Source organism: Cannabis sativa, chromosome 8 (assembly GCF_029168945.1).
Source record: "Cannabis sativa cultivar Pink pepper isolate KNU-18-1 chromosome 8, ASM2916894v1, whole genome shotgun sequence".
Classification (NCBI taxonomy): domain Eukaryota; kingdom Viridiplantae; phylum Streptophyta; class Magnoliopsida; order Rosales; family Cannabaceae; genus Cannabis; species Cannabis sativa.
Genome location: NC_083608.1, coordinates 45,250,383 through 45,319,739, shown reverse-complemented (window position 1 = coordinate 45,319,739; position 69,357 = coordinate 45,250,383). Strand labels below are relative to the sequence as shown.

General features: G+C 29.7%; 10 protein-coding genes and 2 long non-coding RNA genes across 21 annotated transcripts in view; 7 read left to right on the top strand and 5 right to left on the bottom strand.

Moving 5' to 3' along the window:
• Window positions 1–390, top strand: part of LOC133030645 (small ribosomal subunit protein uS17z-like) — a 712-nt gene extending 322 nt beyond the window's left edge. The window contains exons 2-3 of the mRNA XM_061103450.1: window positions 1–78; window positions 346–390. The exon at window positions 1–78 is cut by the window's left edge and continues 91 nt beyond it. Of these exons, the coding sequence (XP_060959433.1) occupies window positions 1–78; window positions 346–390 (123 nt within the window). The remainder of the gene's footprint in view (window positions 79–345) is intronic.
• LOC115700909 (monothiol glutaredoxin-S15, mitochondrial) overlaps window positions 1–3,163 on the top strand; it is a 4,161-nt gene extending 998 nt beyond the window's left edge. For 2 of the 4 annotated variants that reach the window (XM_030628580.2, XM_061102061.1), the window contains exons 2-7: window positions 377–464; window positions 606–734; window positions 834–933; window positions 1,727–1,793; window positions 2,540–2,618; window positions 2,717–3,163. In XM_030628580.2, the coding sequence (XP_030484440.2) occupies window positions 393–464; window positions 606–734; window positions 834–933; window positions 1,727–1,793; window positions 2,540–2,618; window positions 2,717–2,776 (507 nt within the window). In that variant the 5' untranslated portion in view covers window positions 377–392 and the 3' untranslated portion in view covers window positions 2,777–3,163. Of the gene's footprint in view, window positions 1–370; window positions 465–605; window positions 735–833; window positions 934–1,726; window positions 1,794–2,539; window positions 2,619–2,716 lie in introns of all 4 variants that reach the window. The other 2 variants (XM_030628579.2, XM_061102060.1) reach the window with 1 other exon arrangement.
• Window positions 3,164–9,692: 6,529 nt separating this feature from the next.
• Window positions 9,693–15,410, top strand: LOC115701203 (2-alkenal reductase (NADP(+)-dependent)). The gene is made up of 6 exons (XM_030628929.2): window positions 9,693–10,045; window positions 10,131–10,317; window positions 10,422–10,570; window positions 13,216–13,233; window positions 14,039–14,121; window positions 14,923–15,410. Exons 1-6 carry the CDS (start codon window positions 9,818–9,820, stop codon window positions 15,293–15,295), a joined length of 1,038 nt encoding a protein of 345 aa, XP_030484789.2. The 5' UTR covers window positions 9,693–9,817; the 3' UTR covers window positions 15,296–15,410.
• Window positions 10,577–12,573, top strand: LOC133029971 (uncharacterized). The gene is made up of 3 exons (XR_009683901.1): window positions 10,577–11,071; window positions 11,714–11,777; window positions 12,176–12,573. It is a non-coding gene; the product is annotated as an uncharacterized LOC133029971 (long non-coding RNA).
• Window positions 15,411–23,901: 8,491 nt separating the features above from the next.
• LOC115699191 (UPF0496 protein At3g19330) lies at window positions 23,902–26,300 on the top strand. 2 transcript variants are annotated; one of them, XM_061102059.1, is made up of 4 exons: window positions 23,902–24,043; window positions 24,132–25,112; window positions 25,297–25,392; window positions 26,021–26,300. In XM_061102059.1, coding segments are annotated over exons 1-3 (1,077 nt in total). In that variant the 5' UTR covers window positions 23,902–23,949; the 3' UTR covers window positions 25,299–25,392; window positions 26,021–26,300. The 2 variants fall into 2 exon arrangements, with proteins under 2 accessions (XP_060958042.1, XP_030482337.1); XM_030626477.2 differs by having other exon boundaries at window positions 25,210–25,392.
• On the bottom strand, window positions 23,919–30,066 carry LOC115699190 (proline-rich receptor-like protein kinase PERK8). Of its 5 annotated transcripts, XM_030626474.2 has the most exons (9): window positions 29,849–30,061; window positions 29,155–29,179; window positions 28,668–28,871; window positions 28,280–28,491; window positions 27,914–28,040; window positions 27,752–27,823; window positions 27,321–27,516; window positions 27,087–27,219; window positions 23,919–26,998 (listed from the first exon to the last, which is right to left on the bottom strand). In XM_030626474.2, the coding sequence occupies exons 3-9, from the start codon at window positions 28,816–28,818 to the stop codon at window positions 26,735–26,737; spliced, it is 1,155 nt and encodes a 384-aa protein (XP_030482334.1). In that variant the 5' UTR covers window positions 28,819–28,871; window positions 29,155–29,179; window positions 29,849–30,061; the 3' UTR covers window positions 23,919–26,734. The 5 variants fall into 5 exon arrangements, with proteins under 5 accessions (XP_030482334.1, XP_030482333.1, XP_030482335.1 ...); XM_030626473.2 differs by lacking the exon at window positions 29,155–29,179 and having other exon boundaries at window positions 29,849–30,060; XM_030626475.2 differs by having other exon boundaries at window positions 27,321–27,444; window positions 28,668–30,066.
• A 5,413-nt stretch (window positions 30,067–35,479) lies between these two features.
• LOC115699292 (phloroisovalerophenone synthase) lies at window positions 35,480–39,128 on the bottom strand. The gene is made up of 2 exons (XM_030626628.2): window positions 38,764–39,128; window positions 35,480–36,689 (listed from the first exon to the last, which is right to left on the bottom strand). The coding sequence occupies exons 1-2, from the start codon at window positions 38,945–38,947 to the stop codon at window positions 35,686–35,688; spliced, it is 1,188 nt and encodes a 395-aa protein (XP_030482488.2). The 5' UTR covers window positions 38,948–39,128; the 3' UTR covers window positions 35,480–35,685.
• Window positions 39,129–43,773: 4,645 nt separating this feature from the next.
• Window positions 43,774–44,772, bottom strand: LOC115699294 (uncharacterized). The gene is made up of 3 exons (XR_004008335.2): window positions 44,638–44,772; window positions 44,385–44,556; window positions 43,774–44,016 (listed from the first exon to the last, which is right to left on the bottom strand). It is a non-coding gene; the product is annotated as an uncharacterized LOC115699294 (long non-coding RNA).
• Window positions 44,773–48,676: 3,904 nt separating this feature from the next.
• Window positions 48,677–50,172, top strand: LOC115699293 (polyketide synthase 4-like). The gene is given in 2 exon segments (NM_001397937.1): window positions 48,677–48,907; window positions 49,076–50,172. Coding segments are annotated over 2 exon segments (1,158 nt in total). The 5' UTR covers window positions 48,677–48,750; the 3' UTR covers window positions 50,077–50,172.
• Window positions 50,173–52,498: 2,326 nt separating this feature from the next.
• LOC133030644 (uncharacterized) lies at window positions 52,499–53,943 on the bottom strand. The gene is made up of 2 exons (XM_061103449.1): window positions 53,654–53,943; window positions 52,499–53,494 (listed from the first exon to the last, which is right to left on the bottom strand). Exons 1-2 carry the CDS (start codon window positions 53,941–53,943, stop codon window positions 53,059–53,061), a joined length of 726 nt encoding a protein of 241 aa, XP_060959432.1. The 3' UTR covers window positions 52,499–53,058.
• Window positions 53,944–60,689: 6,746 nt separating this feature from the next.
• LOC115700696 (polyketide synthase 3-like) lies at window positions 60,690–62,310 on the bottom strand. Its single transcript, XM_030628326.2, has 2 exons — window positions 61,984–62,310; window positions 60,690–61,815 (listed from the first exon to the last, which is right to left on the bottom strand). Exons 1-2 carry the CDS (start codon window positions 62,138–62,140, stop codon window positions 60,815–60,817), a joined length of 1,158 nt encoding a protein of 385 aa, XP_030484186.2. The 5' UTR covers window positions 62,141–62,310; the 3' UTR covers window positions 60,690–60,814.
• A 3,691-nt stretch (window positions 62,311–66,001) lies between these two features.
• LOC115699621 (uncharacterized) lies at window positions 66,002–69,060 on the top strand. Of its 2 annotated transcripts, XM_030627115.2 has the most exons (4): window positions 66,003–66,676; window positions 66,767–67,148; window positions 67,268–67,378; window positions 67,870–69,060. In XM_030627115.2, the coding sequence occupies exons 1-4, from the start codon at window positions 66,245–66,247 to the stop codon at window positions 68,688–68,690; spliced, it is 1,746 nt and encodes a 581-aa protein (XP_030482975.2). In that variant the 5' UTR covers window positions 66,003–66,244; the 3' UTR covers window positions 68,691–69,060. The 2 variants fall into 2 exon arrangements, with proteins under 2 accessions (XP_030482976.2, XP_030482975.2); XM_030627116.2 differs by lacking the exon at window positions 67,268–67,378 and having other exon boundaries at window positions 66,002–66,676.
• Window positions 69,061–69,357: the final 297 nt, after the last annotated feature.

Below are 69,357 nucleotides of genomic sequence, written 5' to 3'. Positions count from 1 at the left end.
GGGCCATTGTCAAAGACGGCGAGGTTCAATGCTTCAAAAGGGGTGGTTTATGTTGGTCCCTTAGGCTTTTACAGGACTGTGAGACTTAAATTCTCTGATATTTCTTGTATGCTGGCATTACAAGGAATGTCTTGGATCAATAGTTGTTGTTTCTTTGTGTTTTTTGTTTTTCCCATTACTATTGAAACATTATTTGTTATCGGGGGAAGCTTTGAAGTTGGTTTTTTTTTTAATATAGAAATTTTCCTTTGTTTAACAAGAAAAAAGAAAATTTTGATAGCAGATGTGGTAGGTCTTTTTTTCTTTCTTTCTTGGATACTTTTAAAATCTTTTTGTCTTTCTTAGATAATCACATTATTGGCTGTTGTAGTTTCAGGGTTATCTTTATAATCATGGCAAGGTCATTATCACACATGCTATTAAAGGGAATTTCAGGTCTCTCCACTGCTAGTTCTACAAGAACTGTAAGATTTGATTTTGTACATTATTTAATGGGGTTATGATTATTAAATTACTTTTGATGATTCTATTTCTATATCTATCTTCAACGGCAGTAGTTGAATGTTTCTGTTATAATACGTTGAATGTTTCTGTTATAATACTAGGCTACTGGATCTTTCGTCCAGTACGGGAGAAGATTCTCAAATACTAATGATTCAGATACACATGACGATTTTAAGCCTACTAGTAAGCTTGATAGCTCTAACCTATCTTTGAAGGACATTGTTGAGCAGGTACATATTTCAGCCTAATTCATTTTTATATATGTATGTCTGTATATTTATATATCGATAAGATCTATGGTGCATTGTTCTGATCTGTTTCTGTTATAGGATATCAAGGAAAATCCTGTAATGGTTTACATGAAAGGTGTTCCTGATCTTCCTCAGTGTGGATTTAGCTCACTAGCAGTTAGGGTGTTGAGTCTATACGGTGAGAATAATGTTTCCGACTATTACTCAAAACTAATGCTCGAATTATATGTCCTGTATAACACACGTTCAATCTATGTGTATGTTCGTGGAACCTTACATAAGATGCATGTACCCAATTATTTCTTTGGACAAATTTTTGATAGAATGCTTAGTTAATTGTCTTTATCTCTTGCTAATTGTGTGAGAATTCATTTGTTAAGGTGTCGTTTGGTAACACTTTTGTTTTTTAATTTTTTAATCACAAAATGAAAGTAAAATTTTTGTTTTTAAAAAATTTATTTTTGAAAAACAAAAATGCGTTCTATAACTAATTTTGTTTTTTAATTTTAAAAACAGAAAATAAAAGTGTGTTCTGTAAAGTTCATTTTTATTTTTATTTTTTGATTTTATTAAAGTCAGGTCTAGGTCCGGGGTCGGATTCGAGCTCAAGTCAAAAGCCGGGTTCAGCGCCAGGGCCGTGGGGAGGGAATTTGGGTCCAGGTCTGGTCGTAATCCAAAAGATTGATTAAGAAAAAAAAATTGTTTAAAAAAATATTGAAAGTGAATTTTGTTGTTTTTAAAATTTTGATTTATAATTATAAAATTGAAAAGTAAAAACAGTTTTATAGAACATGTTTTTGAAAAATATTTTCACTTTTCTACTTTTAAAAACAGAAAACTGATTAAAAAAGTATTACCAAACGCCACCTAAGTTTATTATTTATTAGATGTGTTTGCCTTCTTAAGACGAATCAAACATTCATTTACAGTTCTTCACTTATGTTTTTACACACTGATTTTGGTCTTTTCAGATGTTCCTTTGAGTGCTAGAAATATTTTGGAAAATCCCGAGCTGAAAACTGCTGTAAAAGCCTTCAGGTAAAAGTATGCTCATTTTCAGTTTAATTGTGGTACTTAATCGATAATTTGAAGATTGAATGAATGTTTTTTTTTCCCTTCTCTTTCTTAAAAAGTCTGCCACTTCTAATGAATCATTAAATTTAATCTAATTTAGTGGCGCAGGGCCACCAATTCATTTCCATCATCATATTTACTTCCATCATCATATTTACTTACTTTCATCACATTATATCACTGGAAGGATTTTTTTTTCCGAAACTAGAATCCTGGCCTAACCTATGGGAAGCAGGAAACTATAGCAATTGTTATGTAGGTACCTAAGAGAAACGTGAACCTCATACTTGCGGGAGCAAACTACATGGCTAACCATTTGAGCTACCCTTCTTGGGTACTGTAATGGATGTTTATATTTGTCCTTTGATATATACATCCACAATATATAAAATTGCTTAGAATCAGATTAGTGTCAAGGCATATTGGTACACGTAGGGAGGTAAGTAGTTGAGCGGTTATGGTTGTTATTTTGGTTAGGTAATGTTTGTTAAAGAGTAATATATCAGAGAGGGAATTTAGGGTGATGTGAACTGTTTTGTGAAATTGAATTGATTTATCATCTTTAGAATTTCCCCTTCTGTCTTTCATTTCTTTCGTTTTTGTATTGTATTGGATCGAATTTCAATGAAGGGCTCAATGATAGCCTTTTTTATCATCTTGGTAATTTGATTTGATTTATTAAAAGAATTTGTGTATGCATTTCTTTGCAGCCAATGGCCAACATTTCCACAGATATTCATCAAGGGAGAGTTCATAGGTGGTTCAGATATTATTCTCAATTTGCACCAGGTAAGTTGGTTACCATAGATTATTTATCTCTTTTTCGTATTTGAAATCGAAAACAACATGAACTCTCTGATACTATGATGAATGAATTTCATCTGCAGACCGGTGAACTGAAGGAAAAGCTTAAAGATGTCACGGTCAATCAGGAAAAGTCTCAATGAATTGTTGGATTCGGAAGAGAAGAGACTCAGCAGCATCGTCGATTTTTGGTCTTAACATGTTTCTAAAAGTTTGAGGGGGCGATAAATTTGATTTGTTCTCATTTATACTCTGTAGAGCTGCATATCGAATTTTTGTTTGTTTGTTTTATTGAGCATGAACACAAACATGAATTGTACCGAAAGAAGTGTCAACAACGCTAGCTCGGACCTCAGTAGCGGGCAAGGGAATAAGGTAAGGGAGAAGTCTCTGGTTTGGAACTTGTGAGCTCTTGTTATTTTTCTTTTACTTTTTTTTTGATCATAAGCACCAAACAAATGTGCTATTTATATAAAAAGAAAAAAAATGTAATGAAATTGGCTTATTATGAGGACTTTTGTGATCTAAAATTCTAAATAGTATTAGATACAATAATAATATATGAAAGTTTCCAAATCTTGATATCAAAATTGATTTGATTTAAACCTGATGGCACTGTGTTTGAAAATTGAAATCCATTCAACTCCAAATATTAGATATGAACTCCAAATATTGTGTTTTTTAAATAAAAAAAAAAAATTGTGTTTGGCATCTTGTGAAAATCATGATTTCCTTTATTTTCTTTATTTATATTTATATTTTTTTAATAATAATAATAATAATAATAAATGGGACTTTTTTTCTCTAATATATTGAAAACTATTCAGACCTAAAAGCTCTCTTTTAAATTCGAGTATTACAAAATTATGAATGATAACTACGGAGTTATAACTTTAGGATAGAGTTTTGGGTAATTGAATTAATGTTAATTGAAATTAACCTAAAAAAAAAATGTACGACTTGTGTAAAATATTTATTTTAAAATTTTATAAACATATTGTTATGCTTGAATTTTACTAAAAGAATAAATACCTATTATTATTTCTCTGTAAGGGCCCTCAAGCTAAGAATAACACATTGAAGATATAAAAGTCAACAAAGAAAATTTTGACCAAGAAGCGACAAGAGACAAAACCACATGGCAGAGAGCACGAGGCATGCAACTACTACCCTAAGATTGTTAGTAGTCGCACCCCTAGGGTAGCCCTAGATTTGTCTCCTTGACAAATGCAAGAAAGTGTTGCTCTCTAGAAACCCCAATTCGAGAAGAAATTCGACAAGGGGCTCAGATGTTTAATTTAATGGGAATACAAGAGTATAAAGACAAGATGACATCACCAAATCTAAGAGAGTAGGTCATACATGACTACTGACACTCACTGGTGTTAGTAGCCACAAATTAAGAAATACTCAAGAAGAATTAAATTAACACTTTAATCAAAATATCACATGCATGCACTAAGACTTGAACTTTAAAGTTAAAGTTGCACAAAAAAAAAAAAAAAATGAGGAGAATAATGTTACTAGTGCCGATTGAAGGGTGGGGCAGATTGAAGGGTGGGGCAGCAAGGGCCACTACACCAGGCCCCTCAACATAAAGAGGCCCATTTTTTTTTTTCTTAAAAAAAAACTGTGAAAGCTCACATATTTGTAGGCCCAAATTTTTAATAAATGATATTGGAACTTAGAGTTCCAAGAGCTCCAACCCAATAAACATTAAAAAATAGTCTAATTTAATACTTTTTTTTTTCTTATTTATTTTAACAAATATGTATTGTTGCCTATTATTTATATAATTAATTAATTGTATAAAGTATTTTTTAGGCTCCATTTAAAAATTTTGCCCTAAGTCCCCTCAAAGCTTGAGACGGCCCTGAGTGCTACACGAGTACTGACACTCCCTAAGGATTAGTATTCACATATACCATACGAGTACTGACACTCAGGATGTGTCAGTACTCACCCATAAGGAAGGAAGAAGGGATTTGATGGCTAAATAATTCTTTCCAACATCAATAATTACTTACAAAATGAGAGAAATCCCTAAAGGGTGTAGAAATGTCTTACATGAGTATTGACACTTTTTTTTGTGACAATACTCGTGTATGCTAGTTCAAAGAGGAATCTTGGGTTGTTTGAAGCTCAAAACCTTAGAAAATATCCACTAACCTTCAAAGACTTGTTAAAGACAACTCAAGATGGCCAACAATTGAGACATACACGAGTATTGACACCTACTTAGTGTTAGTACTCGCCCAAAGAGTATGCCACACAAAAATTTGGTGGCAGTTCTGTACTTTGGTGGCAGTTCTCTCCAAGGAAGTATGCCACACGAGTATTGACACTCTTCAAGTGTCAGTACTCGCCCAAATGGTCCCTTACGTGATTACTGACATTTCTTTGGTGTCAATGCTGATAGGCTAATTTTAGGTGTATTTTATAAAGTATTTTAGAGGTTGTTTTAATTGATTATATTCATTTTGTGCAGAATTACACTTATTTTTTTTTATTTATTTTAGGTTTAAATGGTAAAATTCATAATGTGAATTGAGAATAAGAAGAAACATGTAAAATTAGATGAATATATTGAATTATCATGGAATTTAGAGTTCTAGGATATAAGTGGTCAAAAATTCTAAGTTTTGGATGCTCAACACACTCCGTTTGTGATCAAAAATCAAGTTTGAAGCTTCAATCTAATTTTTAACTATTATGCGTTCACTTTGAGGAAATATATTGTGAATAAAAGTTCTACATCTCTCTTTCAGCTTTTTAAAATATCTTGAATCGTCCAATTCCGAGCAATATTAAAATTGTTATGGCTAAAACATTAATCAGTCGTTGCACCAGGAAACTCACTGCCAAAATCGAGCTTTGAGCGTCGCAATACTACAAGGTAGTGTAATGGCCCGCCTCTTTTAAATTGTGAGAACATTAGGATTTTATCCTCTTTTAGCTATATAAAGGCCCCCTTTTCAACACTTTTCAGTAGAGGACTTTGGAAAACGAAAATTAGAAGCAAGAAGCGGCTCCAAAGACTTTCAAAATTTATTTTTTGAAGAGTTTTGTCTTTTTTTTCTATTTTTTATGTTCTTAGTTAATTTTTATTAGATGTTTTCGAAGATTATGAGTAGCTAGACTTTTTAATAGGGTGTTAATGGAGATTGTTTGATACTTTATTTTAGTTTTAATATGATTTAGTCCTTCTCCAATTTTCTATATATATTTATTTTATTCGTATTTAATTACTTTTAATTATAATTTCAATGCAATATTTGAGAAGTGAGTGTTGATAATGCTATAGTGAAATAGACATAAATTTTGATATAGGACGAGAGTACCTATATGGTTTATGTAGCATTTAGAAATTTTATGCTTAATGCCTCATATGTGTTTAAATTTATCACGAGAGTAAAAAATTGCATATAAGTTAAGATTTATATGTCCTAGCCTGAATATAAGTTTCTTTAGTAAATCCGCTATCACATGAAAATTAGAATTTGAGAATTAAATTATATTAAACCATATAAAGTAGATGCAATCGAAATTAATCACCTTAAGCTTTAATCATTGTTAAGTTTCACTTTAATTTATTTTTGTTTTTTTTAATATTTTTTAAACTTCTTTTCTCAATTTTTATTGTCACCAAATAGAATTAAAAATTTAATTGTTTGGTAATTAACTACAGTTGTGGGATTGACCTCACTCTTGTGAGTCTGTTACTTGTAAACGATAAATATACTTGCATGTTAGATTTATCACAAAAAGTGCTCACCCACAATGGTTATTTCTAAGAGAGAAACCCCTTTTGTACATTCTCGACTTATCTCTCGAAGATGAAGCTTCTAGAAGACTTTCAAAACTTAGCTACCTCTGAAAATAGAGAAGATATTTACTTTTTATGTAATTATTTATTATTATTAAATGTAAAAGGGCACAATAAATGTATCATTCTCTCGAATTGTTGGGGAACGAATAACAAAGAGCATTGCTATTAGGCACCAGTGGTGCCTAGCATTTTTTCGACATGTCGCGTTACGATTGGTTAGTGATACTCCCTAAAAGCTATTATATTAAATTATATGGGACCCGATACTTAGTTGGACTAATAGCGATATTGACACATAGAAGAGTACGAGGAACCACTGGTACCTTTTAGTATTTCTCAATAACAAACCCTATGTCTATATACACATAATTTTTAGATTTAGAGAAGGGGCTGGTGGACTTCCAAGCCTTATACATTCTTTGAGGGCCAAATCATCACCTTAAGTTCATAACCTGAAATACGTGGTCCTTAATCACCTAAGACCTGGCGACTCTCTCTTCCTCTCATATACGCATTCCTAGAAATACTCTTAGGTGACGCTTGATTGGGAGGAATGAAAATATAGAAATAGGAATGAGAATGAGAATTGGAATAGGAATGAAATAGAATAAAATTTAAAATGCATAAAAAAATTAATAAAAAAATTATTAAATTTTTTCAAATCTTACATTAGAATGATCTTTTTTTCCATTTCAAAATGAAATAGTCATTCTACCAAAATGATGGAAATGCGATTCTATCGGAATGGTATTCAAATGGTTTTAAATGCAACCAAACAAATGAATGAAATGAAAATTATTTTCTTTCCATTCCATTCCATTTCATTACCTCCAACCAAACGTCATTAGTCATTAATCATGAAAAGGAACCTTGACCTTTAATCTACTCTCTCATCATCCAGAAGAGCAATCTTTTCACCTTGAAGTCATACATATTTTACTCAGCTAAATAAAGTGTTTGTCGATGATTTTTCACAAAGACACTAACGAGATCTCCATTAAAGATCTCGCTCATTGTAATCCCTCAAACACACTCTTGAAAATATAACATTGATGTGTTTGAGCATTAACCAATAAAACAACAAGTAAAATATTCTATTACCGCCACATCAAAGAGGTGAACCACTATAAAAATCATGTGTCTAATATTATTTCTTATTTAAATTGGTTTGTTTGTGACAATCAAATAGTCTAAGTTTAATCGTTATTTATTCACGATATTTTTAGATTAGTTGACAAAAAACCGCATCAACACATATAAGTTAAAAATATATATTTTTTGATTTTTGATTTTTGAAAAAAATAAAAATGTATGTGATAAACTTTTATATTTAAGTTAGGAATGAGAAAAAAATGAGAATTATTGGATAGACTATACTTTATTTTTGTTTTCAAAATATTGGTTCTTATTTAAAAAAAATTACAAATATATATTTTTTAATTAAAAAAATAAAAATTAATTAAATAACTAAATAAACACATCTTATATTTATACAATTTTTCATTTTTTTTTTCAATGCATAAAAAGTGTTATTAAACACAATTCAATCAAATCTTTAAGAAATTCTAATCCAATCCCACGTACCAAACAATTTATAAATGATATTTTGTATCATCAATTTTCTTTAATTTTTCTTTTTATAGATTTGGATGTTAGAATTTGAGATAAGATGAATGAGGTTCCATCTTAAAGTCAATTGATAATGGGAGAAGTAGCCCATTCTTCTTATATATAACAATTTATTTCCACACGCGAACAATGTGAGACTAACTCTAATACACTCTCCTCAAGTTTGTGCCTAGAAAGTGTGGGTATAACGAACGACCTTTAAGAGACCACATGGCCGAACATAACATTTGAAAGAATCCCACAAGACCAAATATCGAGAAATTTGTGGGTGTACACGTCGAGAAATTTGTAGATTTTGAAACATGTAAAAAAACTCCCAACACTGGAAATTGACACACATTGACCGAAAGGTCCCAAATGGAAGTTAAAGGGGAGACATCAAAAGTATCTTTTTTGGACTGGCAGCACTTTAGCTGCAATGTGGATCATCACAAACAGTTTTTTGGACCAGTGACACTTTGGGTTCACAACGGATCACAAATGACTCTGATACCATATTAAAATTTAGGATAAATTTCAAAACTAATTGGCAATGGGAGAAGTGACCCATTTATCTTATGTATGATAATTTATTTCCACACATGAGAAATATGAGATTAACTCTAATAGGTAGTTTAGAAAGTTTGTAACTTAATTTTGTAAGAAGTCAACATCTCTTTATCATACACTACATACAAAAATTGATAATTCTACTATTTCTTTAATTTTCTCGCATAACTCTTAAAAGCTTCCTAGTGTATCATAAATCTAGTTCTTAGATCTTAGTCTTTCTAACTCTAATATTCTAGAAGAGAGACAACAAAGACCTTTTTCTACTAACAATAAAATAAAGATAGTATCTTTATCTTCATATTAATTGTTACACTAGTATTTTTATTATTATATTATTATTATAGTATAATTCCTAATTTATTATTTCTTTATTTTTCTCTAAGTAAATGGTTTTTACTTCATTGTATATAATGAATCATGTATGATGTTTCCATATTTCAAAAATTCAAATAGTTTGGGCCAAACATATCTAATCAAATTGGAAGATAACATAATCTAAACAAAATGAACAAATACCAAAGTCATTGAGTTTGGAAAAGGCTACAAATAAATGAATAAATATATAATATTAGAAAATTTTATAATTGGTAGTATTTTTGACTTTTATTGTAAAAAATTAATAACTATATATATTATAATTATAGCATTCATTAATTGTTTTTGACTTTTATTTAGAGATAGATTATACAAAAATTATGACGGTATATATTATATAATTATAATATTTTATTAGTTTTTTAAACTCTGTTTTTGGAATTTTTACACAAAGTTTATAAAATTACACTTTTTTTTTTTTTTTTTTTTTCATTTTTGTAAAAAAAATGAAAAGTTAAAAATTGTAAAAATATTAAAAAAAACTGTAGATCATTGTAAATTATTTTATAATTACATTTTAGTGTTTATAAAAGTATCTCTTTGTTGGTACTATAAATTATTTTGTTTTTTTAAAAAAAAATAGTGAGTTGACTAATGTACATCGTTACATAAATAAAAATTGACTTATAATTTATCTAACGTGTTGAAAATAGAAGCACCCTTACCAGTAGAAATAAAAATTATAAAAGTGACCCCCTACTACTATAATGAACTCCTATTATTTATTTATATATATAATTTTCCATTGGGTTAAAACAAAGCAAAACAGTGCAAATTTTGTAGTGATCATATCACAAAAATGGCTGTAGAGAACAAACAAGTGTTACTTAAAGGGTACATAGAAACAATGCCAAAAGAAACAGACATGGAAGTGAAAGTGAGTGAAATAATGATAACTAATCACAACCCACCAAAAGGGTCTTCATCCATTCTTGTTAAGAATCTTTATCTCTCTTGTGATCCTTACATGAAAGCTCGAATGCAATATTATCGTCGTTCTTATATTCCATCTTTCGTTCCTGGTCAGGTACTTTTAATATATAAAGATATATTGTGTTGATTGTTATTATTACCAATTTGTAACCATTATTATGTATTTTTGGCAAAGGTAGCCAATTGAAGGTTTTGGTGTGTCCCAAGTTGTGAACTCTGATCACCCAGATTTCAAGGCTGGTGATTATGTGGCTGGGATGACTGGATGGGAAGAATACACCTTAATTTCTCCAAATCATATCCAACAACTCAGAAAAATTGATTTGGATAATGATATTCCTCTTTCATACCATTTGGGTGTTCTTGGTATATATATATTTCATTTGTCAATATTTTTAATTATGTTATTGGTTATATATATATAATTTTAATTTGTGTTATAAATATATAGAAAGTGTGTGATTATGCAGGAATGCCTGGTTTTACAGCTTATGTGGGATTTTTTGAGGTGTGCTCCCCAAAGAAAGGAGAAAATGTTTTTGTTTCAACAGCTTCTGGTGCTGTTGGTCAACTTGTTGGCCAACTTGCTAAGTTACATGGTTGTTATGTGGTTGGAACTCACTACTACAAACCAAGCTTTTAGAGGCACTTTTTTTCAGCAAATATTAAAGAACCGACGTCATAGGGTTGGAATTTTTTGGAAGGGATTTTGACACCACCTATGGCGTCGGTTATTTGGAAATAACCGACGCCATAGGGTGTCCCCCCTATGGCGTCGGTTATTTCTAAAAAAACCGACGCCTAAAGGGTTTATAACCCTAGCCCAGCCCATCATCTTCCTCATTCGACCAGCCAACCCAGAAACCCCCAAACCAGAGAACCCCAAACCCTCTCCGCCAACCACCACGAAAAACCACCCCCATTTCACCATTTTTTCACCATTTTAGCTCATTTTTGTTTCTAAATCTTCTATTTTTCATACCTAAAACTATATACCTGAAAAGATCACATTTTTCCTCATTTTTTAGGGTAAACCGAAGGTAGAGGTAGTGGTGGTGGTGGTTATACCTCCGGCCACCGTTTTTAGTGGAGAAAACATTGTATTTCAACGTCTATTAAGGTATAAATCTAATTTCTACTAATTTTAGTACTGAACATTGCTTTATTTTTTATTTTATAAATTTTTTTAGGGTTTTTCTATATTATTAAATATGTATTGTGTGTATATATTGTGAATGAGAAATGTATTGTGTGTATATATATTGTGAATGAAAAATGTGATATAGGAGAGTATATATGTATGTATTTTGTGTTGTATTGAATATGTATTGTGTGTGTATGTATATGAGAAATGAGATAAATAGGAGAGTATTTTATATATTGTATATGTATATATTGAGTATTTTAAACAAATAGTTTTGTTAAATATTGTGAATGAGAATGAGATAAGAGAGTATTAAAATAAAAGTTTAGAAATTGTTTTCTAAAAAATTAGTTTAGAAACAAAAGTTTAAAAATTAACTCTATTTTGTATCAATTTTTTTCTATTTTCAATTTTAATCATGTGTTTTTATTTTTTTTAGTAGCTAGTAGATAGTTAATTACAACTACTTAGCAAGTTACTAATTTTCATTCTATTCATGTATTTTTAACTAGTTAGTAATAAATTAACTAGTTAGTAACTAAATACTCATAAATTATATAACTAGTAAGTAGCTAAATAAAAAAAATTATAATTTTGTAGTATTTCTTTCTGTTGTAGGTTGTGAGGTCAATTTGCAAGGATCTGACTTATTTAGTATTGATCGGTTTCTAGTTAGCTCGAGGTATACACTCACTACATTTTATTATAAATTAATTATGAATGCTTAGTAGAGTTTGAATATCTTAAATATTCATCCGTAGTGAAGTAGGTTCTGTAATATATTGTAATGCGCCGAATCGATGGGTGAAATAATATGCATGTTAGATGAGTTTGAATATCTTCAATATTCATCCTTAGTGAAGTAGGTTCTGTGAATACATGTACTGCAGTCGAATGGGTGGTAAATTTTTATATTGCTAAATGTTGTTGTGATTATTTCATATTGTTTTGAATTGTGTTTTGTTGTTATTAATAGGTTTGAATTTTTCGGAAACGTTCAATTATAGTCGTTATGCTGCCGAAATTTCAGTAAAATTAAAATAATATTTGATTTTAATTTCTCTTAAACTTGGTTGTTAGGATTTTATCGGAAGTGACTTTATCAGAAGACAAATACATAATTTTTGGTATAAGGTATGCTTTCTTTAACCTACTTTTATAAGAATATTTTTCATATATATTTAGATAATCTTTAAATGCTTAAAGTAATTTTAGAATAATATTGATGTAATACATAGGATATATATTATTGAGTACTAAGGATAGATATAGTAAGCTATAAAAAAAATACAAAAAAGGTCTATATTGGGATTTGAACTTGTGACCAAAAGGATAGATTGATAAGTTTTTACCAATATACCAAAACACACTAGAATTAACAAATACATTATAAACATTAATTCTAATACTTAAAATAAGAATTCTATTAGTTTATGTTAAGTAAAATAGAAAAATAAAACACCCAAGTTCAAAAAAAAAAAAAATCGCCTCAAGCGAACAACCGGATCAAAAGTTATTAATAATGTTCAAAGTTTTTAAAAAATTTCATGCAAATTTTAACCCTTTATCTACAAAAATACAATACACTACAAAAATGAGACTAATATATTAAAAAAAAATTATAAAAATATACTAATATACTACAAAAATACAAACACATAATATAAAATATTAATAAAAAGATAGCTAATATACAAACACTTAGAGTAATGTAGATGTGTATTTATTCAACTTTTCAATTTAATTTGTATTTATGGTTATTATATATAATTTATACTTAATTTAATTATATTAATAATAAAATAATATATATAAATTATGCTAAAATACAAAATTGGAAGCTGAAAAAAAAAACCATAGGAAGACCCTATGGCGTCGGTTATTTCATAATAACCGACGCCATAGGGGTCATATGGCGTCGGTTATATGAAACAACCGACGCCATAGGACCCCTATGGCGTCGGTTATTATGAAATAACCGACGCCATAGGGGTCCTATGGCGTCGGTTGTTTGTAACCCTTTAGCGTCACCCGGAATAGCGTCGGTAGCGAATTTCGCCAATACCGACGCTGAAAGCCCTTAAAAACCGCCTCTAAAGCCCAATTTTGTAGTAGTGACTGCTGGTTCAAATGACAAAGTAAATTATTAACTATTATTTTATTCATAATAAACTATTGTTATTAATTATATATGAAAACAATTATTGGATATTAGTGGTGCCCTAATACTTTTGAGATGTGTCGCCTTGCGATTGACTAACAATAATGCTTTCTAAAAGTTATTATATTAAACTACATGAGACCCAATACTTAATTGCACTAATAACAATATTAACACGTAAGAAGGTGCTAAGCACCACGAGTGGTTTATTACTTTTGTTATTATTGATAGGAGAGTTTATATGTTTTTAGTATTTAAAGATATTATAACTCAATTTTGTTATATGAAGATTTATATTATTGTTTATATATATATTTTAATCATACATATATTATTTATTCAATTATCAAAACTATATTATAGAATTAAAACTTATTAGCTATATGACTATAATCCAATAAAATTTTTCATCCATATCATAAATTGTTACAAAAAATAATCAATTATAGGAGTATGAAAAAAAAGAGTAGGAGTGCAATTGAATTGTTTAAATCTTATTTTTAATATAATAAATTATTCTAAATTTTTCAAAATAAATAAAATGTTAACAATAATTATAATGTACACAATTATATAGACAATTTAAATTATGATTATTCTAAATGCTAAAAATGAGGATATTAATTGATAAGGATAAAAGTACCACTCCAACTATATAAAAAGTTTTCCAATATATAATTCATGCATGTGTATATAAGTTAATCGTATAGTCATATTAATTTTTAGAATAATGTTTACATTTTAATAAAATAAAATTTCACAAGTGAAAATTAATGGTATAGGTTGATCTATTGAAGAATAAGTTTGGGTTTGATGATGCTTTTAACTACAAGGATGAGCCAAACTTAGTTGCTGCTTTGAAGAGGTTAGTCAATAATTTTTCAGAATAAATCAATATGTTAATTTTTATATATTATATACTAACTTAAATTTTTTACATAATAGACCAAAAAATATATAAAAAAAAATTACAAAAAATATATTAATTTTTATTTTCATGGTTTGAACTTTTTTTTTTTTTTTACAAAAATACAAACTAAAGTAGATTTTTTTTTATACAAAAATACAAAAATATGTTAATTTTTATTTTCATAGTTTGAACTTTTTTTTCTTACAAATATTCAAACTTAAGTAGACTTTTTGATATTCTTTTTTAGTCGTTTTATAGTTTATTTATAGTTGTCATGTTAATTGGTTTTCTCGTTTTTTTGTTTAATTTATAGTTATAGTGTTAATTTTTTTATTATTTTTAATTATTTTCTTACTTTTTATTAGAATTGTTTTATAAATAAAAATTGAAGTTGTAAAATGCAAAATTAAAATAAAACATAAAAAAATATATTTTTTTTTTTTTGAAAAAATACCTCGTTTATGTTTATTTAGTATTCATTAAATTTAAAACTAATCGCATTAGGTATGTTACCTAACTAAATCAATAATGGTAGGTAAATGTGATTATCAATATCATTCACTAACTTAATACTTTTCTCTGTATTGTAGATATAGTTTGAGGTATGAAATAATCTTTCTTTAAAAACAATATTTTTTTTTTGATAATTCTTTATAAAATATCAGAAGACAAACTACTTAATACTTTTATATAAAAAAGGCTCGATACAAGAAATTTGTATAAGGTGACGCTTTTATAATTCACTTATCATTATAGGTACTTTCCACAAGGCATCGATATCTACTTCGACAATGTGGGAGGAGAAATGCTTGATGCAGCACTCCGAAACATGAGAAATTTCGGTAGAATTGCTGCATGTGGAATATTGTCATTGAAAAATCTTAGTGATCCTCAATCATTTTACCACCTCAACAATGTAATAGTAAAGCGTCTCAAGATACAAGGATTTATCCAAAGTGATTACTTACACTTATTCCCAACTTTCCTTGAACATGTTACTACTCTCTACAAGGATGGAAAACTTGTGTATGTTGAAGACATAAAAGAAGGGTTGGAAAATGCTCCATCGGCTCTTGTTGGCATATTTTCTGGTAAAAATATTGGCAAGCAAGTCATTCGTGTAGTGTAGCAGCCTAATGTTGCTTTTCATTGGCCTATATATTTATATCTACTACTATCTATACCAACATGAATAAGTTCTTTGTTTTACTAATGAATAAAAAAGGTTGACATTATTAATATTATTATTATGAGTATTTATTGAAAAAAGTCAGGGTGTAATACATTATAGAGAAGATGAAAATTATCCCAATCAAACTAGTTTATTATATGATAATTTATGTGCGATTATAAGTTGTTTGACGAACACAGAAATTGGATATGCTATAAGAAAATTGGACAGCAAATTAGCAATTTCTCTAATAAAGATCCTAATTTAATTACTACAACATGAGGATCAGTTGAAGAATACAAAAATCAAAACTAAATAATATGACACAAAACTAAATATTTTTTTATAAAAATTTAGTAATAGTAACAAGTCTAGAAAAAAAAAATCTTCATATATGTGCTCAAACTAGAGTTCCTCATATTTTTTTTTTTTATTGTGAAATTAAGAAATTTTGCTAGGCCTACTCATCATAGGATACCTAATTATAAAGAATTCAAGCTAAGTAGTTCATTGAATTCAAGTGTGAATTTGAGTTCCTCCGATTCAACAAGGAATATAATTCCTAAATTTTTACTCAAATTAAAATCGAGAAAAAGAAATTATCTAATCATTAACTTAAAACCATGGTTAAATCCCTTATTAAAATATCGATTTTTCTATTTATGTTTTAAAAATGAGATAATTTCATATATATCTAAAAATAACAAATATACAGTTATAATTTTTTTTAAATATTTTTATGATTTTAAGATTTTATTTATAAAAAATACGAAATTAGTACTCTTCTTATTGTATTGTTGTTTTGCTATTTGTATATTATTTTAATATTGTTATTTTATTATTTTTATGTGATTTTCTTATTATTTTCGAATTATTTTTATAAGACACTGTGAAAATATAAAAAAAAATATTTAAACATGAAAGTGTAAAAATTTTGTTAAAAATAATATCTTTTGTAAATTTATCTTTACAATAAATATCAACTTCCATATATTAATAATATAAAAAAGAGAATTACAAAAATATCCAAAATTTTAACCGATTACCTTAAATTATTTTTCTCATATGCTTTAACTTTTTATTTTATTTTATTTTTCAGAGAATAACTTTTTTAAAAAGAAGAAAAATTCATATTTTTGGACACATTCTATAAAAATTTATATGAGTAATTTTTAATTTTTTTAAAAAATAAATTAAAGTAAGATTTTTTTTTTTAACTAATAAAGTAAGGAATTATTACATAAAAATAACAAAAAATTATAAAAATACAGTTGTACGGAATTTTAAATATTTTAATAATTTTAATAATTTTATTTACAGAAAATACGATATTTTTATATTGTACTCTTGTTAATTTATTGTTATTTGTATATTATTTTTTGTTGTTGTTTTGATATTATTTAAATATTATTTTTCTATTACTTTTATATATTTTTCTTGTTATTTTCACGTTATTTCTATATAAAATTATAAAATATAAAAAAATTATTTAAACATAAAAATATAATTTTATTTATTTATTTATTTTTTTTTTGTAAATAAGAGTACTTTATCTAATCATCTCATTAAAAATAACATAGGAAAATTCTACAATGCACCCCTTTAAAATGGGTACATTGATGCATCCTTATCTGTTTTAGTACCCGAAATAATTTTTTAGTCAAATTTTTTCTCATGGTCATGTACGTTATAGTTATTTAAGACACAGGGCCGGCCCTGAAACAAAGTGGGCCACAGGCAAATTTTTTTTTTTTGGCCCTTATGTTAGAAAAAATATGGTATTTTTCAAAATTAATAAAAAAAATTGTATAATTTTAAAAGAGGAAAAAAAAATTTTGGGCCCCTGGACTGAGTGGGCCCTAGGCACAGGCCTAGCCCGCCTATGTCCAGGGCCGGGCCTGTTAAGACATCATGCAAAATTTTAAGAAATTTGGAAAAGTTTAACACGCCGAAAAATACGTTCAAACAGTGTGTTGCACACATGACTATTTTATTTTATAAGCGTGTAAAATAGACTGTTTGAACATTGTTTTCTATATTATAAATTATTCTGAATTTTTCAAAATTTTGTAAGTTATCTTATATAGCTATAACGTACATGAATATGAAAAAAAATTAGACTAATTTTTTTTTCTGGATACCGAAACAAGTCAAGGTACATCAGTACATCCCTTTTAAGGGGGTGCATTTAGGGCTGTTCATCCGATCCAATACGCACATTTTTTGGTCAAACAACATCCAATCCGCACTAAGTGCGGATTTCATTTTTTTGGATCCAATCCAATCCACACAATAGCTCAAATCCAATCCAATCCAATCCGCCAAAGTGCGGATTTGATCGGTTACTTTGGATTGGTTACTTTTTAATATTAAATTATTTAATATTTATAAAAAAAAAAATTCACATAACTAACAACAAAATAAAACAAATTATAGTTATTTTATGTCTACAACAACACATTAAATAAATAAAATAACAAATAACAAATTCAAAGGAAAAAAAAAATTGTATATATAAAAAGATATTTAATTTTATTTTAAATTGAATGTCGAAAAAAAATATATAAGAATAGAATATGCATTATCTATTAAATTTTGCAATATAATTGTATTATATGTATTAGACTTTTAAATTATTATTTTCTTTACATTAAAATGTTATTTGTATATATAATTTTTTAATTTTGTTATAAATATGTGTGGATTGGATTGGATCGGTTACTTTTACATGTCAATCAACATCCAATCCGTACAAGTACGGATTTTGAATCGTGCGGGTTAGATTGGATCGACTATTTTCTGAACACTCCTGGGTGGATTTTAAAAGGGAAATTTACAAAAATACTGGAATTTGGGTTAACTTTTACAAAAATACTGTCACACGGAAATTTTTTCAAAAATACTGTTTTTATAAAACACCAGTAAAACACAAAGCAGAACAACTCAAAACAACAGTAGAACACTAGTAAAACACCAGTAGAACACCAGTGAAAACTTAACACAGTATACTGCAGTATGAAACTTATAAAAAAACACAGTAAAAAAGTAAAAAATACCGCCTGGCAGTATTTTTGTAAAAAAATAGCAAAAGTTAGTATACCATGTAAATTTCCCTTCTAAAATCACCCCTAATGTTATCTTTGGGCCAGTTAATTGGCCCTAAGAATAGTAATGTGAGGCCTAAATGGGCATTCAAATAGGGGCTATTTTCAAAAATATGGGAAAAATTATTAAGGTTATGATAAATATGGCATAAAAAGTAAATGTCACTAAATATGGCATTATCTAACCAATCAAACTAAAAATATGGGTTTTTTTCTAAAAAAAACCATATAAGACATTAAAAAGAAATCTGAATTTAAAATTCATAAAAAATAAAAACTTAATTAAATTACCATAAAAAATATTAAAATTCTCTTCATATTTATTTTTTTAAAAAAATAAAACAAATAATACTATAGTGATTGCCGAAGTTGTCACTTGTGCTGGAAAAGTCATCGGAGTTTACTGCCGACACCGGAAAAGTCGTCGGAGTAGCCGCCGGCGCCGGAGTTGCTGCCGGCGCCGAAAAAGTCATCAGAATTAGCATTGTCGCTGGAAAAATCACCAAGAAACTAGTTTCTTGATGTTAGAAACCGGTTTCTTGGTGATTTTTCCGGTAATTTTACCGGTGACAATGCCAAGTCCGACGACTATTCTGGAGTTTGATGTCAGTGCCGAAAAAGTTGCCGGAGTAGTTCCTGGTGTTGGAAAAATCGCCAGAGTTATTGCCGGCGTAAAAAAAGTCGTCAGAATTGGCATTGTCGCCAGAAAAATCATTAGAAAAATCACCAAGAAAGTGGTTTTTTCATCAAGAAACTGGTTTCTTCACCAAGAAAGTGGTTTCTTCATCAAGGAACTAATTTTGTTACACAACAATAATAAAGATTATGAAAACAAAACAAAAGTGATATACACTGAAAATAATTGAAACCAGTTTCATCAATCAACCAAATAGAGAAAAAAAAAATACAAAAAAAATTACCAAGAAACTGGTTTCTTCATCAAGAAACCGAAAAAAACCAGTTTCTTGGTGATTAGTCCGATAATTTTTCCGGTGACAATGCCAATTTTGACGAATTTCTCAGAGTTTACTGTCGGTACTGAAAAAGTCACCGGAGTAGATGTCGGTGTATTAGTCGTCAGAGTTGCTACCAGTGCTAGAAAATTCGTCATAATTGCCATTGTAGTCAGAAAAATTACCGGAAAAATTACCAAAAAACTGGTTTCTTCATCAAGAAACCAGAAACCAGTTTCTTGGTAATTTTTCCGGCGACTGTGCCAATTCTGATGACTTTTCTGAAGTTTACTATCGCTGCCGGAAAAGTCACCGGAGTAGCTGCTAGCGTCAGAAAAGTCGTCAGAATTGGCATTGTCAACGGAAAAATCACCAAGAAACCGGTTTCTTAGACTTCAAGAAACCGGTTTCTTGGTGATTTTTCAGTGATTTTTCCGGCAAAAATGCCAACTCCGACAAATTTTCCGGCGCCGGCAGCAACTCCGACGAATTTTCCGGCGCCGACCGCTACTCCAGTGACTTTTCCGGCACCGGCAGCAAACTCCGGTGACTTTTCCGGCATCAATGACAAATAAAAATTCCTAAACAAATAAAAACATTAAATATGGGATTTAGAAACCTAATTACATATATATGGCATATCAAATACCATAAAAAAACCTAAAAATAAAAAATACCATATAAATTGGCAAAACTTAAATGTGCCATATTTATCATAAGAACTTTTAAAATCCCATACTAAGTATAATTTCCTCAACTTTATATTTTTATTGTCCAAGCCCATTTTTTATTTCTTTTATACTGTCCATGCCCAATATATTTATTTTTATACTGTAAACAGTAACAAAACACAAAACGGCACCTCTCCTTCGTGGTTGGGGACGGGCAAATCAACACCAGAATCATAGAAACACTAGGAAAAAACCAGAAAATCTGGCAAAGAGAAAAAATTACTAAATCAACAACAAATTATTGTTCTGTAGTATTATTTTACTGTTGTTTTAATATGAAAAAAAATGTCACATAAACGAAATATTGTAAAAAATGACGGAATCTATACCAGTTCTCATAAAGAGCAATGGGCAATGGAAAAAAGAACATAATTATTTCAAGAGAATGTGACAATCCTAAAAAAAATATAAGAAAACACTACTAAAACAACAAAAAAAAAAAGAACATAAAAAATAAGCATAAAAAACTCTGGAATGGTAGTATTCCGATGGGGTGTACTTGAATTCCCATCCTATAAAAAAACATAAGAAAATACTACTAAAACAACACAAAAAAATAATAATAAAGAACATAAAAAACAAGCATAAAAAATATTAAAACTAAAATAATGAAATGACACACCTCGACAACCATTTTCATAATTATGTCTTCAAACAGATCAGTTGATTGAACAATCTTCACTTGGTATTTATCCTTTCCCTAAGAGTTAACAAAATAAAACTAAAACAACAACAAGACAGAGAGTCAAACAAACAGAAAACTATAAAATAGGACTAACAAAAAAAAAAAAAAAATAGGAAATATAATCAACTTGAAAAAATCCCTAAAACAACACAAGATCAATAGAAAAAAACTTTATCAGATTAGGGAGACATTGGAACTTTGGCTCAAACTCAAAATTAGAGTCGGAGTTCTCCAACACAGATTGAGGGTATTTTTGATTTAGTGTTCTTTGAAGTACCAAAACCTATATTTGCAAGAACAGATCTAGAAAATCAAAATAAAAAAACCACTCTTTTATTTCCCCCCAAAAGTGTGACTAAAAATTAGAAAAACTAAAAAAATAAGAAGATGAAGAAGAAGAAGAACTAAACAAGAAATAAAATAAAAAATTTATATGTTAGTGGAGAGAGTAAGAGAACTTAAGGAGGAAGATAGTGAGAAAAAAAATAATAAGTGTATGGATTTTGAAAAAAAAAAAAACAAAAGAAAGAGACCCATGAAGAAGAAGAAGAAGAAGAAGAACAGAAAGCAATTACTATTACATGGTGAGGTGCTGTTGGTTTCTCAAGAAAGCTAACTCTTCACACTTGTTTGTTTATAAATGAAGAGAAGTTAATGATTTATATAAGAAGATGAGTAGCAACATATTGGAAAGTGAGATTTATATAATAATTATTAAATATTAAAAAATAATAAAGAATTAAATTAAAAAAAAAAAAGAAAAGAAGATGTCACTTTTGTCACATCTCACGTCCAATCAATCTCTCTAATAAAATAAAAAAAAATTAAATTTTGATGTGGAGGGACACTAACTACTCATTATTTAATTTATTTATTATTATTATTATAAAATGTTTTGGAAAAAATAATTGACACAGTAGGAAAAAAAAACAGTATAAATGTCACAATAAACGTGTCACAGTATAAAAGTAATAAAATAGAAAAAGTTAGTAATGTGTGTAAATTTTCATTTTTTACTTGCATACCAAATATTTAACATTTTTATGGAGATTAAATTTTTCAAATTATATTTTTTACGGAACATGGAGATAACATAGGATAAATATTTTGGAAAATTTACACTATACACCAAAAGAATAGATTTTTTTAAATTTTTATAGACTTTTTTTCTATTTTACATACCTTTTCTTTTACTTACATTTTTATGGAACTACGGTTTTTCAAAAAAAAAAAAACACTCTGTATTTTTTGTTAAAAAACTGTAAAATGTTAAAAAAAAATAAAAATAAATAATAAACTGTAAAAATGTAAAAAAATTGTTATTTTTGTACATTTATGAAATAATCTCATTTTATGTGAAACAACCCTCCCTAATTTTGTTTGAAAAAAACAAAAAAAAAAGGGCTATTTTCAAAAATATGGGAAAAATTATTAAGGTTATGATAAATATGGCATAAAAAGTAATTGCCACTAAATATGGCATTATCTAACCAATCAAACTAAAAATATGGGTTTTTTTCTAAAAAAAACCATATAAGACATTAAAAAAAAATCTGAATTTAAAATTCATAAAAAATAAAAACTTAATTAAATTACCATAAAAAATATTAAAATTCTCTTCATATTTATTTTTTAAAAAAAATAAAACAAATAATACTATAGTGATTGCCGAAGTTGTCACTTGTGCTGGAAAAGTCATCGGAGTTTACTGCCGACACCAGAAAAGTCGTCGGAGTAGTCGATGGCGCCGGAAAAGTCGCCGGAGTTGCTTCCGGCGCCGAAAAAGTCATCAGAATTAGCATTGTCGCTGGAAAAATCACCAAGAAACTAGTTTCTTGATGTTAGAAACCGGTTTCTTGGTGATTTTTCCGGTAATTTTACCGGTGACAATGCCAAGTCCGACGACTATTCTGGAGTTTGATGTCGGTGCCGAAAAAGTTGCCGGAGTAGTTCCTGGTGTTGGAAAAATCGGCAGAGTTATTGCCGGCGTAAAAAAAGTCGTCAGAATTGGCATTGTCGCCAGCAAAATCATTAGAAAAATCACCAAGAAAGTGGTTTTTTCATCAAGAAACTGGTTACTTCACCAAGAAAGTGGTTTCTTCATCAAGGAACTAATTTTGTTACACAACAATAATAAAAATTATGAAAACAAAACAAAAGTGATATACACTGAAAATAATTGAAACCAGTTTCATCAATCAACCAAATAGAGAAAAAAAAATACAAAAAAAAATTACCAAGAAACTGGTTTCTTCATCAAGAAACCGAAAAAAAACCAGTTTCTTGGTGATTAGTCCGATAATTTTTCCGGTGACAATGCCAATTTTGACGAATTTCTCAGAGTTTACTGTCGGTACTGAAAAAGTCACCGGAGTAGATGTCGGTGTATTAGTCGTCAGAGTTGCTACCAATGCTAGAAAATTCGTCATAATTGCCATTGTCGTCAGAAAAATTACCAAAAAACTGGTTTCTTCATCAAGAAACCAGAAACCAGTTTCTTGGTAATTTTTCCGGCGACTATGCCAATTCTGATGACTTTTCTGAAGTTTACTGTCGCTGCCGGAGAAGTCGCCGGAGTAGCTGCTAGCGTCAGATTAGTCGTCAGAATTGGCATTGTCAACGGAAAAATCACCAAGAAACCGGTTTCTTAGACTTCAAGAAACCGGTTTCTTGGTGATTTTTCAGTGATTTTTCCGGCAAAAATGCCAACTCCGACGAATTTTCCGGCGCCGGCAGCAACTCCGACGAATTTTCCGGCACCGACCGCTACTCCGGTGACTTTTCCGGCACCGGCAGCAAACTCCGGTGGCTTTTCCGGCATCAATGACAAATAAAAATTCCTAAACAAATAAAAACATTAAATATGGGATTTAGAAACCTAATTACATATATATGGCATATCAAATACCATAAAAAAACCTAAAAATAAAAAAATACCATATAAATTGGCCAAACTTAAATGTGCCATATTTATCATAAGAACTTTTAAAATCCCATACTAAGTGTAATTTCCTCTTCAAATAGGGGTACTTTTTTCAAGTCAAAGTCAAACAAACTTGTCTCTCTGTCTTGTCTTTAGTATCTAATGATTCGATACTGAGACAAAACAAACACAACAGTAAAACTAACTACGAAGCAGATGCTTCACCATTGTCTCACCCTAAACCCTTCGCCGTCTCCGTCGCCGTCGTCGCTTCCCAATTCCCATTATTACTCTCAATCTCAAATCCAAGGTAAGCTTCTCCTTTCTCTTCTGGTTTCGATAATTTCATCAATAGTATCATCATTAAAGGAACAGTTTTTACAATTCAAAACCCACAGCTGATTCCGCCGCCGCCAATGGCGACCGTGGAGGAGGAGATACAGCTAGCTTGGCCAGCACTCAACCCTCTCCCAATCTATCTCGCGAGTATTCCATCGCAATTCAATCCAATTCCTACCAAGAGATTCGTTCCACAGTCGAAATCCATTACCAAGATCAAAACGCCGTCGTTTTAGAACGAGTCCTTAACCCTAACCGCGATTGCATCGAAGAGGCTCTCCGTTATGCTAAGCCCAATACCCTAACAAGACTCGTCTCCGATTACTTCGATCACAGCGAGTACACATCCCAACTCTGTCTCAATCTCCAGCACGCCGTGTTCCGTGCTCGCGAACTTTACTCGCCTCTACACGAACTCCTCCAAATCCTTCCAGAAGATTCGGACTCTCTATCTCAATCCCAATGCAATTGGGCCTACGAAATCTTCGTTAAGTTCGATTCTTTTCAAAATCCCTTTTCGTTTTCCGACGATTCCCACCACCACAGCTTCGATCACATCCGCGGTTGTTTCTCGAATCTCAGACAACGTCTCGATCGTCGCCTCCGAAAGTCTCGATCTTTGATTAGTCTTCTCTTTGAGACTGCTTTCTGTTCTAGACCTGTGGCTCTCACTACCAGAGCTCTTACTTCCCTTGTGGTCTGTACTAATGCATTGCCTATGAGGAAAAGGGCTTCTCGCTTTGCTCAATTGGATGCTGCAGCTAAAGGTACTTTTGCTCTTAATGAGGATTTGATTACTTTGAAGAGCCTTGTGGATCGTATGCAAACGACCATTGAGGAAGATAAGATTTCTGTTCAGATGGGTTTGAATTGTGGTGGAGAAAGGTATCTCATACAAGAAGTGGTTAAACAGCTTAGACAGAACCAATCAAAATTTATTCATCAGCTTGATGATTTAGAGACTCATATATACCTTTGTTTCAACACTGTTAATAAAGCTAGAACTCGGCTCTTACAACAGATTTATCTTCATCAAACTTGTAAATCTCTAACTCTCCTCATACATTGTCTTGATTGGTATAATTGTGTATATTTACACCTTTCTGTTTGTGTTATTCTCTGTTGCTATGTTTTCAGCATTGCTAGGAGATACCATACAAACGGAAAAGACTTGACTTGGCTGGTGGCCACTCAATTTTTTATCACCAAATGTTTCATTTACAGGACTTGAATTTGATTACTGTTATTCATGATCATAGCTTAAAGAGAAGGTTGTGAACCATACCGAAAATTTTGTTGTGGAAATCTCATTGTTATAAGGTACCCTTTATTCACTTTGTTCTTTTCTTCTATGTGGATTTCTTATTTAAACAGCAAACTTAATAATTGTTGATATATACTGCTAAGAACGATTAATATATGGCGATAGTAAGGGTTATCTTTTGTTGTAAGATACCATCCTTTATTCGCTTTGTTATCTTTTGCATTTATTCATGATCATAGCTTTAAGATAAGGCTTTGATGGGTCACCCTGGCCTTGAACCATACCAATTATTTTGTTGCACAAATCTCATTGTTATTAGCTGCCCTTTATTCACTTTTGTTCTCTTCTTCCACATAAGTATGGAAATAGTGCTCCAAGTGTAGATTTCATATTTAAACAGCAAACAAAGAAAATGTTTTGATTTTCCATAGATATATAGATAGATACTGCCAGTATCGGTTGGTGACAGTAAGGGCTTATCTTTAGGTACAAGGTAACCTTTATTCACTTTGTTATCTTTTGCACTTATTCATGATCATAGCTTAAAGAGAAGGCTTTGATGGGTCTCCCTACCAATTATTTTGTTGATTTTCCTTAGATAGATACTGCCAAGAAAAGTAAGCTTTCTTCGCCGGTTTTATCTTTTGTCGAGACTAAAATGTTTTGTTGATTTGTGTTACACAGGATTATGACCAACAATGGAAGTTCATTGATCCAAAAGTGAATAGGAGCAAGAACAAGGAAACAACATGTCTTAGTCTTGTCAATTCACTTGTCCTGAAAAGTTTTGATACTGATTTGTACAAACGAGATAACCAATTCTTTGATAGTTGAATAAAGAATAAAACTTACTACAAGTTTTGATAAATTTGATTGTATGTAATAATAATACATGAAGAGACACATTTGTCTGTAAACTGTACTGACAATCCAATCAATACAAATACAATACACTTTTGGTAAATTTTGTATGGATTTTGTTATGCTAATTTGCAGAGCTCTACCCAAATAAAGAAAGAAAAAAAGAAAAGAGCATTGGAAAGTAAATTATAAGAGCAAAATCACACCTTATGCTTTAATATTAACAAATAAATAATGGTTTAATTTTACAACAAGTTTTATAAATAAATTTTTGGACATTTAAAACAAAAAACCAAAAAAATAATGCAGAAGCTGTTGTTTATACACTTAATCTAACAGCTAATATCTGCACCCTCTGATCTGATGTGTTCTCTACAGGTAAAAATAATGAAGGAAGAAAAAAAACACAAATATGGTCACTCATGATTGCTTTTTTATTTTTGATTTTCTTTGCTTTTTTTTTTTTTTTTTTTTTTTTTTTTTTTTTTTTATAGGCAATTTAAATATATTATATATATATAGAAATATATATAATTTTCATTTGGAGGCCTTAAACAACTGGCTTCCAAGTATGACATTTGGTGTTCCTTCACCCATGACTGTGGTTAAGCTCATCTCTTTCTCCAGTATCTTATCAAGTTGCATAACCACATAATTCATCAATGGACGCCTATCACTTGAGACTTGAACCAATTGAATAATTAACTCTATCAACTCTTCCATCCCTTCTGCTGTGAACCTATTCCCCATTCTTCCATCAATCATGCTCCCCACATTGCTATTTTCTTGGAAATTTTGAACCTTTTAACTCCAACCAAATCAAACAACATAAACAAAACCGAAAAAATCTGCAAAACTATATATTGGCATAAACTTAACACATACATACCCATTCAACCAGGTTCTGACTTGACTCGGACGATGGAACATCTGTTGCCTCTCTTCCACTCACTAACTCGAGAAGAAAAACGCCATAACTGTAGACATCACTTTTCTCTGAAAATCGTCCGAATTCCTTCACCCTGCAATGTAACAAAACCAGCCTTGTGAATGAAAAAGCAAAAAAAAAAAAAAAAAAAAAGGCCCAAAAAGGATGTCAAACAAAGAAAAAAAAAAACAGTACTCTGGTGCAAGAAATATTTCATCGGCGGCTGCAGCTTGAGAAGATGACCCTGCATTGTTGTTATTAAATCTTCCAAGGAAATTCCTTAATCCAGCATCAGCTACTTTAGCTATGAAATTTTCATCTACAAGAACATTTGCTGTTTTAAAATCCTTATGTACCAAACGGGGACTTAGAGAATGAAGATAGGCCAAACCTACACACAAGCAATACGAATGAGCTAAGCGCAAAAATGAGAACCAAACAACACTTTCAACACCTTTCATATGCCAATGACAGTTAACACAACAACTGAAAAGTATCTTACAAAAACAATTTTGTGGTGCCATTTTTGACATTTGGAGTTTTTTAACTAAACAGAAGAAAAGGGACAAAAAAAAAAACTGATACCAGGAAAGCCACAAATGCTCACTGATTTTCCAGAGGATCACCTTTAGCTGCCCCTAGAGCTATTGAAAGTCTATGCTTGAATTCTAGCTTCTCACGTGGATGTTGAGCAGTGCCTGAGGTTTTCAAATAAACCTTGAGATGAGAATAACAATAAGGGGAAAAGTTGAATATCAGAAAACTTTGAGCTCATTAGAGAGTGTTACCATATAAATGAGCAGAAACACTTCCATTAGGAATGTAATCATATATAAGAAACTGTAGATTATTTTCTTGGCAATACCCCAGAAGAGTAACAAGATTTCTATGCTGTATAGGTGAGAGATAATGCACCTGAAAACTCCATTGGTTTAAACAAGTTATGAATAGAGGGCCTTCTAACAAATACAGTAAGGTCCTGTATAGAGAATTGGATAGGATTGGAGAGTACTTTGAGATAATTTTATATTACTCAATCTCAATCTCCCATTTTCATGTATATTAATAGTTATTAAGAAAAATAAAACAAAGACTACAACTTTACATCAAAATTGTTTTCTTCTAATTGATCAACTTGTTGATTATTAATTTACCTCTTCAATAAATTCTTGTGTGGGAGCTCCAAGTCTCTTTTTAATAGCAACAAGCATCCCATCATGAAGCAAACCCTTGTATACCTCCCCAAATTTGCCTTGTCCAATCAAATTATTGTCACTGAAATTCTTAGTAGCAAGAGACAATTCATCCATTTGAAAACGCCTGGTTTCTCTAACTGAGGATAACTCAACCCCAACATGCCTTCCAACTGCAAATCATATCCTAATTCATCATCATTATATAATCCATCATCATCATAAGTAACAAAAACAGAAAGAAAGAAAGAAAGAAAGAAAGAAAGGGAAAACCCCACAAAAAATACTTGTGCTTTATTTTGCAATGAAATCATTTTAGGGTGGTGGGGTTTGATGAAACTTGAGTTACCTTGTATTGATGGATCAGAAGAACCTGTCTCTGATGTTCTTGAAACACTTCTATGGCGAGATAGATAGAACCAAATGAATAGAACAATTATCCCAACCAATACCAAAGCTCCTGCAGCACCTCCTAATATTGCTGCAAGAGTCCCTGACATTTGGTATGGGAACCCCTTTCAACTAACCCAAATGGTATTATCATACATTAAACCTGAAAATATATATACATATACATATAAAGGGGTTGACCCCCCCCAAAAAAAAGCATAAGATAAGATAAGAAAAAGGTAGAATATATATACCTAGTTGTTATTGTTATTGTTTTTTTTTTTTTTTTTTGAATGGGTTGTTATTGTTATTGTTGTTGTATAGATAAGGTCTATGTATTGTACAGTGAACAGTGAAAAAAGAGCTATCTTTCTTTTATTTAAGCTCTTCTAAGTGTCTCTGAATAAAGTTAAATTAAAGAAGTGAAAAAGGGTCTCCAAACAAACCTGTATTCCTCAAAAAGATCCTCAGCTTCATTTGCCCAAATGGGAAAGGAAGAAAAAATAAATGAAACCCAGAAATGAAATGATTGAAAAGACCAATTCTTTGATGATTAATTGAAGAAAGAATCAATTTTTCTGATTAAATTAAGGGGAAAATAATGAAATAGAGAGAGAGAAACTGTCTGCCTGTCATGGCTGGTCTTCTTTAAGACAATGCCGACAGAAAGTAAACTTGCGCCGACAAAGCTTTTTTTTCAGGGTTTTATTACTAATGCAACTGCAACTCTTTACCTAATCACCAAATCTCAATTCAATTCAATTTCTTTCCTTTTTCTCTCTCTCCCTCTCTCTATATATACACACACACATACATACAGAAACAAAGAACCCTTTTTTATTCTTTTTGATGCAGACCAATCAACATTAAAAAAAAAGATGAGAAAAGGTAAAGAAAAACAGATTGAATATTGCAGAAGAAGAGAAAGATGATGATGAATTTTTATATTTATATATATATATATATGTGTATGTGTCTATATAACAATAAATACACAAAGAAAGAAAGAGTAGGTTTTGGTTTGGTTCAAGCTTCTGTTTTGTGTGGGCTTGGGCTGTAAAGCAGTATATTTGGTTGCCTTCTATTGCAACTTGAATAATGAATATTAGAGAGAGAGAGAGAGAGAGTGGAGCAACTTACATTGGCATCTTTGCTGTTACAGATTCATATTAGCACTATAACACCACCAACAACCTGTGTCCAGCTTGCCTTGCCTTGCCTTGTTTACTTATTCATTTATTTTCTTGCCAATTTTTATATATGTATAAATACATATATATAGAGAGAGAGAGGAAGAGAGAGTATATACCAGTGTTATATATATGTATATACAAATAAAAGGAATATAATTTATGAAAGAAGGTTAGAATATGGACAAAGTAATAAGAAGAAGAAGCCATTAGAGATTCAAAGGTGTGACCTTTTGTGGGGTTGCTATCCCCACCAGCCAGCTATGTTGACATTGCTCCTACTTATAAATAAATATATATATTTTTATATATTACATTTTACTAAGCAAACAAACAAACATACAAATTATATTCATATTATATTAGTAGTAACGGCTACCTCATTATATCAAATAATAAATATATAAACTTTATATATATAATTCAATATAAAAATATGATCTTTATTTTTTTCTTTTGGCTTTATTGTTATTCTTTTCTTTTTCTTTCTTTTTTTCCAGAGTAGCAGATTTTTATTCACATGAACTCTTCGGATTCTTCCTTACATCAACTTTAATTTATAAGCTTTTGATACCATTAAGAAAAGAGGGGAAAGAAACCATTTAATTATAAGCTTATAATTATTATTATTATTATCATGATAAACAATCATCATTACAATGACTTTGCTTGCAGTTTCATCTGTTCTTTTCTCTTCTTTTTCTTATAATTAATGCTTTCTTACTATATATATGTATACTTCTATTCACATCACACAAAACATTCCCAATAAAGCACCAATCATTATTATTGTTATTAGAAAAATATGTTGTACAACACCTTTTATGGTTCGTTTGGTATACCGTATTATACCATATTATATTGTATAGAATTATATTTTATGTAATATTTTTTATGTAAAATTATATGTAGTATTGACTTTTACGAGCACTTAAATATATAATATTTTAGTATAAATTAAAATTTAAGATAATATTATATAAAAATTTTATAATATATAATCCAATTTAATATAATATAATGCAATACGACTTAATACAACGTACCAAACGAGTCCTAAAAAATAGTTTCAGTACATTCTTAAATGAATCATTTTCACATTTAGAAAAAATATTTAGTTTATTTTTCTTTATCTTTATTTTTTTTAGGACCATTTATAAATAATTAGAATATTTTAAATAATTTACCTTTGACAAAATAAAAAATTTAAATAATTACTTACTATTGATATAAAAAAAAATTAGGCATATAATAAAATATTTAATTTTATAATGTAAACTATTTAGATTTAATTTTTTTTTTACAGATAACTCTAAATAAGTACAATATACATGATCATAGGAAAAAAAATAATAATAAAAATTTCTGAATGACAAAATAAATAAAAATGTACCAAAATGATTATTTTAAAGAGGAGTAATTTGTGACATAAATACTTAAGTTTACCTCTTAGTTGCAAATAAATACTTAAGTTTAATTTTGGAGGTAATAATACCTAAATTATAATTCTAGAACTCTGTAGGTATCTGACTGTTAAATGTCAAGTCATTATCCACGTGTCATTTTTTATTGGTATATTTAAATTAATTTTTTTTTAAAAAATAAAACTTCATAACCTGGACCAATCAGGGATTGTCACGTGGTAATTTACTTAACATTTAACAACCATGTACTTACAAAGTTCTAGAGATATTAACTTAGGTATTATTACTTCTAAAAATTAAACTTAAGTATTTATTTGCAACTAGAAGTTACACTTAAGTATTTATACCATAAATAATTTTTTAAGTAGTTTACTATAAAAATTACCAATTATTTATTATTAATGTCACAATCACCTAATAATTGTAATTTAGTATTACTTTGTTTGGATTTTGTCCATAATTGGTGTACCCATGTTTTAGCTAAATTTTTGTAAGTTTATTTGTATTTTGGAAAGGGTCAAATTGTTAGGTTATTTTTAGTATTAATTTTAGATTAAGTTTAGTATATTTTTAATTAAGTTTTAATCGTGTTTGGAGCATTTTTACGCTTGTTATCTTTTATTTTTACAGATTTAAAATAGAAGAAGATTAGAAAAATATCAGAGAAAAAGATGGGAAAAAGATAAAAAATATCATGATATTTTTTATAGAGAAAATTGTGGAAGCCGAAACTTCAAGCCTGAATTCGACGGTTTTATGATTGGATTTTGGAAAAAGTCAAAACATGAAAGTTCTAGATCTCTCTTTTATCTTTCCGGAACATCTTGAATCGTTCAATTCCGAGCAATATTGAGAGAGTTATGGTCCAAATACTATCAGTCGACGCAACAGAAAAAAATATCTCGTTTGAGGTTTCCCAAAAATTTAAATTCGAGTGGGAATTTAAATATTGCGTTTTTTCCATATTTTTAGGCCTTCAATGCCTATATAAAGGGAAGAAGGGAGTTGATTTCATCAAGCAATTTTAGAGAGAAAAACAGAGAGAATACAGATGGAAAGTGGAGAGATCAACTGCAATATTGGAGGCATTCTTCAGAGGGTTTTCAGCATTCTTCTCTTCTCTATTTTTATCTCTTTTCTTAAAGTTAATATGTGTGATTGTGCTCTCATGAACATGTGTAGCTAGCTAAACACTTTAATTAGGGTTAGATGGATATTGTTTAACATTGTTTATGGTTTTAATATGATTAATTTTCCCCCTAATTTCTATGTATTCTATTTTATTTGTGCTTAATTACTTTTAATTGCCTGATCACCAATTAACTGTCTATGATTTTGATGCGAGATCTGAGAAGTGAGTGTCAAATATGCTATAGTAGAATAGAACTGAATTTCGATATAGGACGAGAGTACCTATATGGTTTAGATAGCTTATAGGGTTTCTGTGTTTAATGCCTGTTGCATGTTAAATTTATCACGAGAGTAGAAAGTTTGCATGTAATTGAGGTTTATATATCTGAGAAGACTATAAATTACCTTAGTAAACCTGCTATTGCATTGGAATTAATATTAGGGAAATAATCATATTAGACCATATTCAATAGAAACAATTGAAATCGACACCCTAGTTTTTATTAACTTTAAATTTTCTTGTATAATTGTTTCTTACTAGTTTCTTATTCTTAATTCTTTCTTTATTTTTTATTTAACCAAATAGAAGTAAAAGTTTAATTTTAACGTACTTAACTACACTACTTGTGGGATCGACCTCACTCCTAGTGAGTCTACTACTTTAAACGATACGTACACTTGCGTGTGCAAAAATATCGCAACACAAATGTTGTTCAAAAGAATTTTGTTCTTAACTAGAATATTTAAAGTATTTATAAAAAATTAAAAAGAAATTATATATGTATTTACCTCAAATTAATAAAGCACACACAACACACAAGAAATTTTTGCATTAATTGTCGATGATATGTTGATGGTTTTTTGATAGATTGTCTATAGTGTTTCCAAAATTTTAATTTCTCAAGCTTCAGAACGTATCCAGTTCCAATATGGAACTAAGTACAAGGCTAAAGACACACAAATGAATATGTTTGATGCCAATGGTATCCAAATGAGTTATGTGAAGGCGTGAGGTGTAAGGAGAAGGCACTTACGTATGTTAGGAGTACGTCGGTGTTTTCCTATATAAAGCTACCACGATACTTGTACATGTTGTAATAGAAGATTCCAAGTACTATTATTGACTTGTATATATAGAGGATGAGCACTTCAAGTATTATTTTTTTTATCACTTGGTGCATGCATGCATGAGGGGGTTTAATTTCTGTCATCATGTTGTAAGTATCTATGACACATTTTTGAAGATGAAGCATGGCGACACAATGTTAGTTGTTGTGGCATACGATGTAAACAACCAATTGTTTCTAATTGCTTTTGATTAGTTTACGTTACATTCAATTCAATCTAACATAAAGATCGAGTTACAAAAATTTAACTGCAACCAATCTAATTAAGAAAAAATAAAATTTCAACTTGCCCAATGAATTGGTCAGTTTAGTCGGGTTAACCCGCCTAAAAAAACACTAATATTTTTTTTTTCATATTCAATTGTTATATTTTAGTTAATTGTGATAATGAGACAAATATATAAATAGAATTCAAAGTTCAAATCAATCGTCATGAAAGAAATATAGTAGTTTGAACTTTCTACTTTTTATAAATATTTATATTATACATAGATTATATATAATAAATATATATATAAAAACCTCTTAATTGAGTTGGTCGGTTTAGTTCGGGTTGATATTATTTTTAATCCGTCCAATATAAAGATTGGGCGAGTTATATTTTCGTCAAGTTTTTTAGTTTGTATTTTTTGTTAGGTTATCTCAGTTTGGTTTGGGCATGTTGTTCGAGTTGGACAGTTTAGAAAAGTTTATGTACAACCCTACTTTTGGTATAGGTCATAATGAGAATAACGACTCTTGGACCTATTTCTTGCAGAAGTTGAGGGAAGCAATTGGGGTGGTTGAGAACTTAGTGTTTGTGTCGGATAGACATCAAAGCATTGACTATGTTGTAGAACTTATTTTTTCCAAAGTAGTCCACTGTGCATGCTATCACCACATTGTTATGAACGTGAATTCCAAGTTCAAGACTGATGCTTTTCACAAGTAAATATAGAATGTAGCTTACTCGTGGTAAAAAGCTGATTGTGATAGACAATTTGAGAAGCTTAGACAGATGGATCATGCCATTACTGCATATGTGGAGAGTATAGATTTTGAGAAGTGGGCTTACCCTTATTTTCTAGGTAATCAGTACAACATAATGACCAACAACGCTGTCGAAAGCTTCAATAGTGTGACAGAAGAGTTCATAAAATATACAATAACCACTTTGGTTGAATTTATCAGGTTCACATTGCAATCTCAGTTCGTAAATCGCCTCAAAAAGACGGATATATGCACAACCCCTTTAGCAACTCTTTTTGAAAATAACTTGGCAAAAAATTATAAGGATAAAAGGTTCATGATATATTAAAATAATAGAAATCAGGCGTGTATCGGTAGTGTTGGCAATATGGGACAAACACGATAACACGACTTAATATCCACACGAAACAAATGAGTTTGGGTTTGCCTTAAATAGGTTTGAGTCATTTCTGGGTTGACACGACTAACCCAATTAAACGAGTCGTTTAATGATTGACATGCCTAATCCAAAAATAACATGGCAATGACCTATGTAAGAGTATACACTCTTAAATTTATTATATTTAAATTATATCTTTTTAGTTAAATAGGACATAAATATATTAAATTGTTCACAAGTGTGTTATAAAAATGTTATAAACATACTAAATTTATTATAAACATGTTAATGAGTTTATAAGTTAACTAAAATTAAGCAAGTATTTATATATATATATATATATATAAACCATAATTTAACAATTGATATCAAGTAATTATATATTAACTGAACATTGATAAAGGGAATCAAATCAATGTTACCAACACTATTTGACATGGTATCACATTATTTGTATAATTTAGTATGAGATTGTACAATCTAATTTAAAATATAATATGTAACTCTCAATATTTTTTTTTTAAAAAAAAGTCTCATTAAAACCTCAAGAGTAGAAAAAGAGTACCAGACAATACTATTAATCATAACAATTTATTTAAAAGCATCAGTAATACAATCAGAGTAGCCAAACCACCATACATAATGATCATTCAAAGAAAAAACTACCTTAGCTAAAACGTAAGCCACACCATTAAAAGTCTTAGGACAAAAACATCATGAAAATTTTAGCTTATACCAATTCTAATATTTTTACTAATTAGTTCTTGATGGCCACACTATGTAAGACTAGTGTCTCCACAGTCAAGCCAGGGCCAAACCCAAAAAGAACACCCCACTCAAACCCATCCCCAGTGGTGGATTTCCCTTCCTTCAACGATCTCTTTCTCAATTCATCCATTATAAAAAACACACATGAGCTTGACATGTTTCCATACTCACTTAGCACATAACGTGAAATTTCCAACTTCTCTTTCTTCAACTCAAGTTCAGCTTCCACTGCATTCAGAATAGTTGGTCCACCTGGATGTGTAATCCAAAATAAGGAGTTCCAATCACTAATCCCAATTGGAGTGAATGCCTCCATCAAACTCTTCTCAATGTTGTTAGAAATCAACAAATGAACATCTTTACGTAAGTCAAATGTCAACCCCATTTCCCTAACATTTCCAATGATGGCTTTGTCTGAGTTTGGCAAGATCGTTTGCGCAGCTGATACTAACTCAAATATGGGTCTTTCCCCCATTGACTCATTGGGTTCAGCACCAACAATAACTGCTGAAGCTCCATCTCCAAACAAAGCTTGTCCCACCATGGAAGCTAAATGAGACTTAGTAGGCCCACGAAACATGAAAGCCATGATATCAGAACACACAGCGAGAACTCGAGCACCTTTGTTATTCTCTGCTAAATCCTTTGCGAGGCGTAGAACGGTTCCGCCGCCGTGACAACCGTGTTGATACAACATCACACGCTTTACGGTTGGTTCGAGTTCGAGAAGCTTTGCGCAATGGTAGTCGGCACCGGGCATATCGATACCGGACATGGTGCAAAAGATTAGATGTGTGATCTTAGATTTGTTGGGTTGTCCCCATTCTTTGATGGCCTTCATGGCAGCTTCTTTTCCAAGCTTGGGAACCTCTGTGACCAACATGGATTGACGTGCATTTAGGGATGGTGCCATGTACTCACACATGTTTGGGTTTTGCTTCAAATACTCTTCATCTAAGTGTGTGTAACGTTTTCTTATTGTCGTGTTATTACCTGCAACACCATTAATTCAAATATGTTATCAAAGTAAAAAACAGATAATAAATAAAGTCTTTATTTTTTTTTAAAGACTAGTTTTTTCTAAGAAAAATGGTAACTTTTCTAAAGCTTTAAAAGTTTAGCAGGGGTATTACTTTCACTGAAAATACAATCTGAATATAAACAAGAGCTACGAGCAATACATTACACAATTTTGTTTGAAGAACGTTTAACAAAATATAACTTGACTAAGGGTAAAGAGGCCAACAAAGATCGACAAGCAACTACATGTTGACCAAAAGAAGATGGGATATTCAAAGAGCCTTGGACTGCCTGAACGACAACCAAAGAGTCAGTTTCAACTTGTACTTATTGCTCCCAATATTTTTCTTTTATCCAACTCAAAACCTCCTCAACCCCCACGACCTCAACCATAGCCGAATCAACACGACCAACAAATGAGGCAGTAAACCCTCAATAAATCGGTCGTTGTGATCACGAGCCACACCAGCTGCCCCAAACTTCCTTTCACTATCAAAGATTGCTCCATCAACATTTACCGAGAATAAAATTATGGAATGTAAAGCTCAATTGTGTCGGCTTAAGAGTAGGAAAGATGAAGATCCTGTGGCGTGGTATGGAGAAGTGAGAAGGAGATTTTTGAAGTTCTTACTAAGCGGAAAGTTTTTTGAAAACAAAGATCAAAGTAACTTTGGCTTTAAGGATGGTGATGACTAAAATAGTAGTACTCGTAAAAGACATAATACATTCCATAAGTTGAAATATGAAAGTGGCCTCTAGGCCCTCTACTACTCGATGAACACATATAGAATAAATTATGTAGACTAGATGTTCTTTAAATATATAGAATAATTAAAGAGTTAGAGCGACCAAATTTTAAATTTATAATTAATTTTTCTACCAACCATTGATAATACTAAATAAAATGCAAAAATATATTCTACTTATTGATAAATATATTTAAATTTTCAAATTACTCGAGCTTAGCCAATGGCAGGTATTATATTGTTCTTGATTATGCTTTTGAATAATTTAATTATGAGTTTCATATTTTATATTGGGTTATTTTTTTTCGGGTGATACAATTTTCAAATAATATACTAATCATCAAGAAGTCAAAAGTTACATGCATATATTAACCAGTTAATCTTAAAAGTAGATCAACATCACAAACAAATACAATATGGTTTAAAAAAATTCTAAGAAAAGTTGATTTTTTTATGAGTTATTTATTTATTTAGAAAAAAACCATTTTAACAATTTTTCTTTTAGAGTCATCCCCATGTAACGATTTTTTTTTAAAAAAAAAAGTTATTTCAAATAAAAGAAATTTGTAGATAGATATATGTTAAAATCGATGAGTGAGTCATCCCCATTTTAAATACATATTTATATATTTTTTTTAAAAAAATATATATTTACATATTAGTAGTTATAATAAATATCAATAACATTATATATATATAATTACTGAAAAATAATTATAATCCAAATCTATAAGATATATGTATATATATTATTTATTCAACACTAATAAACATTTATAATAAGGATAAGGAACCTAAGTAATAAAAAACAAAAGTTATAAATCATTCTTTTTGATTTATTATTATTATAACTGGGAGAGGCGCGGTTATGAAAAATTAATAAAAATTAAAATTTGATACAATTTATTGCTTAATTATAATTAAATAAAAAATGTAATTTGAATTTAATTTTTTTAAAAAAATTCACAACGAATCGCGAGTTGTTTACTAATTTAATTAATCAATCATACTTTACAACAAATTTATTAGTTATATTATTTAATTTATTTACTTATTTTATTGTTTAACAAAATTAATTAGATATATTTTTTTTTATAAATAAATTTAAAATTAAATAATTTATATTTTCTAAATATAAATATAATTAAATTGTATTATTAATTTACTTATTATTATTATTATTATTTAAATTAATAATAATAGTAACACTAATAACTCTAAACAAACATGCATATTACTAACAACTAGTATGTATATTACATATATAAGTTTGATGAGAGAAAGAGGAGTATTATACATACATATATGTTGAAACTTATTTTTGAGGTTAGTCATGTGTTGGCTTTTGGTGACGTTGAAGTAGTAATCGGGATAATTAGCTTGGGTCACAAAATTGGCCGGATTGGCCGTGCCGATGGCGAGAATGGCGGCCGGAGTATCAGCACGCTGGCTCTTTCGAATTTGGTCCACAGTTATGGAAGCCATATTATAATTATGTATATGTATAAGTGAAATTAATTACTAGCTAAGTGAGAACAATCTTGTGTTTCTTATAAATTATACATATTTATAATGTGAAGAAGTAGAGTTAGTTAGAATTTAGTTGAGTTTAATATAGGTAAGATATATGGCCATTATAAATCGAGAGGTTGAATAATTTTGCACAATGTGGAAATATATACATAGGAACGAATAAAAATTAATACCCTACATTCTTAGGTACATCTCCAATGGAGATCTATTGCCAAAATATTCATAGTTCCATAATTGTTATATAGTAAAAATTGATTTAAGTTTGGTTTACAATATAGTATCATGGAAATTTTACATTACAATAAAATTCTTTTGTATTTATTTTTGTGTCATTTTTAATATTTTATTAGGATATATTGGTCGAAAAATTAATTGAATTTTATATTTTTTACCACTTAACTATAAAAATTAAAATTTTGATAACAAAATTTATTGAACCCCTATTCTGTATTACTTGCTACAATTCTGTTTAAAAATTTCAGTTAAGTGTCACAGTAGATTGCCACGTGTAAATGTGGGTAGGGCCGGTCTTAAGTTGAAAATTATTAAAAAAAAATGTATATTTTTTAAAAAGTACTATTTTTTTATTTGGGCCTCTAAAATGAGTGGCCCCTAGGCGCAGGGCTAGCTCGCCTATGCTTAGCATCGACCCTGCACGTGGGTATTCCAATGTGACACTTAACTGAATTTTTTAAATCGAAGTGTAAAGAGTAAAACAAAATAGAAATTCAATAAGTTTTGCCGTTAAAATTTTAATTTTTGTATTTAAGTGTTAAAAACATAAAATTCACATATTTTTACCATTAATATCATTGTTTCATTATTAAAATTACTTATTTAATTTCTTAAATTATAAACTTTTTACATTTATTTTAATCTATGATAAAATAATAAAATGAATAATAAAGTTATTAATTTGTTATATTTTTAAATAAAAATATTATTTTTTTAAAAATAGAATATTAAATTTTACATTAAATTTTACGAATTGTGTATGTAGGAACATAATGTCAGAGACGGCCTTAGTTTTTAACTTATTTTGGCTACTTAATTTTTAGTTTTCACATAATGTATATTATTGAAATTTTTAATATAAATATATAATCAATAAAGTTTAAAGGATAATTACATCATATACTGAAATTTTTAACTTTTTTATTTTTATACTGTGAGGTAGAATTTTTTTCAAAAATACTGTATAAGTTTTATACTGTGTATTGTGTTAAGTTGTCAATGTTGTTCAACGGTTATTTTTTAGTTGTTCTATTTTATATTCTAATGTTGTTTTATAAAAACAAAGTATTTTATAAAAAAAAATTGTGTGATAATATTTTTGTAAAAATTAATCTAAATTTCAGTATTTTTGTAAATTTTTCAAAGTTTAATAGGTGTGATTACCCCACCTTGGCCCAATTGTTTCATTTGAAACAAAGTTTTTTTTTTTTTTTTTTCAAATATCTCAATATATGTATTTATATTTTTATTATTATATGCTAAAAACATTTTTTTTTTGGGTTAAAAAAAAGGTTTGATTAGGAACCAAAATAGTTGAGAGGACTCTCATATATATATGAGTGAAACAGAGTTTTTTTTAATAATTTATTCGATTAAAAAAAAAAGCGTGGAAGAGAGTTTTTTTAATAATTTATTCGATTCAAAAAACATGGTTAAAAGTACTATTAGTTAGTGCCTAGTATTTTTTTTTGGGTATCATATCAGTATTTATGTAATTAAATATTGAGTCTCATATAACTTAATGAAATAGCTTTTAGAAAATATTACTAACCAATCGTGGAACCCCATTTATAGAAGGTACACTAAGCACTACTGGTGTCTGGTGCACAATAACAATGCTAAAAAAAGTAAAGAAATGTTAAAAGGCATCAGTCAATTAGCACGCCGATATTTGTGGTGCCTGTTGCTTGTTTTAAACACGAACCTATTGGCACGACAAGTCGTGCCAAAATAACTATAGACACTAAAATCTGCATCTGTTGGCACTAATTTTATCGTGCCTATATCTCTTTTTTCTTGTAGTATATTTATAAACATATTAATGATGTTTTGTTTTTCAATTTAATTTTAATTATATTGGAAAGTCGTTCTTCCCCTATTATCTAGACATTGTAGTATTCTTACCTCTTGAATACGTATAGAATCTATTGATTTATTGTTTTCATGGTAAGTAGGTTGCTAAACTTTCTTTTTAATAATTAGCATTTTTATCCATGAATTCTTAATATTATTAATATATGAGAAAATTTTGATTTTTTATACTTAAAAAACTTAAAAAAAAATTTTAAACCAATACATTTTACATTACAAAAAATATGACCACTTTTCCCTAAACCCTAAAATACCCCTCTCATTATTCTCAACCATCTCTCTCTTCCTCCTTTCTGTGTCATAGGAAACCCTCCCAACCCAACGCGTGAGCCATCGCACCACCCAAAAATCGACACCACCCACGGTTAACCACCGCACCCAACCACCGTAGATCGAACCCACCCACTGTTGACCGCCCTAACCCCCTCTCTCTTTTCTCTCTCACCGTGAGCCTCAAACCCACCCACCCACTGTTGACCGCCCCCACCCACGACGCACGACAGTCCCTCTCTCTCTTCGTCTCTCTCTCAGACCGAACAGAAAAAAAAATGCACAGTGGTCTGATGGGGTCCGACCATCGGACCACTGTGCCTTTTTTTTTTTGTTCGGTCCGAGAGAGAGACGAAGTAGATAGAGAGGGGTATTTTTGGGGTTTAGAAAAAAATGTCATATTTTTTGTAGTGTAAAATGTATTGGTTTAAAAAAAAAAATTAAGTTTTTTAAGTATAGAAAATCAAATTTCTCATATATGATCATACCCCTACTGTTAGGTTCTATCTTTTTTTTACCAATACTAAAATTTTCCATCTTATATTAAAAAAAGTTGGTTTTAAAAAAAAAATAATTTTTGTATTAATTTTAAAAAATTTAAAATAAAATACTAAAAAACATGGTAAAAAAGTTTTAAATTAATAAAAGTATATTAAATTTACTTAACAAACCGAAATTGTTTCCAAAAAAATATTTTCAAACTTTATTCTATTAAGGGAAAATTACAGTAAAAGTTCCTAAAAAATTTATTTTGATGCAGAGAAGTCTTTAACCTCGAAAAATTGCGATAATAATCCTCAAGCCCAATTCTTGTTAGTGCATTAGTCTTCATTTTAATTGGTCCATTAACTTATGCAAAAATGTCACGTGTTGAAGCATTTTTGGTCCAAACAATAATTTTCATTAAAAAAATAAATAGATTATTTAAAGGAAAAATTGTGGCATAAGTCCTCAAAAACTTTAACTTGATGCAGATAAGTCTCCAACCTCAAAAATTGACAGTAATAGTCCCATAGCTCACTATTTTTGTAAGTCCGTTAGTTTTTTCTTAACAGACCCGTTTACTAATTAAATCATTAATTATATAGATTGAAATAATAGATAATTTATAGTGTATCTATATTTAGTATATAGAGCATTCTATGTAATTCAGAGTGCGATTCCAATTCTTTAGTAGAGTAACAAAAAATTAATAAGTTAGAAAATTTACTTAGTAAATTTCAGATCTACTAATTGGGAGCTTAATTTTATAGGCCCATGGTCCTATATTATTTAGGATAATATTGCCTTGTAGACTCAACTAATTGATTTAATAAGTCAATTAGAATTTGAAAATAGACTATGTCTTATTTGAAAAATTTTACTAAGATTCGGCAAATTTGAGAAGAAAATAGAAAATAAGGATTTAATTAATTAAATAAAAATTAATTTTTAAGTAACTATATAAAATAAATGTTAAAATTAAAAAAAAAAATACATATTGTTTCATTAAATGAAATAAAGTGGCAAAAATCAAATCCATGGGCCATACTTAGTGTATTCGGCCATGGGTTGGATTTGAGGCACAATAGTCTTTATTTTAAGGGGTAAGTTGAAAAATACCACTTTTATTAATCAATTAATCAAATTTACCTCTAATTTTATATTTAATTGAAGCATACCTCTTTTTATATGTATTGTACCCAAAATACTCTGACATAAGAGAGTCACATGGAAGGTATCTTGAAGTGGCAGGAGCAAAATTGGTACAATGTTTAAAAAAGGAGGTAAAAATGATAGATTTTAAAAAAGAAGGCAAAATAAAAAAGGACAATATAAAAAAGGTATGGAGTGTAATTTCTTCTTATTTTAACCCATCTCATCTAATCTAATACTAGTGTGTTGTCTATATAATAAAGAAAGACATTAGAGCTTTGTCATTCTAATTCATTCTAAGTAATCTCTCTCTATATATATATATATTATTTTAAAAAAAATATAGCTATAATTTCTATCCGAAAATTGTTCCTTTATAGAAGACTTTGTAGAATTGTCACTTATCGGATTTAAGGAAGTTATCCATGTTCATAACTTGGCAAATACCTTGCTACATAACGGAATCAAGGGTTATAGTGATTGAACGGAAGGAGTCACTAATTTCTGCTGAACCCAATGTGAGGATTCTATTCCATTTATGAGTTTAATTATCATTTTATGAGTTTCATATTTTAGGATGTTAGATTATAACGAATATAATCAAACATTGTTAGTAAATTAAGATCCTGGTAAAATAAGTTCCAACAATTGGCCTCAGAGCCATGGTAATTATTTACTGTAACACCCTACTAGATTAGACGTGTTATTGTGATTTCTTAATGTTGTGCTCTCCTTTACTAATCAGATTGTTTATGGAAAAACATAGATAATTAAAACTTTCTTTATTAACCTTTAAAATTAAATCAACAAAAGTTTTACATAATTTGGGATCCCTTCTTTAAAATTTAAAATTGTATTACAAGATAATTAATTACAAAAGTTGTCGTTTAGCAACCACCAAAATACAGCATGTTGTCCCGAAGATCGAACACTCCAGGTCTAATTGTCGCAATATGTACAATCTTCATTAGCTCGAGCTCATTGCTGTTCAGCCTTTACCTTGCCCTTACCTACACATATAAACAATATCTGTGAGTTGACAGACTCAATAAGAAAATCATAATTATAACATAATTATAAACTGGATTATAACTAGGCGCCCATACACCCAATTATAACCATATCCCACATCCCACGCGCATTGAGTCTATAACATTCGTATGATAGTACTAATGACCATAATATCAGCCTATACTCGGTATTCTAGTCGTATGGATATGATAACATCAATCAGTACTTTGCCAAACATATATCTATCGGTATTCAGTGCAATTCTATGTACTCTAACACCATCATTACCGATATGTTATCTAACATGCATTCATAAACATGTACGCTGAACATGTAATTATATATGCAATTATTATACTAATCTTACCTTGATTTTGAATTTAAGTGTGCCAGTCAACCTGAGTGGAAACTGCTGCTCGATAATTTACAGGCCCCTAAGTGACAAGGATTTGTACTGGCTGCTCTTCATATGACAAATCTGGTTGGAGCTCTAAGTTTTCATAACTCAATACATGAGTGGGATCATCCAAGATGTATTTCTGTAACATAGAAACGTGAAATACATTATGAAATGTTGATAATGCTGGAGGCAAAGCTAGACAATATGCAACTAATCTAACCTTCTTGAGAATGTCAAAAGGTCCTGTAAATCTAGGGCATATCTTGCTCTTTTTCCCAATACGTTTAATTCCCTTCATTGGAGATACCTGTAGGAACACATAATCTCCTACTTGAAGCTCTATAATTCTGCGTTTCGGATCTGCATAATTTTTTTTGTTAGTCTGAGAGGCGAGCATCTGGCCTTCATCTTCTCTATAATTAATTGGATACATTAGAGCTTTATTATGTTAAATGAGATATTGTGAGAGTCCACTTTAGTTACTATTCCATTTTGTCAAGGTCTCGTCTATTTTAAAAGGCTTCAAAACTCTGTGTAAAGGTCATTTCAAGTTTCATGAGCATCAATTATACATCTTATTAGATAAAGTATATACCTGGTCCATGATTTTTAAGATATATTCAAGGTCAGTATAGTTTCAACGAGATCCAGTCTAGGAATCGAAAAACATTAATATCTCGGGTATATTTTTCACAATGCAGCTTGTGTTTTTTAATATATTACACAGTAAGCATCCAATTTAATATATTAGAGCCTTGTTTATGTTCGATGAGATACAGTAAAAGTTCACTCTAGTTTCAATTCAATTTCGTCAAGATCACGTCTACTTTCTAGAGCTTAGAATCTCTCTTCGTTTTTACAATGTAGTTTTCATTTTCTTTTTTTTTTTTTTAAAAAAAATATATATATATAAATTTTATTTTAACCCCATGATAGGTGTTGTCTAAAGCCAATAAGATATATTAGAGCTAAACTTATTTATGTTCGATGAGAAACTTTCAAGATCCATTTTATTTTCTATTCGATTTTGTCAAGGTCATGTCTACTTTTAAGAACTTCGAGTCTCTTTTTATTTTCACAATGTAGCTCGTGTATTTTTTTTTAAAAAAATTATTTTATTTCCTCCCCATGATAGGCCTTAGAAACAAGAAGAGAATTGGAAGAAAAGGCGGTTGCGTTTTTGCTGCTTGCTCCTGACGCAGAAGAAAAAAAGAAAAATGAAGAAAAAGAAGAAAAAAGAAGAGAGAGAGAGAGAGAGAGAGAGAGAGAGAGAGAGAGAGAGAGAGAGAGTTTTATTTGAGCATTATTTAGGATTTTAGTTTAGCATTTTAATTTGAGATTGACGAAAATCAAGAGGAAGAAGAAGAAGATTTTGGCAAAAAAAACTTGGAGTATTGTGACAACTCTAATATAGGCTTTTCTTTTCATCCTTCTCTTATTTGGAATTTTGTAATTTTTGCACAATTAAGTATGGGCTAATTTTCTTTTTGCTAGAATTATTTTTTTGGCTAAAAATTGTGATTTAATATTTTGTTGCTATGTTTAGTGAATTGATTTTGTTCATTCAAGAGTGTTTATTGTGCAATTGCTTACTTTTGTTTGATCATCATTAGTAAGTAGTAGCTAATCTTGATTTTGGAAAAAATAGGGTTAGTGGAATTGCTTGAATGATGCATGAATATCAACTTGGAAAAGTGTGATTTGTAAATGGCATAGGAATATGTTATTTACCTTGTATGACTTGAAGGAATTGTGCTTAAATTGGTATTCTTAAAATTAATTGGGCATAGGAATATGTTAATTAATTATAGAATCAAATCATAAACACTTTGGAAAAAGGATTATGACATTTTAAATTCCTAGTTGACATCATCAATTTGCAACAATACTCATTTGCACCATTATATCAACTTTGAATTTTTTAGGTCAATTTAATAGTTCTAGCTTGTTTTATCATAGTTTGTGTTTGTTAATTTTTTTTTTTACATATTCTCATCACTTTTTTTTTTATTTTATTTTTTTGTTAAAACCAATTTGTGAGTAATTAGTTTTATAAATCAATTTTCAATTTTCAATCCCTGTGGAGACAATACTCGATTTATCACTTTATTACTTGTTACAATTGCGTGCACTTGCGTATACAATTTTTCACAACATCAGCATAGTATTAATAAACCATCGATAAAACGTTAAAAACCTAGCAATTGCAAGAAAGTCAGATCTTGGCTTTTCAAACAAACACTACACACATATAGCAGAATAAACTACATACTATTCTAAATGTTTAAGAAATTGTTAAGAAAAAACTTATCCATTATAATAGTGAATGATTCTTGAGATTAGGGTGTGGTTTGACTATCTACCAGAGAGAGAGAGAGATGATGTAGATAGAGAGAAAAATATGAGAGAGGGAGAGACGAGAGGGGGAGAAAAAGGGAGTGAGGTTCAAATTTTGTATCTATTTTTAATTAAACAAGGGTAAAAAGGTCCAAAAATATAATCAAAGATATTATTTGGCATAAATTAAGTGGGGTTCCAAATTTTATTATGAGGTGTATTTTTAATTAAGAATAAAAAATGAAATTTTCCTATAACAAAAGTCATACATAACTACAATATGCATAACATTATATGAAAATAAATATATAATAGATATAAAACATGATAGAGAGCACCATCGAGTCTAAAATACTCTATATATTTTTAATGGGTATTACCTATGAATATGTAAAATTAGAAAAAATTGAGTTTTTATACTTAATTTTTCTATCTAATTAGAAAAATTTCTTACTTTCACATCATATAGCAGGTTGAGGTTGTTCCATAGACTAAAAAAAAAAATTAAAAAAAAAAATTGAGTTTGATTTAAATATTTTTATATATGAACATATTTTGATATAGCGACAAATTAAGTAGATATTTTTTTGATATACTCTTAGGGATTTTTTTATTTTTATACTTCAAAATAGTTTTTTTTTTTTTTTACATTTTTTTTTTACAGAAATTCACATAGCAATCTACATACTAACTAAAGGAGCAACCTAAATTATAACCAAAATCCATATAGAAACCACCAGAGTAACTACTGGAGCAATCCAAAGTGTAATTTTTTTTTAAAAAAAAAGTCAAAAAATAGTATATGGGGTAATTTTTTTTTAAGTAACAAATTAAGCATAGAAATTTAAATTTCTCCTTTATTATTTGTAATTGGATCAAAATTTAATGGTTTAATATTTTTAAAATTAATATTTACAGTTAAATTTATTTAATAACTATGAGTAATACCTATTAAAAATGTTATATATACACAAATCTAACTAAACACAAAATTAAGGCAAGTTGGCAACTATACCCAACACAATCTTTTTGCCTAAATATTTAATGCTCATTTAAAAACCCAACCAAGATCAAGTGGTATCATGTTAATTATTAATTTAATTAATTGACTTAACACTAAATGATAGATTATTATTAATTTTGTGCTTATTTGTTAGTTAGTTTACTTTGATGTTAATTGGTCAGATAATAAAATGACCAAATAAGGATGGAGAAATACTATAAAAGGTTAGGACCTTCTAAAATATTTAAACTATTTTTTTTATATATAAATTTAAATATTTTTATATTTGAAGCTTTTAATTGTCCTTTTTATAATGTCGTGATGTTTTTTTTTTAATAACTAAACTCCTGTACCTTTTTACTTTTTGTTTTTTCTAATTTCACTTAACAAAAATTTTAGTTTCTTTTTAGTTCTTAATTAACTAAATTAATAAAAAAGTAATTATCTAATTGTTACCAACAAGCAAGCACTAAATTTTGTTATTTAAATAAAAATGAAACAAAAAATAATCTCCCTCTAATTCTTTTCTTCCAATAATAACAATAGAAAAAGTTTTATCAATTTTGGTTATTATTTTACATGACTATAAATATAAGTACACCTTAAAAAATAATTACATATATTAGAAGCAAAATTACATATATATATATATTTATTATATAGAATCTATTATTATATCTAATAATTAACAAATATTAACAAATCATTTTGAAAAATTATATTAAAAAAAAAAAAAAACTTGAAAAAAGTCAAAGATATAACCATCAATTTGCCAAATCAAATTAGTGAGAAAGTAGGTATTATATACCTAACACTCATTTTACATATGTCTAGACATTTATATGTATAGCGTTGTTGTGTGTAATAAGTTCACTTGTAGTATCTTGTACATACATAATATATATATATATATATATATATAGGTGTGTTTGTGAACAATTATATTATCACACATACACAACTCATTATTATCATAATAATAATAATAATAATATGAATCATCTTCGTGCTGAGGGTCCGGCCTCCGTTCTCGCCATCGGCACCGCCAATCCGGAGAACATTTTAATACAAGATGAGTTTCCCGACTACTACTTTCGGGTCACCAAAAGTGAACACATGACTCAACTCAAAGAAAAGTTTCGAAAAATATGTATGTATTATATATGAATATATATATTTCCAACTAATAATACTTTTCCATGTATACGCATTATCTATTATTTATATAATAAAGGAATTTTTACATCATATATTAAGCATCAAGAAATTTATGTTTAATATCTTGTATCATTAGTACTTACTTTATATGTATATGTAGGTGACAAAAGTATGATAAGGAAACGTAACTGTTTCTTAAATGAAGAACACCTAAAGCAAAACCCAAGATTGGCGGAGCACGAGATGCAAACTCTGGATGCACGTCAAGACATGTTGGTAGTTGAGGTTCCAAAACTTGGGAAGGATGCTTGTGCAAAGGCCATCAAAGAATGGGGTCAACCCAAGTCTAAAATCACTCATTTAATCTTCACTAGCGCATCAACCACTGACATGCCCGGTGCAGACTACCATTGCGCTAAGCTTCTCGGACTGAGTCCCTCAGTGAAGCGTGTGATGATGTATCAACTAGGCTGTTATGGTGGTGGAACCGTTCTACGCATTGCCAAGGACATAGCAGAGAATAACAAAGGCGCACGAGTTCTCGCCGTGTGTTGTGACATAATGGCTTGCTTGTTTCGTGGGCCTTCAGATTCTGACCTCGAATTACTAGTGGGACAAGCTATCTTTGGTGATGGGGCTGCTGCGGTAATTGTTGGAGCTGAACCCGATGAGTCAGTTGGCGAAAGGCCGATATTTGAGTTGGTGTCAACTGGGCAAACAATCTTACCAAACTCGGAAGGAACTATTGGGGGACATATAAGGGAAGCAGGACTGATATTTGATTTACATAAAGATGTGCCTATGTTGATCTCTAATAATATTGAGAAATGTTTGATTGAGGCATTTACTCCTATTGGGATTAGTGATTGGAACTCCATATTTTGGATTACACACCCAGGTGGGAAAGCTATTTTGGACAAAGTGGAGGAGAAGTTGCATCTAAAGAGTGATAAGTTTGTGGATTCACGTCATGTGCTGAGTGAGCATGGGAATATGTCTAGCTCAACTGTCTTGTTTGTTATGGATGAGTTGAGGAAGAGGTCGTTGGAGGAAGGGAAGTCTACCACTGGAGATGGATTTGAGTGGGGTGTTCTTTTTGGGTTTGGACCAGGTTTGACTGTCGAAAGAGTGGTCGTGCGTAGTGTTCCCATCAAATATTAATAAAAGATAATAATAAATGATAAAAACAACAATAAAGAATAATAATGCCCAATTTAAATTTAACTTCAAATTTAAATATATGTTGCTTATTGTCTAATCAATCAAAGTTAGCTTTATGTTTTTAATTTTCACTGGATTCAATTTTCTTGAATTATGAACCGTTGTAATAAAGTTGTTGGTTAATTAAGTTTTTAATTAAATAATTTACGAGTTGCCAAATTAACAGAATAATTCAATAATTTATCATGATTAAATCAGTATTTTGTTTTATAGTAGATTACTTATTTTATTGTACTCATAAAAACAATACTTATTTTACTTTTAAAATTAAAATTCATAATTATTTCAAACAAATTTAAAGGTGAAAATGTATATTTACTATGTCCCATTTACATAATAAAAAAATTTATCACCTTACAAAAAAAAAAAAAAATATATATATATATATATATAAATAAGAGAAATACTAAAAGATATTAGTAGCTAGCTTCACTTAAAAATATCATATCATTATTAATGTAATTAAGTATTGAATTTTATTTTATTTAATTTAATAATTATTTTAAAATATCATTAATTATTTTATCATTAATATCATTAATGTAATTATTTATTTTATTGTATTTAAAATAAAAACCAGTCCACCCATAAAAATGATGTGTTACAAGAAAGAAGAAAATAAATATAGTGTGCTCATGCTAACTTCTTTCAAAATTGGCTAAGATATATCTTTATTCTTTGTGTACGTATAATATGTCATTCAAGGAAAACTTACAAAAATATTAAAATTTGGGTTAACTTTTATAAAAATACTGTCACATGAAAATCTTTTCAAAAATATTGTGATTTTATAAAATAACAGTTGAACACAAAACAGAACAACTAAAAATAATAGTAGAACAACTAAAAAACAAACAAGTGTAGAACAACTAAGATATATGCTAACTTTTACTATGTGGTGTAATTATTCCTTATTCTTCGAAATTTACTTTCTGGGCCTAACTAATACTTAAAATATGTAGGCCCAGTACGACCCAATTAGATTTAGAGGGTATTTGGAATGAGTTAATGTTAGCAATGGAATGGTAATGTTAAACATTACCTTGTTTGTTGGAAGGTTTAATATTAAAATGTCATTCCGTTAGTAATATAAATACCCTTAAAGAGGGTAATGTTGATACATTGAAAAATGGTGAGATTAATTATTCTCTTCCATTATATTAATTTGAACAATATTTTTAAATTAATAAATAAATTTAAATACCATTAATATTATGATTTATTATAAATAAAATATTACGATATAAATATTTAGTCTGTAAGATCGATTTTCATAACTAGGAAAGGTAATCGGAATGCTTTAATTTGACAAAATTGCTATTATTAAAATATGTAATTATTTTCTGTTTATAGATTTTTTAAAGGGATATTTGTCTTTTTCATTTTTAATTAATAAAATTAAAATTAAAATAAATTAAGTAAGGAAAGAGAAATGCATTCCCTATAAAAATGGGAGATAACCTTTTACTTTATGGGAAATTTGATTTTTTATACTTAGAAAATAAAAAAATTTGATTTCTAAACCAATAATTTAAACCCTAAAAAAACTATACTTTTTTTTCAAAACCCCAAAAATACCCCCAAACATCTCTCTCTCTCTCTGTCTCGGCCGGTCCCATGAATCCCACACCCCAGGTCCGATGGTCGGACCATGGGGTCCGATGGGGTCCGACCAATCGGACCCATCGGACCCCATGGTCCGACCATCGGACCTCTCTCTTCCCCTCTCTCTCTCAAATCGCAGGAAAAAAAAAAATTTCACAGACGGTCGGACCTCTTTCTTCCTCTCTCTCTCAAATCGCAGAAAAAAAAAAAAAAAATTTAAAGGCGGTCGGACCTAGGGGTCCGATGGGTCCGACCAATCGGACCCATCGGACCCCTAGGTCCGACCATCGGACCTTTGTCTTCTTCCCTCTCTCAAATCGCAGGAAAAAAAAAAGTTTCAGAGGGTCGGACGGGTTGGGGTCGGACTGGGGTTGCTCTTTCGGGTTGTGGTTGGGGTCGGAGGAGTTGGGGTCGTGGTCGACGGGGGTGAGGGTGGTGATCGGCGTTGGGGTTGACGTGGGTGGGTGAGGGTGGTTCGGGTGAGGGTGGGCGGTTGGGGTGAGATAGAGGGAGAGAGAGATGATGCAGAGAGAGAGAGAATATTGTGAGGGGGGTATTTTTGGGGTTTTGAAAAAAAAGGAATAGTTTTTTTAGTTTTTAAATTTTTGGTTTAGGGAAATTTTTTTTTGATTTTCTAAGTATAGAAAATCAAATTTCCCTACTTTATTTTCTCCCTAATTTATGAGGGTCCCACTAGTTTCTCCCTTCCCAAAGTTTAGTAAATAATTGTATGGGAATTAATCCTACAATAACAATAACAAATCAAAGTAATTCCAATATATTAATGAACCAATTACATATATAGTGGTAGGAAATAATAGAAGGGAAATTTACACCCTATACTGTTTTTTCCCAATTTATAACTTTTTTACTGTTGCACGGCAATTTCAACATTTATACTTTTTTTTTTTTTTTTTTTTTTTTGGCAGTTTACTGCCTTTAAAACTTTAGCCGCTTGATGTGAGTGGTGTTTGTTTTCATTGCCACTTGTCACGATAGGGTTTTGCCACGTTTTTTTTTCTTTTTTATAAAAAAAAAGTAATTGTTTTGATTTTGACGGTTATGTGTTATGATGAAAAAGTGTTGTATTTATGTATTTTTCTTTTATTTTTTTCATATTATTTTCGAATCTAAATTTTGTAATTGGTATTCTCTCTCATTTCAACTGTTCATCTTCTTCCCCATTTTTCAGTTTGCTTAGACGGTTGTAATAGTGGGTAGTTTTTTCATTTTAAAAAATTTCAAATCCCATCCCACTATCTTAAACTTCCCTCTCATTTTCCCTCCCATTTTTATTATTTTTGTCTATAAATACCTTCATAGTTCTTCATAAGCTGCTTTGAGGAACGTTCCGTCCACAACAACTATCGGTCTGCATGCTCCCCACCCTTTTATGGATGCATCCAACGCCATGAAAACAAAGAGCAAGCTGTTGTCTTCTGCCGTTTTCAGATCCACAAATGATCCAGGATTTGTTTTTTCCACCATGTGTAAGAAACTCGGTATTAGGCTGTACGAGTCACTAGCATTTCCTCTCAAGTCGTTTACTGCATGTTCCTTACTTCTCCAAGCTTTCATATAGTTCATTTTGATGCCAAATCTGTATTTCAACTCCCCTTTTATGTCCATCGCTGTTGCCTTGGTCTTTATGTTCAAGAACTTCGGTTTTATGCATTCCCCTATCAGTTTCGATGTTGCTTGCCTTTGGTCTTCATGCCTTATATTTATGGGGCATGTGTGCATATTTGAGAACCTATTGAAAAAAAAAAAACAACAAAAACAACATTAAAAAAATATTAAAACAAATCTGTTGCAGATACCAATCATGTGTATTTCAGTACAAATTGTGAAAACAGGTCATTTGTTAAGGATGCCAAAAAAAACAACATTACAAAACTATTAAAAAACAAACCTCCTGATTATGAATGTGTTTGTTGGCCCATTTCTCGATGCTCTTAGTGACCAATTGCAGCTTTCATAAACACATTTCGCATCGTATTCTTGAGAGCAGGACTTCCACACTTTGTACTGAAAGTTGTTTTTGATTGCGTAGTAGCTGAGGACATTTTTTAGTGTTTCTTTGTCTTTGTATGCCTGTCCTTTTTCCACTTCGGGGTGTTGCTTGTCTGTTATTAACTTTGCATTGTTGATGTCAATTTCTGGATCCAGTTTTTTACTGGTGTTTTCAAGTTGTTCTACCATTTCTTCAAAGAACTTGATTTGCATAGTCAATTATGTCGAATTTGTCCTCCTCATCTTCTATTGTTTCTGACTTTTCCCCTTCTACCGTTTGCTGTCCTGTTGTGTACGATTCTGTTGTTGTTATGTTGTTTTCAAGCGTTGTTGTGTTGTTTTCGATCATTGCGACATTATATTCATTCGGTGTTGTTGTGGATATCGAATTTGGTGTTGCAGCACGTGTTTTGTTGTTGTTTTCCTGGTTCACACATAGTGGATATGTTGTGAAATCTGTTTCCTTCATTTTCAATTCCAAGTAAAAGTAGAGGCTTCGATCGTTGCATATTTTGATCGGTGGTATTCCTTCTTTAGCTTGGTACTGTATTTGTAGTGTTGTGCTGGTGTTTTCGCACCCCAATGAAGTAACCAGTATTTGCAGTAGCTCTTCGTACTTGCATTTTGTTGGTATGAATTCTCCACTAGCCACATAGTTCTCATAATTGTGATCTTCATTCCATTGTCCATTGCTCTTGATGAGTACTGGTACACGTTCCATTACCTGTCATTCCAGGGTCTTACTTAATGTTAAAACAATTGTATAACAACAATAAAACAATAGCAAAACAACAAAAAAAAAATCAACAAAAAAAAAAAAAACAACAATAAAACAACACAAAAACAACCAAACAGAAATACCCATTATTTTTTTTTAAAGTTTTTATTATTATATTTGTCTGATACATATATGTATGAATGTTGTTGTAGTACTGACCGCAAAACAACATTTGAACAACCCTGATGTTGTGTTTGAATAATTGTTCCAATTTATCGATTTTTTTTTTTCGAAATCATTTTGTGTTGCAAACATCAAATTAACAATAGAACAACCCTCATTTATGTTATTGCATCATAAATTAAAGAATATCACAGTTGTGTTTTAGTTTTTTTGTTTAAAACTTCAGATCTAAATCCTTTTTTTTTTATTTTTAATTTTTTTTGGTTTCTTAAGAATTAAATTATTTTTTGGGTTTGTTGTGTTTACCTCTGTTATTTTGTTGGGACGGTTTTCTGTTCGTGTTGTTCTTCAATTCTGATTCCTTTTCAAAAAACTCTTCGCCGGATTTAATGGTTTTTTCTTGGTGATTTCTGTCTCCGGCGTCTCCTCACACACGAACAAGGCTGTTTCCCGTGTGTTGTACTGTTCACAGTACAAATGAAATGATCTTGGGCTTGGGCAGTACAAAAGTAATGAAATTGGGCTTGGGCAGTACAAAAGTTGTTTTTGCCGTGTCCCAGTATAAATGTAAACTTTTGGTCAAAAAGCAGTATTTTTGTAAAATTCCCTAATAGAATTATGAAAATTGTGAGTGATGGATTAATTTTTACATGCTTAGATAAATTGAATGTTCTTAATCGGTATAAAATGAACTAATATGAAAATTCAAATTATTAAAAAATTATGCAGAGTTAAAATGCACCGCAAATTTATTTATTTGGTAATATTTCATTACAATATTATTAATAATTACTCATTTTTGTATTTTTTTTTCATCTAACATGTTAAAGAACTTGTAATTTGGTTAGGAAATTAATTTCATTAATAAATAATAGATGATTGCTCATCATTAATTAGTCATTTAGCATTTCTAAAAATAATAACGTGAGATATACAAAAATAATGTATAATTTGACTGATTCTATAGAGTATTTGTACGTATATACATAATAACTTGATATGAGTTAGTCGAATAAAAGTTAACAAACAGTTTAGAGAAAAAAGTAATTGGATAAATATTATTTTGGTATTATTAAAATCTATCTAACAAAAAAGTCATGCATCATGATTGGATCTGATATTTAAAAAATTATAACTCACTATAGTGTCCTTCGCCAAACTCTATAACCTGAGCACTGTTAATCAATTATTTTGTCAAATGTCCTTAAAGAAATTACCCACTGTAAATTTTTATTCATGCCACTGTGTAAGTATGTGTCTGAATCAAAATTTACGTTGCCAACTTATCACTTAATAGTGTACAGGATGTCATTTTCAAAAGAAACAAAATAAGAAAATACACAATAAAAATAGTTGAAGCTAAAAAAATTCAAACTAAAATAAACAATACCATTTAATCATAAAAAATGAAGTTCAATGAAGTTTCCTCCACATATATATACTTGTTGAGTTTAAAAAAAAATTACACTTAATGGTTATTCCAATTTCCATTACATATAAAGGCTTCTTTCTCATTCTATATAATACTACCTCAACACCAATTTTAATTATGGATAGATATTTATCTGAGTATTCATGCATAAATAAGTCATTCATGCAACATTCAACATTGTAAAAAGAGCATCCACAAATATTTTTAGGATAGATTATATAAAATATAAACTTACCTTAAGAAAAACATACAAATCTATGCATATCAATTTATAAAATTAAGAAAATGACATGTGACTTTTGCTCCTAATCAATAGAAGACACTACTTAAAAATACACAACATAGTAAATTTTTTGATATTATTTTATGTTGTATTCTTATTATTTTGTTGTTAATTTTTTCTTATTTGTATATTATTTTTTATGCTGTTTTGATATTATTTTGTTGTTGTTTTTCTATTATTTACATGTGATTTTTTTTATTATTTTTTTGTGTCTTTATAAAATACCGTAAAAATATAAATAAATAAAAAAAACTTGTATAAAATTTTTACTTAAAATAAATGTTATGTAATTTTTTTCTTATAAATTTTCATTTTGGCCCACCTGCTTTATAATAGAAATGGGTTTTGCCGTCAATAACTCTTAGAGATATTGGCGGCTAAACTACATGAGCTTTAAATTTTTTAATACATACAAAAATCGATTTTTTGGGGGCCAAACTACCTACACTCCCATTCTGTTTTACTTTGTACCCCTCTGTCCAAAAATCACAATTAAGTGCTACAGTGGACTGCCCACATGTACACACTTGTACACGTGGCAAATTTGTAGTGGCCCATGTAATATTAATTTTAAAAAATAATTATAAATATTTAAAAAATTATGAATAATTCACAATACGGAGAACATAATTGTAACAGTTTATTTTTTGAATGTATAATAGCAAGTACACTTATAATAAATTATTTGAATTGAATTTTCAACATCCAATATGCACGAGTGCGGATTTTGAATTTTTTAATCCAATCCAATCTGCACAAGTGTAGATATCCGCACTTTGCAGATTGGATTAGATTGGATCGTGCAAATTTAATTGGCTATTTTATGAACACTCCTACTATGTACACTTCTTTTCTTTTAATTATAATTGGTTGAATTTGCTTCCCTATAGCATGAGGGAAAAACTACAAATCTTACTGTCAGTGACTGAGCTAGCCACAAACATTAAGGAGGCAAATTTTTATTATTTGATAAAAATTACACTTATAAAAAAAAATATTATTTTTATTATAAAGAAAAATATAAATTTTATAAAGACTAGAGTAAATTTATGAAAATAAATATAAAAGTATGTAAAGATAAAAATAAAAAAATACAAATTAATATGGACAAAATTATAATATGAGATGGCAAAACTAAAACAAAAATTAAATTTATGGGGGATAAATATACAAATATATATATATAAAAAAAAAAAAGTACATACAAAAAATAAATTTTAAAAAATTGAGTGGGGTCTTGTGCCCCGACACGACCCCATATCCCTCCGCCCCTACTGTAGAAATTCTCTCATTGTTTATTTGTGAGGCCGGTTCTCCAAAAATTAATTTTGAGTTTGCAAAAACTTTATTTTATGTGATAAATACTAAACAAAGCAAATATAAAAAAAAAATAATAATTATAACACAATTAAACTAACGAACTTAAAGAATCTTAAAAAAGTAATTTTATAAAAAAAAAAAAACACTAATTGCATTGTCTTTTTTTTTTTTTTTTTGCTGCCTAAGGTATTATTATCTTATATTTTTTCATAATAAAAAAAATTAAAATTAAATATATACAGCATATCAGTGTATATCAGTATTGAACATCTTGACAATTTGGTTCGAAGTCTAAGAATTCAATAGTTAATATATTCATAATATTTACAGAAACTAAAAAATAATAATACAATAATATTATTATATAATATAGCATAATAATTTTCTACAGATGCAAAAGTTTTATAGAATCTACTTTCTTTAAATTTTGATTGGCCTAATTTATTTCCCTATAGTAAAAACACTACGTCGTATAGTAGATTTACTATATATATAATATACACAAATCTAACTAGACACAAATTAAGGCAAGTTGGCAACTATACCCAACACAATTTTTTTGCCTAAATATTTAATGCTCAACTAAAAACCCAATCAAGATCAAGTGGTATCATGTGATTAATTTAATTAATGAACTTAACACTAAATGATAGATTATTATTATGTGCTTATTTGTTAGTTAATTTACTTTGATGTTGGTCAGATAATAAAATGACCAAATAATGATGGAGAAATACTATAAAAGGCACCAATAAGCTTAGGACCTTCTAAAATATTTAAACTATTTTGATATTTGAAGCTTTTGATTATCCTTTATAATCTCGTGATGTTTTTTTCTTTACTCAAATCGATCGGTATCTTTATTAACTAATCAAATCGTTAAAAACAATAGAACGTGCTTGAGAAGAGGGATAATCCTCCAACTGAAGCATAGACCTGGAGAGAAACAAGAATTTCTAGCTAAGCAGTGAGCCAGCTTGTTTACAAATCGTTTAACAAAACGCAATTCAACATTGTCTAGTAAAGGTAAAAGCAACGCATGAACATCATGCACTAAAAGATCAAAAGAAGATGACATAGAGATTTCACTTTGAATAGCTTGTATGCATACCAAGCTGTCTGATTCTAAAATTACTTTTAGAAATGCTAAATGACTAATTAATGATAAGCAATCATCTATTATTTATTAATGAAATTAATTTCCTAACCAAATTACAAGTTCTTTAACATGTTAGATGAAAAAAAAAATACAAAAATGAGTAATTGTTAATAATATTGTAATAAAATATTACCAAATAAATAAATTTGCGGTGCATTTTAACTCTGCATAATTTTTTAATAATTTGAATTTTCATATTAGTCCATTTTATACCGATTAAGAACATTCAATTTATCTAAGCATGTAAAAATTAATCCATCACTCACAATTTTCATAATTCTATTATTTCCTACCACTATATATGTAATTGGTTCATTAATATATTGGAATTACTTTGATCTGTTATTGTTATTGTAGGATTAATTCCCATACAATTGTTTACTAAATTTTGGAAAGGGAGAAACTAGTGGGACCCTCATAAATTAGGGAGAAAACAAAAGGAAAGGTTCTCCCCCCATTTTTATAGGGAATGCATTTCCTTTTCCTTACTTAATTTATTTTAATTTTAATTTTATTAATAAAAAATGAAAAAGACAAATATACCCCTTAAAAAATCTATAAACAGAAAATAATTACATGTTTTAATAATGGCAATTTTGTCAAATTAAAGCATTCCGATTACCTTTCCTAATTATGAAAATCGATCTTACAGACTAAATATTTATATCGTAATATTTTATTTATAATAAATCATAATATTAATGGTATTTAAATTTATTTATTAATTTAAAAATATTGTTCAAATTAATATAATGGAAGAGAATAATTAATCTCACCATTTTTCAATGTATCAACATTACCCTCTTTAAGGGTATTTATATTACTAACGGAATGACATTTTAATATTAAACCTTCCAACAAACAAGGTAATGTTTAACATTACCATTCCATTGCTAACATTAACTCATTCCAAATACCCTCTAAATCTAATTGGGTCGTACTGGGCCTACATATTTTAAGTATTAGTTAGGCCCAGAAAGTAAATTTCGAAGAATAAGGAATAATTACACCACATAGTAAAAGTTAGCATATATCTTAGTTGTTCTACACTTGTTTGTTTTTTAGTTGTTCTACTATTATTTTTAGTTGTTCTGTTTTGTGTTCAACTGTTATTTTATAAAATCACAATATTTTTGAAAAGATTTTCATGTGACAGTATTTTTATAAAAGTTAACCCAAATTTTAATATTTTTGTAAGTTTTCCTTGAATGACATATTATACGTACACAGCAACAGTATATATCTTAGCCAATTTTGAAAGAAGTTAGCATGAGCACACTATATTTATTTTCTTCTTTCTTGTAACACATCATTTTTATGGGTGGACTGGTTTTTATTTTAAATACAATAAAATAAATAATTACATTAATGATATTAATGATAAAATAATTAATGATATTTTAAAATAATTATTAAATTAAATAAAATAAAATTCAATACTTAATTACATTAATAATGATATGATATTTTTAAGTGAAGCTAGCTACTAATATCTTTTAGTATTTCTCTTATTTATATATATATATATATATATATTTTTTTTTTTTGTAAGGTGATAAATTTTTTTATTATGTAAATGGGACATAGTAAATATACATTTTCACCTTTAAATTTGTTTGAAATAATTATGAATTTTAATTTTAAAAGTAAAATAAGTATTGTTTTTATGAGTACAATAAAATAAGTAATCTACTATAAAACAAAATACTGATTTAATCATGATAAATTATTGAATTATTCTGTTAATTTGGCAACTCGTAAATTATTTAATTAAAAACTTAATTAACCAACAACTTTATTACAACGGTTCATAATTCAAGAAAATTGAATCCAGTGAAAATTAAAAACATAAAGCTAACTTTGATTGATTAGACAATAAGCAACATATATTTAAATTTGAAGTTAAATTTAAATTGGGCATTATTATTCTTTATTGTTGTTTTTATCATTTATTATTATCTTTTATTAATATTTGATGGGAACACTACGCACGACCACTCTTTCGACAGTCAAACCTGGTCCAAACCCAAAAAGAACACCCCACTCAAATCCATCTCCAGTGGTAGACTTCCCTTCCTCCAACGACCTCTTCCTCAACTCATCCATAACAAACAAGACAGTTGAGCTAGACATATTCCCATGCTCACTCAGCACATGACGTGAATCCACAAACTTATCACTCTTTAGATGCAACTTCTCCTCCACTTTGTCCAAAATAGCTTTCCCACCTGGGTGTGTAATCCAAAATATGGAGTTCCAATCACTAATCCCAATAGGAGTAAATGCCTCAATCAAACATTTCTCAATATTATTAGAGATCAACATAGGCACATCTTTATGTAAATCAAATATCAGTCCTGCTTCCCTTATATGTCCCCCAATAGTTCCTTCCGAGTTTGGTAAGATTGTTTGCCCAGTTGACACCAACTCAAATATCGGCCTTTCGCCAACTGACTCATCGGGTTCAGCTCCAACAATTACCGCAGCAGCCCCATCACCAAAGATAGCTTGTCCCACTAGTAATTCGAGGTCAGAATCTGAAGGCCCACGAAACAAGCAAGCCATTATGTCACAACACACGGCGAGAACTCGTGCGCCTTTGTTATTCTCTGCTATGTCCTTGGCAATGCGTAGAACGGTTCCACCACCATAACAGCCTAGTTGATACATCATCACACGCTTCACTGAGGGACTCAGTCCGAGAAGCTTAGCGCAATGGTAGTCTGCACCGGGCATGTCAGTGGTTGATGCGCTAGTGAAGATTAAATGAGTGATTTTAGACTTGGGTTGACCCCATTCTTTGATGGCCTTTGCACAAGCATCCTTCCCAAGTTTTGGAACCTCAACTACCAACATGTCTTGACGTGCATCCAGAGTTTGCATCTCGTGCTCCGCCAATCTTGGGTTTTGCTTTAGGTGTTCTTCATTTAAGAAACAGTTACGTTTCCTTATCATACTTTTGTCACCTACATATACATATAAAGTAAGTACTAATGATACAAGATATTAAACATAAATTTCTTGATGCTTAATATATGATGTAAAAATTCCTTTATTATATAAATAATAGATAATGCGTATACATGGAAAAGTATTATTAGTTGGAAATATATATATTCATATATAATACATACATATTTTTCGAAACTTTTCTTTGAGTTGAGTCATGTGTTCACTTTTGGTGACCCGAAAGTAGTAGTCGGGAAACTCATCTTGTATTAAAATGTTCTCCGGATTGGCGGTGCCGATGGCGAGAACGGAGGCCGGACCCTCAGCACGAAGATGATTCATATTATTATTATTATTATGATAATAATGAGTTGTGTATGTGTGATAATATAATTGTTCACAAACACACCTATATATATATATTTATGTATGTACAAGATACTACAAGTGAACTTATTACACACAACAACGCTATACATATAAATGTCTAGACATATGTAAAATGAGTGTTAGGTATATAATACCTACTTTCTCACTAATTTGATTTGGCAAATTGATGGTTAATCTTTGACTTTTCAAGTTTTTTTTTTTTTTTAATATAATTTTTCAAAATGATTTGTTAATATTTGTTAATTATTAGATATAATAATAGATTCTACATAATAAATATAAGGGAAGACTATGGTAGGATCTAGCAAAAGTTTCCTACCGGTAGGGAACTTTTCTTGATCATTGATTTCAGATCGAGTGATTATTATGATGTAAGGTGTATACTCTTATTATAAGACTTCTTGTATACAATTAAAACTTTATACATATTATAATAATATTTAATAATATATTTATTTAAAAAATAAAATAATAGTAATAATTAAAAATTTTATTAATTTTTAATTTTAATTATAATTATTTTTTTAAAGTTAATTTGAATTGTTTTTATCTAGGTGTTTATTTTCAAGAAATAATTTTACTTACAAATTTTGTTATCAATTTTCTTATGTTAATAGTTAACTATAACAAAATTGATTACTTAAGTACTTTCGTCATTAATTTGCTTACATACATAATTCTACTATAATTATTTTTTAAATTAATTTGTTTTAATATTTTTATAAAACTATGTAATAATATTTTGATTTGAAATATTTTATATTTTTTTATTAAGAAAGATAATTTCTATTAATCAAACCGAGTCAATTACATCCACAAAAGGATTCCCCTTCAAAAGAGAATTTTATCTCTGCTAGACAATTTTTTTTGTACAAGATTAAGTCTACTTTTGAGGCTCTCTTTAATTCTACTACCTATACAACTCGTTTTCATACATTTTTTTCTTTTATATAGAAATTTCAATTTAGCCAAATACCATAAATTGTACCTGCTATCACATTCTTAAGAACATAATATATATTTTTTTATGACACATTAATATTTTTTTTTTCATTTTCAAAATTATGTATGTATTTTTAAAACATATTTGGTTTTTAAATGATAAAGAAAATACATTATTTTAATGTAAAAATACAAAATAAAAAATAAATTCTAGCTAATATTTTTGTAAAGTTAATAAAAATTTTCGTATGCATACATTCTAATCTTTAGTAAATTTTGTAGGGAAAATAGCATTGTATGGCATATTTAGAAAAAGGAAAAAAAAAAAGAGCAAATACAAAACTCAAAACAAACAAAAATATTTGTATAGGGAAATTTACATGGTATATTAATTTTTGTCATTTTTTTACAAAAATACTGCCAGCGGTATTTTTTACTTTTTTACTGTGTTTTTTTATAAGTTTCATACTGCAGTATACTGTGTTAAGTTTTTACTGGTGTTCTACTGGTGTTTTTTAGTTGTTCTACTGCTGTTTTGAGTTATTCTGCTTTGTGTTTTACTGGTGTTTTATAAAAACATAGTATTTTTGAAAAGATTTCTGTGTGACAGTATTTTTGTAAAAGTTAACCTAAATTACAGTATTTTTGTAAATTTCCCTTTGTATATGCAATTTAAACAAAGGCAAAAAAATTAACTCAAAAATTTTTCAATCGACACGTGGCGAGTCCTCAGCCCCTCTGCCAGCAGCACCGTACCCACTAGCTACAAATATGAAAAATCTGTCAAATATATGTCTTAACAAAAATTATTTACACTTACATTTCTTTAACTTCTTATTGGCTCAATTTCTTTCGCCATAGCATGCGGAAAAAATAAGAGCCCCACAATAGATTTATCCAATAAATATATATATACTAGGAAAAAGCTACGTGCGAGGCACGTATACTAAATACTATGTTAGGTATTTTTTACTTTGATTGTAGCACAATTACTATAATGGCACATTTACTAAACTGTAATTGAAATCAGAATAATCAATGGGAGAAATGTATCGGTTTAAAATGGAAAATAATCGGAAACTATATTTTATTATGATATTTACTAGACTGTCCGGAAAGAAAACAAGAATTATATTATTTTGTTTTATAACTGAGTTATTTTTATGTTATTAACAATAACATATATATGCATTATACATAAATTTTATGAGAAGGGTGTACATAAATGCGAATAAAAATAAATAACATAGTGACATATATAGAAATATTCATTTTAATTAATAAAAAAATACAATAAAATTTAATATTTTTTAATTAATAAATATTTTTTTTTTATAAATAATTATTTTATTTTTATGTATAATTAATACAATTTTTTATCTAAAATAACTATTTCTGTAATTTTTTCTTATAAATTTTCATTTTGGCCCAACTGCTTTATAATAGAAACGGGTTTTGCCATCAACTCTTATTATTATTATAACTTACTTATTTATTATTATTTTGGGATATTGGCGGCTAAACCACTTGAACTTTACGGTTTGTTACACTTAATCACAAAAACCAAAATTTTGGCGGCTAAACTACCTAAACCCTCGTTCCGTTTTGCTCTGCACACTTCTATCCAAAAATCACAGTTAAGTGTCACGGTGGACTGTCCAAGTGTACATACTTGTACACGTAGCAAATTTTTAGTGGTCCACGTAATATTAGTTTTAAAAAATAATTATAAATATTTAAAAAAATTAAAAAATCAAAAATATTTTTATTTATTTTTTTTTTCAATTTTTTTTTTTTCCTTTTCTTTCTTCTTCTTCTTCTTCTTTCTTCTCTTCTTCTTTCTTCTTTTTCTGCAGAAACCCTCCCAGCCCAAACCCAAACCCAGAATTTCAATCCAATCATCATTGACTGTTCAACCCAACTTCTCAGACCCATTCGTTCTTCAACTTGCAGAAACCCTCGAAGACTCGCTTCCTTCTTCTTCTCTGGCGGCACCTTTACCTCTCCAAAAGCTCAGGGACACTTCTTCAGAGACCCTTCTCTCAACCCCATGGCCTTCTCGGAAAGATGAGCCCTTTCGGTACATAGACACATACTTTATGAAACAGTCTCAAATCGAACCAGTCTCAAATCCACCAAAGTCTTTAACTTTTTCTACAGATACCCAATTTCCAAATTTGATTATAGCTGATGGGTTTGCCATGAATTCGGTATCGAATTCGTCTGAGTGACCAAATGGGATTTTTGTGGGTAGCTTGTTGGAGCTATCTGAGAGTATAGAGAAAGGGTTGGTGAGTTTGCAGGGAATGGTCCAGAGGGTGACCTGTTTGGGAATAGTTTAGAGGGAATATATCAAGATTGCACAAAAACTTAGGGTAAAGAAAATCAAATCAAAAAGAACCCCAATTAATGTTGAACACAAATGAGAATTAGGGTTTGTTGATTTTTTTGAAGGAATAAGGTTTGTTTATTGGGTTGGGAGGATTTCTGCAGAAAAAGAAGAAGAAAGAAGAAGAAAAAGAAAAAAAAAAGTAAAAAAAAATAATTTTTTAAATTAAAAAAAGTAATAAAAAAAAATATGATTTTTTAATTTTTTAAATATTTATAATTATTTTTTAAAATTAATATTACGTGGACCATTAAAAATTTACCTCCGCCGTAACACTTAACTATATTTCTATTATTTTTAATGAAGATATAAGTCGGTTGTACTAATTACACTGTATTTAATCACTTGGGGCTAGCTCAAGTGGCCATAGATAGGTGTGTGAGTGTTAGAGGTCCTGGATTCGAGTCCCATATAAAACATGTTGTAATATATTAACGGCTTAAATAAAAAAAAATTACAGTGTACACACAAACTGGTGACAGTGTAAAAACAAAAATAAATTATGAAAAAATGTCATTATTGAAAAATAAAAAGAGTACACCATATCAGACTTTGAAGTGTGTGGACCGTCCCATCAATCTTACTAGTTACTGTCATAAAAAAAGCAAGCTTTTTATTTTTTAAAGCTTTTACAAAAACAAAAAAAAAATCTTCTAGCTGAAGAACGAGTGGGTGACTCAGTGAGTTGTGCTGTATTAAGAATCGGAAGAGTGACCAAAAAAAAAATGTCAGTTTCTGAGCCAAATATCATGGCTTCCCCTTCATTTACTACTACTCAACCACCTACTCCAATTAAGAGTGATAACCCTAGAAGATTTCCTCAAGCTCAAGCTCATGAGGATGATTTCAACACTGTCGGTGCCACTCTCAGCTGCCCTTACGGCCATGGAAGCTGTCCACTCAAGGTTTCTCGCTCACAAGCCAACCCTGGAAGACCTTACTACTCTTGCTCTACTCAATTTTGTAGATTCTTCAAATGGGCTTCTTCTGAAAATAATAATAATAACAATCACGCCAATGATGTTGTTGTTGGTGGGGTTAAACGCCACCGGATTCTTCCTCATGATTATCCTGATTGTCGTTGTGGTGCCGGAAAATGTAAGCTTTTGTTTGACAAAAATGGCGCCCAAAATTACTTTGTTTGCCCTATTGAAAAGGTAACCCCTTTTTTTCAGTTTTTTTATTTTTCTCACTCTCATTGATCTGGGTTTTTGTTTTTTTGACTAAAGATTGAGTCTTTGTAATAGGGACATGGAGCTTGTAGTTTTAAAGTTCAGGCCATGGCTAATAGTTCTACTACACCTGGAATTGTGAGCTCTGTGTTGAATGAGGATAATCAAGTTAGCTTTGAGAATCAAAAGAGAACTAAATTTGACTCAAATGTAGTTGTGATGGTGGAAAATAATAATAATAATAATAATAATAATAATAGTCCTCCTGATCAACCTGATCAACCATCTACACCTGTACAAATGGGGATTGGAAATGAAGAGAAAGAGAAAGAGTCAGAGCAAGAGCAAGAGTTGGAATATGTAAACGTAGAGAAAACACTCCAAGTTTCTTGTTTAAAATCAGATACAATTCAATTTGGCCAAACTGAGTTTCTGAACCAGATTTCTGCAGATTCAGGTATTGGCTTTTTGTGTTCTTCAGATTATCTCATTGAATAATTAATTGGATTTTATTTATATGTTATTGATTACCAACTCATTTATGCATAATTTTTGTTTTTGGGGGAGTGGAAAAAGATCCTGCTAAACAAATACTAGGTAGGCTTGTTTTGGGTTGGTTGGGGAGGCTTGCATTCCCACCTTCTGGAACCCTTACTATGCCTCAACAAGCAAGGCCTTTCTTATGCTGTGAGTATGTTATGTTATGTTATAATGGATTGTGTCACATTTGTTTGATAATTGATAATATTTGAGTTGTATATTTGCAGCATAACTACTCAAAGTTTTGAAGTTTTGAGTTGGTAAACAGCATAAATCTAATAATTTTTTTTAATAGTATAAGTATCAAATTTTAGTTAGTAAAAAACTGTCATTTTCATCAAGTTATGACTTCGTTAGTGTCTCAAATTTGTAAAGACTTTTGAATTTGTTGAAAGAAAATTTGGAAATAACTTATACCACCGGGTTCTACGTGTGTGTTCTGTTTAAGACATTAATAGAGTTTGTGTAGATGAAAAATGATGAAAATTACAGTTATACTAATATTAGGTACTCTTATGTTGCTAAATAAATCATTAAGTTTATGCTAGTTACAAACTCAAAACTTTGGGTAATTATAGTGGTATGTTGTGTTGCTGCAATGAACTTGTATGTACAATTCTTATATCTTTTCTTTACAGGTGTTTTTCCATCATTGGATCCAATCTATGTCCCCAAGGCCACTGGTGTGGGTGCAGTTAATTCGAGAGTCTTAAATGAATCTTCTCATGGTGTTTCAGATACATCTAGACAAATTGTGAGTCGGGATTCTGAATGCGGCGGCATTTTAATGGAGCTCTCGAGCATTAAGAATGTTGGTGGTGGTGTAGGAGAAAGAGTACTAGATGAATTCATGGGACCAATCTCAGAAGCGCTTGGGGAAGCAGGATTGCTTGTGCAAAATCAGCTGCTGAGTATTCTCGAGTCCACGAATCCAGTGAACCACAATTCGATGAGAGAAGCAGCGAACAAGACATTTTCTGTCTTGAAACTTCTCTCAATTGATCATAGGGCGTTTTCTGAGCGTGTGAGGAAGTTCATTTCGTGTGCAGCAGAGTTTGCTAAGATAGAATATGAGTGGAGGAAAAAGGGTGAAGTAGTAATGTGGCTTCCAGGAAAGATTGAGGATTTGTATGAGAATGAGAAGGCTAAGCTTGATGAGATAGCGGAAATTGAAAGGGAGACGATGGCTGCAATCGCTGCTTCTGATAAGGGAGTGGAGTGTGTTGCAGAAGAGGTAATGCAAGTGAGGGAAAAGCTTGTTGGGATGGAGAAAGAGTTGAGGCATAGGAAGATAGAAAATGAGGAACTGAAATGTCGAGCGGGAATGATAAAAGAGGATATGGAAGAGGCGAAAAAGAAGATGGAGAAAGCAAGAGCAGCAAAGACGGTGCATGAAGAGCGAGCTGCTGCAATTGAAGCATTGGAAATGGCCAGGCTTCACCTTAGACACAATCACTAAACTTCAAGGGGGTTTGGCCTAGTGGTAAAGGGTCTTACTCGGGGATGTCTAGTTAGGCGCACGGTCACAGGTTCGATCCCCACTAGCGTCAATATTTGAGGCCGCTGTGGCATTCTTCGCTTGGTATGAGGTAGAGGGTCGTTGGATTAGTCGAGGTGGGAGCAAACTAGCTTGGAAATCCTAAGTTTAAAAAACAAAATGTATATGCTAATATGATGATATGTTAGGTATAGAATATAAGATAAGATAGGTAATATGACTAAGTATTGTAAGTTGTACCAGGATCCTAACTAAGTAATGTTATTCTGTAAATTGACATTTCTTGATCAGTATTGTAAGTTGTATCTATTTCTTTTTTAAGTTTTCAAAATTATGGTTTCACCTAGTTTAGTTGACTTGAAGAATTTACTGTTTTTTGAGGAGGGAAAAAAAGGTACAAATCAACTGTTTTTGGGTAATTCAAACATTCAATAGTCTAAACTTTAGTTCCATCAATAAAGGAAATAAAGTATGAGAAAATTGAAATTTATTTGGTTCATACGAGAAAATTAGTGAAACATCAATTGTTGAACTTTTTTTTAATAATTATTTTTTTTTTTGAATAAAACCATTGGGTCTCATATTCATAAAAAAAAAATGGAAATTAGATGAAAATATGATTATTTTT

What these genes read in the sequence shown, in the direction of transcription:
- LOC115699190 (XM_030626474.2), bottom strand. Translation starts at nt 28,818, where the DNA reads ATGTCAGGGACTCTTGCAGCAATATTAGGAGGTGCTGCAGGAGCTTTG. An exon ending in TGTTTCTGCTCATTTATATG is followed by an intron (nt 27,824 to 27,913) that starts GTAACACTCTCT and finishes TGAAAACCTCAG; the next exon opens with GCACTGCTCAACATCCACGT. An exon ending in GAAATATTTCTTGCACCAGA is followed by an intron (nt 27,220 to 27,320) that starts GTACTGTTTTTT and finishes GTTACATTGCAG; the next exon opens with GGTGAAGGAATTCGGACGAT.
- LOC115699191 (XM_030626477.2), top strand. Translation starts at nt 23,950, where the DNA reads ATGCTTCACCATTGTCTCACCCTAAACCCTTCGCCGTCTCCGTCGCCG. An exon ending in CTCTCAATCTCAAATCCAAG is followed by an intron (nt 24,044 to 24,131) that starts GTAAGCTTCTCC and finishes CAAAACCCACAG; the next exon opens with CTGATTCCGCCGCCGCCAAT. An exon ending in GATTTATCTTCATCAAACTT is followed by an intron (nt 25,113 to 25,209) that starts GTAAATCTCTAA and finishes CTATGTTTTCAG; the next exon opens with CATTGCTAGGAGATACCATA.
- LOC133030644 (XM_061103449.1), bottom strand. Translation starts at nt 53,943, where the DNA reads ATGGTAGAACAACTTGAAAACACCAGTAAAAAACTGGATCCAGAAATT. An exon ending in AACACATTCATAATCAGGAG is followed by an intron (nt 53,495 to 53,653) that starts GTTTGTTTTTTA and finishes TTTTTTCAATAG; the next exon opens with GTTCTCAAATATGCACACAT.
- LOC115699292 (XM_030626628.2), bottom strand. Translation starts at nt 38,947, where the DNA reads ATGGCTTCCATAACTGTGGACCAAATTCGAAAGAGCCAGCGTGCTGAT. An exon ending in AAATAAGTTTCAACATATAT is followed by an intron (nt 36,690 to 38,763) that starts GTATGTATAATA and finishes ATGGTGTTGCAG; the next exon opens with GTAATAACACGACAATAAGA.
- LOC115699621 (XM_030627115.2), top strand. Translation starts at nt 66,245, where the DNA reads ATGTCAGTTTCTGAGCCAAATATCATGGCTTCCCCTTCATTTACTACT. An exon ending in TTGTTTGCCCTATTGAAAAG is followed by an intron (nt 66,677 to 66,766) that starts GTAACCCCTTTT and finishes TCTTTGTAATAG; the next exon opens with GGACATGGAGCTTGTAGTTT. An exon ending in AGCAAGGCCTTTCTTATGCT is followed by an intron (nt 67,379 to 67,869) that starts GTGAGTATGTTA and finishes TTTTCTTTACAG; the next exon opens with GTGTTTTTCCATCATTGGAT.
- LOC115700696 (XM_030628326.2), bottom strand. Translation starts at nt 62,140, where the DNA reads ATGAATCATCTTCGTGCTGAGGGTCCGGCCTCCGTTCTCGCCATCGGC. An exon ending in AGAAAAGTTTCGAAAAATAT is followed by an intron (nt 61,816 to 61,983) that starts GTATGTATTATA and finishes ATGTATATGTAG; the next exon opens with GTGACAAAAGTATGATAAGG.
- LOC115701203 (XM_030628929.2), top strand. Translation starts at nt 9,818, where the DNA reads ATGGCTGTAGAGAACAAACAAGTGTTACTTAAAGGGTACATAGAAACA. An exon ending in ATACCATTTGGGTGTTCTTG is followed by an intron (nt 10,318 to 10,421) that starts GTATATATATAT and finishes GTGATTATGCAG; the next exon opens with GAATGCCTGGTTTTACAGCT. An exon ending in TTAGTTGCTGCTTTGAAGAG is followed by an intron (nt 14,122 to 14,922) that starts GTTAGTCAATAA and finishes TTATCATTATAG; the next exon opens with GTACTTTCCACAAGGCATCG.